Source organism: Callithrix jacchus, chromosome 22 (genome assembly GCF_049354715.1).
Source record: "Callithrix jacchus isolate 240 chromosome 22, calJac240_pri, whole genome shotgun sequence".
Classification (NCBI taxonomy): Eukaryota; Metazoa; Chordata; class Mammalia; order Primates; family Cebidae; genus Callithrix; species Callithrix jacchus.
In genome coordinates this window covers 3,833,248-3,895,303 of record NC_133523.1, presented here as the reverse complement: position 1 = coordinate 3,895,303, position 62,056 = coordinate 3,833,248, and the positions used below count along the sequence as shown (strand labels likewise).

At 54.3% G+C, this 62,056-nt stretch overlaps 1 protein-coding gene across 1 annotated transcript; it reads left to right on the top strand.

Annotated features, from left to right (window-relative positions):
* The first annotated feature begins 26,427 nt into the window (after nt 1-26,427).
* On the top strand, nt 26,428-58,138 carry MAP2K2 (mitogen-activated protein kinase kinase 2). Its single transcript, XM_035283978.3, has 11 exons — nt 26,428-26,701; nt 32,510-32,720; nt 39,610-39,756; nt 46,993-47,070; nt 48,169-48,220; nt 48,306-48,430; nt 49,761-49,974; nt 51,829-51,893; nt 54,595-54,656; nt 55,548-55,593; nt 57,748-58,138. Exons 1-11 carry the CDS (start codon nt 26,610-26,612, stop codon nt 57,856-57,858), a joined length of 1,203 nt encoding a protein of 400 aa, XP_035139869.1. The 5' UTR covers nt 26,428-26,609; the 3' UTR covers nt 57,859-58,138.
* Nucleotides 58,139-62,056: the final 3,918 nt, after the last annotated feature.

Below are 62,056 nucleotides of genomic sequence, written 5' to 3'. Positions count from 1 at the left end.
TGACTCTTGGGAGCCCTGGTGCCCTCGAGAGATCACGCCCCCTCCTCATATCAAACCTGCTGGAGCTGGGCACGGTGGCTCACGCCCGTAATCCCAGCCCTTTAGGAGGCTGAGGTGGGAAGATTGCTCAAGCCCTGGAGTTCCAGATCAGCCTGGGAAACAGAGCAAAAACAAAAAAGTTAAAAACTTAGCCAGGCGGCCGGGCGCAGTTGCTCAGGCCTGTAATCTCAGCACTTTGGGAGGCTGAGGCGGGCAGATCACCAGGTCAGGAGTTCAAGACCAGACTGGCCAACATGGTGAAACTCCGTCTCTACTAAAAAATACAAAAATTAGCTGGGCGTGGTGGCTTGTGCCTGTAATCCCAGCTACTCGGGAGGCTGAGGCAGGAGAATTGCTTGAATGGGGACCTGGGAGGCAGAGGTTCCAGTGAGCCAAGATCACGCCACTGCACTCCAGCCTGGGCTACAGAGCAAGACTCCATCTCAAAAAAAAAAAAAAAAAAAAAAAAAAAAATAGCCAGGCAGCCTGGTCAACATGGCGAAATCCTCTAAAAATTCAAATATTAGCCAGATATGGTAGTGGGCACATGTAATCCCAGCTACTTGGGAGGCTGAGGCAGGAGGATCGCTGAAACTCAGGAGGTGGAGGTTGCAGTGAGCTGAGATCACCCCACTGCACCCCCGCCTGGGTGACAGAGTGAGACCCTGTCTCAAAAAAATAAGAAAAAAATTAGCCAAGCGTGGTGGTGCACACTTGTAGTCCCAGGTACTTGGGAGGCTGAGGCGGGAGAATTGCTTGAGCCTGGGAGTTTGAGGCTACCACGAGCTGTGACTGCACCACTGCCCTCCAGCCTGGGCCACCGAGTGAGACTCTGTCTCAAAAATAATAACTATTGGCCAGGCGTGGTGGCTCACGCCTGTAACCCCAGCACCCCGGGAGGCTGAGGCGTCTTAGATGTCAGAGATTCGAAACCAACCCGGCCAATGTGGAGAAACCCCATCACTACTAAAAACACAAAAATTAGGCCAGGCGCGGTGGCTCACACTTATAATCCCAGCACTTTGGGAGGCCGAGGCGGATGGATCACGAGGTCAAGAGATCGAGACCATCCCGGTCAACATGGTGAAAACCCGTCTCTACTAAAAATACAAAAATTAGCTGGGCATGGTGGCGCGTGCCTGTAGTCCCAGCTACTCGGGAGGCTGAGGCAGGAGAATTGCCTGAACCCAGGAGGCGGAGGTTGCGGTGAGCCGAGATCGCGCCATTGCACTCCAGCCTGGGTAACAAGAGCGAAACTCCGTCTCAAAAAAAAAAAAAAAAGGATACATAGTATAATATATATGAATACTATATATAGTTAATAAAAACATATATAAAATAAATATATAAATAATATATACCATATATAATATATGTAATTTATAATGTTTGCTCTATATACATAAATTGTTTTTGAGACGGGGTCTCACTCTATCAGGCTGGAGTGCAGTGGTGTGATCTTGGCTCACTGCAGCCTCAAACTCCAGAGCTTAAGTGATCCTCCCACCTCAGCCTCCCGAGTAGCTGCGACCACAGGCGTGCACCATCATACCCAGCTATGTTTTGTATATTTTTTAGAGATGAGATCTTGCCATCTTGCCCAGCTGGCCTTGAACTCCTGGGCTCAAGCAATCCTCCTGCCTCTGCCTCCCAAAATGCTAAGATTATAGGCCTGACCCACCTCACCTGACCCCAAGTATGCATGTGTGTGTATATGGAGATAGATTTTTGTTTTTTTGAGATGAAGTCTCACTCTGTCACACAGGCTGGAGTGCAATGACGCGATCTCAGCTCACTGCAACCTCCCCCTCCCAGGTTCAAGCGATTCTCCTGCCTCAGCCTCCTTAATAGCTGGGACTACAGCTATTAATATTTGCTTTGAATATTATTTATATTTAAATAATTTAATTTAATTAACCACCATCACGTCTGGCTAATTTTTGTATTTTTAGTAGAGATGGGGTTTCACCATGTTGGTGAGGCTGGAACCCAAGTGTATTTTAAAAGTTAAATTTAATTTTCCTTTGAATTTTTGAAATAAAGCTGCTGGAAAATGTAAGAGAATACCTCGGCAGGTGGAGATAAATAATGAAGAAATGAATAAATAAAAGTCTACGTGGGCCGGGCACAGTGGCTCCCACTGGTATCCAGCACTCTGGGAGGGCGAGGCACTCCACCTGAGGCGAGAAGTTGAGACCAGCCCGGGCAACATGATGAAAACTTCTCTCTTCTAAAAATACAATAAGTAGCCGGGTGCAGTGGCCCACACTTGTAACACCAGCACTTTGGGAGGCTGAGGCAGGTGGATCACCTGAGGTCAGGAGTTCAAGACCAGCCTGTCTAACATGGTCAAACCCTGCCTCTACTAAAAATACAAAAATTAGCCGGGGCGTGGTGGTGCGTGCCTGTAATCCCAGCTACTCAGCAGGCTGAGGCAGGAGAACTGCTTGAACCAGGGAGTCAGAGGTTGTGGTGAGCTGAGATTGCATCACTGCACTCCAGCCTACGTGACAGAGTTAAACTCCATCTCAAAAAAAAAAAAAAAAAGGTCTACATGATATCTCTATTGGACAGAATCTGGGCTCTGCCACCTGCCCCCTTGTGACTGTGGGCAAATGACTGCTTCTTCCTGATTTAGATTCCTCATGTGGAAAGCCAGGATACAGGGCCAACTACACAGCGTTGTTAGGAGCGTTCCCACAGAAAGTGCTAAAAACGGACTTCGGGCCGGGTGCCGTGCTCACGCCTGTAATCCCAGCACTTTGGGAGGTCAAGGTAGGGGGATCACCTGAGGTCAGGAGTTCAAGACCAACCTGACCAACATGGCAAAATTCCAAAACTACAAAATTAGCTGGCCGTGGTGGTGCGTGCCTGTAATCCCAGCTACTTGGGAGGCTGAGGCAGGAGAATCACCTGAACCCAGGAGGCAGAGGTTGCAGTGAGCTGAGATGGCGCCGTTGCCCTTTAACCCCTTGGTGACAAGAGGGAGACTCCATCTCAAAAAAAAAGAAAAGAAAAAAAAAAGCCGGACGCAATGGCGCTGGTTTGTAATCCCAGCACTTTGGGAGGCTGAGGCGGGCGGATCATGAGGCCAGGGGTTTGAGACTAGCCTGGCCAACATGGTGAAACCCGGTCTTTCTACTTTTTAAAATTTTTTTCAGCAAGCAAGCAATTTTTACTTCCTGGACTGCAGGAAAAGCACTCTCACTAGCCATCTTGCCATGAGAGTACAACGAACAAAGGAAAGAGACATATTTACCCCTTACGCGTTTGGGGTCGTCCTTACTGTGTCTGACCTCTGTTGGCTGCAGCCAGACCTCACAATCTAAACTAAAACCCGGTTGGCTAACAACTTAAAACTTTTCTTTTTTTGGGTGGGGGGAAGATCTTGGCTAACCTGCCAAGATTTCCAAGATGTATTATGTATTATTATTAGAAAAAAGCAAGCTGAGAACATTCCTGACCAGGATTCCTCAACCTTGGCACTATTTTTTTTTTTTTTTTTTTAAAGAAAGAAAGAAAGAGAAAGAGAAAAGGGGGAGAGAGAACAGGAGTCTTGCTCTATTGCCCAGGCTGGAATGCAATCTAGAAATAGGTACTAAAAAACCTCTTTTATGCTGATGATTGTGGTTAACAGCGGAGACAGGAAGGAATAAGGAACGAAAATCACAAAGGAACAGCCAACCGATATTTCGTTTAAGTCTGTGAAATGCTGCGCAAGTGCTGAAGACTGATTTGCTTCCATTTATGTGGTCACTTTCAAAATAGGAGTAATGTGATACTAAAAAAAAATGTATGTTCTGTGGACCTGGGGTGAAGAATTCTATGAATATTCACTGAGTTTACTTGTTCGAGGTCTGAGTTCAAATCATAAATGTCCCTGTTAATTTTCTATCTCGTTGATCCGTCGAATATTAACAATGTGGTGTCAGAGTCTCCCGCTATTAGTGTGGGAGTCCAAGTCTCTTTATAAGTCATTGAAAACCTGTCCTATGTATCTGGGTGCCCCATACTGGGTATATGTGTATTTATGATCATTGGCTCCTATTGTTGCATTGATCTTTTTATCATTATGTAATGTCCTTCTTTGTTTCTTCTAGTCTTGGTTACTATTGTAGTCTATTTTGTCAGAGATGAAAGTTACAGCTCCTGTTTTCCTGTTTGTTTGTTTTGTTTTTCTTTCCTCTCCATTTGATTGGTGAGTCTTCCTCCAGCCTTTTGTTTTGAGTCTTTGTGTGTCCTTGCTTATGAGATGGATCTGGATACAGAGTGCCGATGTGTTTTGACTGTTTATTCAGTTTGCGTGTCTGTGTCTTTGATTGGGGCGTTTAATCCATTTAAATTCAGGATTAATATTGATATTTGTGAGTTTAATATTGTCATTTAATGCTGGCTGGCTATTTTGCCCATTAGTTGATATAGATTCTTCATTATGGAGATACTCTTTACCTTTTGGTAAGTTTTTGGGATGACTGATACTGGTTGGTCCTTTCTGTGTATGGTGCTTCTTTTAGAAGCTCTTGTAAAGCAGGCCTGGTGGTGACGAAATCTCTGAGTGCTTGCTTGTTTGTGAAAATTTTTATTTTTCCTTCACTTATGAAGCTCAGTTTGGCTGGATATGAGATTCTGGGTTGAAAATTGTTTTCTTTGAGGATATTGAATATTGACCCCCACTCTCTTCTGGCTTGTAGAGTTTCTGCTGAGAGATCTGCTGTGAGTCTGATAGGCTTCCCTTTGTGGGTAACCTGACCTTTCTCTCTGGCTGCCCTTAGAATTTTCTCCTTTATATTAACCATGGTGAACCTAACGATTATGTGCCTTGGGGTTGCTCTACTTGAGGAATATCTTTGTGGTGTTCTCTGTATTACCTGGAGTTGAGTATTGTCCCACCTTACTAGGTTAGGAAAGTTTTCCTGAATAATATCCTGAAGAATATTTTCCAGCTTGGATTCATTCTCTTCATGACATTCAGGTACACCTATCAAATGTAAATTAGGTCTTTTCACATAGTCCCGTATTTCCTGGAGACTTTGCTCATTCCTTTTTACTTTTTCTTCTCTAATCTTGTCTTCTCGTTTCATTTCATTAAGTTGGACTTCGACCTCTGATATCCTTTTTTCTGCTTGATCAATTTGAGTGTTAAAACCTGTGCATACTTCTCGGAGTTCCTGTATTGTATTCTTCAGTTCCATTAATTCACTTATATTCCTCTCTAAATTGTCTATTCTCGTTAGGATTTCGTCAAATCTTTTTTCAAGGTTCTTAGTTTCTTTACACTGGGCTACAACATGTTCTTTTAACTCACAGAAGTTTCTTATTATCCATCTTCTGAAGCCTGATTCTGTTAATGGGATGCACTCGTTCTCCATCAGGCCTTGTTCCCCTATTGATGAGGAACTGTGGTCCCCTGTAGAGGGAGAGGCATTCTGATTTTGAGTATTCTCAGCCTTTTTACGCTGGTTTCTTCCCATCATTGTGAATTTATCCACCTGTCGTCTCTGTAATTACCAACTTTCAAATTAGGTCTCTGAGTGGACGTCCAAGTTGTTAATTCCCAGGGCCGAAATGTGAGCAACCCACTGCTCCGGCCAAAACAGCGGCACCAAGATTCTTGGTGCTTTTCTGTCCGGGAGTCTCCGGTCTGGCTTCCCTCCTAAATCCCGTCTTCAATCAGCTCCAAACGTCGGCCAGAAGGGGAACCAGTCCCGTTTAGTAGCGCTGGCGACCCGTGGGGCTCCTCCGCTGGGAATCTCCCGGTCCTTGAGCAAGAATTCATCTGAAAGTGCGGTGTCCCCTGTGCTCTCACTGGGAGCTACAAGCCTGAGCTGCTAGGGGCCGGCCATCTTGGATCTCTCTCCAAGAGAGATTTTTCTACTAAAAATACAAAAATTAGCTGGATATTAGCGGGGCATGGTGGCACGTGCCTGTAATCCCAGCTACTCGGGAGGCTGAGGCAGGAAAATCGCTTGAACCCAGGAGGCGGAGGTTGCAGTGAGACGAGATCACGCCATTGCACTCCAGCCTGGGCAACAAAGGGAGACTCAGTCTCAATTATAATTATAGGAAGAAGAAGAAGGAGGAGGAGGAGGAGGGGGGCCGGGCACGGTGCTCACACCTGTAATCCCAGCACATTAGGAAGCCGAGGCGGGCGGATCACGAGGTCAAGAGTTTGAGACCAGCCTGGCCAACATGGTGAAACCCCGTCTCTACTAACAGTACAAAATTTAGGCTCAGGCCTGTAATCCCAGCACTTTGGGAGGCCGAGGTGGGTGGATCACGAGGTCAGGAGTTCAAGACAAGCCTGGCCAAGATGTTGAAACCCCGTCTCTACTAAAAATACAAAAATTAGCTGGGCATGGTGGCACGTGCCTGTAACCCCAGCTACTCAGGAGGCTGAGGCAAGAGAATCGCTTGAACCTGGGAGGCGGAGGTTGCAGTGAGCCGAGATCCTGCCATTGTACTCCAGCCTGGGTGACAGAGTGAGACTCCGTCTCAAAACAAAACAAAAATAGCCAGGCGTTCGGCACGCACCTGTAGTCCCAGCTACTCAGGAGGCTGAGGCGGAAGAATCGCTTGAACCTGGGAGGCAGAGGTTGCAGTGAGCCAAGACTGTGCCACTGTGCTCCAGCCTGGTGACAGAGCAAAACTCCTTCTCAAAAAGGAGGAGGAGGAGGAGGAGGAGGAGGAGGAGGAGGAGGAGGAGGAGGAAGGATCTTTTCACACACTCGGCCTCAGACTGCCTGCCTTTAGGGCTGTCACTATTTTGATGGGTGTGTGTGCCTACGAAATCTGTCGTGCTGCAGTCCCATGACGCCCACCGCATGCCCGGCTGTCCCTTCCTGGCTGCCTTAGCCCTTTGGCCTCTGCACAGCTCTGGTCGTACAGACAGTCCCATTCTGCACAAGAGGACAGAGGAGCTGATAAGGGGATGTGACTCCCTGGCCACCGCATGAGTCAGGCACAAGAGCTGACAACACCCAGGTGTTGGTTGTCTGCTCCGGATTAGCTTGTCCTGAGGTCCTTGAGCACCTCCCTCATGGGCCAGTTCCTGGTGAAGAAAGTGAGGAGGTCCAGGGGGCAGCAGCTCTCCCTCTTCTCCTCCCTCCCTCCCTCTCCCCCTCCTCCCCCTCATCCTCCCATTGTCCCCTCCCCTACTCCTCTCCCTCCTCCCTGTTCGCTTCTTTCTTCTCCTCCCTCTCTCCCTCCTCCTCCTCCCACTCCTCCCCTTCTCCCTTCTCCTCTCCCTTCCTTCTCCTCCCTCTTGCCCTCCTCCCCTTCTTCCCTCTCCTCCCCCTCCTCCTCCTCCTCCTCCTCCACCACCCCTTCCTCCCCTTCACTCCCTTGTGCTACAGCCAGGCAGTGAGTAAAACCCTTGTGATGTGGGTGTGCCAGGGGCCGGCCAGGAGGGCACAGGGGACTCTGATCGGCCTCATGAGCCCACTGATCAGGACCTGACCCTCCAGGCATCCAACTCTCCTCTGATGTCCTGGTGGATGCCCGGAATTCCAGCATCTGCTCTTGGAGGGGCAGGTGAAGACAGGACATTGGAGCCAGGGCCTCCAATCCAATGAGTCTGGGGGACTCGCTCTGCCCTTCCTAGAGAACAGAGGACACTGTGCTTGAGAATTGATTGATTCATTCATTCATTCCTGACTGTTACTGCTTGTGACTGCCATTGCACTCCAGCCTGGGCAACAGAGTGAGACTCTGTCTCAAAAAAAGAAAGAAAAGAAGGAAAAGAAAAGAAAGGAAGAAAAAAAGAAAGGGAGAAAGAAGGAAAGAAAAGAAAGAAAGAAAAAAGAGGCCGGGCACGGTGGCTCACCCCTGTAATCCTAAGCACTTTGGGAGGCCGAGGTGGGTGGATCACCTGAGACCAGGAGTTCAAGACCATTATGGTGAAACCCCATCTTTAAAAAAAGAAAAAAGAAAGAAGGAAAGGAAGGAAGGAAAGGGAAGGAGGGAAGGAGGGAAGGAGGGAAGGAAGGAGGGAAGGAAGGAAGGAAGGAAAGGAAGGAAGGAAATGGAAGGAAGGAAGGAAGGAAGGAAGGAAGGAAGGAAGGAAGGAAGGGCCATCCCCAGTTTCAGGGAAACAAGCTGTTTCCAGGGTAGTGCTGAGAGCCCGCACCTGCCCCTCTCATCTCCTGGCCCACGCCCCTCAGTCCTGCCCCCACCCTCACAGTCTCACCACCTCTTCCTGTTGATTGCTTTATGGCTGGTGGGTCCGAAGGTCACAGTGGATGGATCCTCTCACCTGGAAGAGGAGGCACAGGAGCCCCCACTGACTGTGGAGGCCATCGGCTTGCATCCTTCCTGTTGGGGAGGAGGGAACTTGGGGGGTGTTGAGGAGGACAGCATCTCCAGGCCCCAGGAACTGAATTCTCCCTGGCCATGCATCCCTATCTAGTTTGCAAGATCAAGCTGTGGGCAGGATCCGTTTCTCCTTTTTTTGAGACGGAGTTTCGGTCTTGTTGCCAGGCTGCAGTGCACTGGCACCACCTCGGCTCACTTAAACCTTCTGCTTCCAGGTTCAAGTGATTCTCCTGCCTCCGCCTCCTCAGTAGCTGGGATTATAGGCACCTGCCACCACACCGGGCTCTTTTTTTTTTTTTTTTTTTTTTTTTTTTTGGTAGAGACGAGGTTTCACCATGTTGGTCAGGCTGGTCTTGAACTCGTGACCTCAGGTGATCCACCTGCCTCGGCCTCCCAAAGTGCTGGAATTACAGGCGTGAGCCACCACACCCAGCCAAGGGTTCTTTCCTTGTGAGGTCTTTCCACGCAGCCTATAGATGCTTCCTTCCCCCTGAGCCTCTCCTCACACTGTATACCTTCCTGTGCATATCTTCTCTGTGTCCACATTTCTCCACACCCAACCCCGCTATTTTCTGTTTGTTTGACACAGGGGCTTACTCTGTCACTCAGGCTGGAGTGCAGTGACACGATCTCTGCTCACTGCGACCTCCACCTCCTGAATTCAAGCCATTCTCCTGCCTCAGCCTCCTGAGTAGCTGAGACTTCCGGCGCCCAGCACCACGACCAGCTAATTTTTGTTTGTTTTTGGTGGGGTGGGGGTTGTTTCGTTTTTTTTTGTTTTTTTGTTGTTTTTTTTTTGATACGGCGTCTCACTCTGTCACCCAGCCTGCAGTGCAGTGGCAGGGTCTCTGCTCACTATAACCTCCGCCTCCTGGACTCAAGCCATTCTCCTGCCTCGGCCTCTGGAGTAGCTGGGATTACAGGCACCTGCCACCACATCCAGCTAATTTTTGTGTTTTTATTAGAGACAACATAAAATACAAAAATTTTTGTATTTCGTGTTGGCCAGGCTCGTCTTGAACTCTTGACCTCAGGTGATCGGCCCGCCTCAGCCTCCCAAAGTGCTGGGATTACAGGTGTGAGCCACCATTTATGTGTGTGATTATTTTTCAGCCACAGTCTCCCTCTATCACCCAGGCCCCATTGCAGCCTCAATCTTCCAGAGTCAAGCGATCCTCCCACCTCAGTCTCCCGAGCAGCTGGGACCGCAGGTACATGCCACCTGGCCTAGCTAATTAAAAAATTTGGGGTGGAGCGCAGGCAAGGTGGCTGATGCCAGTAATCCCAGCACTTTGAGGGGCTGAGGAGGGCGAATCACCTGAGCCCAGGAATTCGAGACCAGCCTGGGCAACACAAGAAGACTCCATCTCTACAAAAACATACAAAAATTGGCTGGGCGAGGTGGCTCACGCCTGTAATCCCAGCACTTTGAGAGGCTCAGGTGGGCGGATCACGAGGTCAAGAGATTGAGACCAGCCTGGCCAACATGGTGAAATTCCGTCTCTACTAAAAAATACAAAAATTGGCTGGGTGTGCTGGTGCACACCTGTAATCCCAGCTACTCGGGAGGCTGAGGCAGGAGAATCACTTGAACCTGGGAGGCAGAGGTTGCAGTGAGCTGAGATTGTGCCACTACACTCCAGCCTGGTGACGGAGCGAGACTAGGTCTCAAAAACAAAAACAAACAAACAAAAAACACGTAGCCAGGAGTGATGGTGCATGCCTGTGGTCCCAGCTACTCAGGAGGCCAAGGCAGGAGGATTGCTTGAGCCCAGAAGGTTGAGGCTGCAGTGAGAAAGAATGGCCTGACTGCATCCAGCCGAGGTGACAGCAAGACCCCGTCTCAAGAGAAAGAGACTTAACTCCCGCAGCAAACTCGCGGTGTCAGAGAGTTGCTTCCCCTCTCCCAGACTGTTTCCTGGCCTATGAAACGTGCGGATAGATGTGGAGGTTATATAAAGCCTCTGCCAGCTCAGACATGGAGGTTAATGTTTAATCCCAGGTAGGCCAGGGACGGTGGCTCAGACCTGTCATCCCAGCACTTTGGGAGGCCGAGGTGGGCAGATCACACGGTCAGGAGATCGAGACCGTCCCGGCGAACACAGTGAAACCCCGTCTTTACTGAAAGAAATACACAAAAAAATTAATGCCCCTATAATCCCAGAGAGATGCTTGAACCCAGGCGGCGGAGGTTGCAGTGAGCCAAGATGGACCGCACTCCAGCCTGGTGACAGAGCGAGACTCTGCCTCAAAAAAAAAAAAAAAAAGAAAGAAAGAAAAGAAAAACGTGAAGTATGCAATAATGCTGGAGGTGGCACTAAACTTTGGGTCTTCAACAAGTTCCTGAAACAGACACAGAGAAAAATAAACAATGTTGCTAAATTCCAGGCAGCTCCTGTTGCCCTGGGAGGTCCTAGATTAGGCAACTTTCTAAATTATTTATTATTTATTTATGTATTGTATCTTTTTTTTTTTTTTTTGAGACACGGAGTCTTGCTCGATCTCCCGGGCTGGAGTACAATGGTGCGATCTCGCCTCACTGCAACCTCCACCTCCCAGGTTCAAGCGATTCTCCGGCCTCAGCCTCCCGAGTAGCTGTGAATACAGGAGAGCGCCTCCACACCTGGCTAATTTTTTTATTTTTGGAGACGGAGTCTCACTCTGTCACCCAGGCCGGAGTAGAATGGCGCGATCTCTGCTCACTGCAACCTCCACCTCCTGCGTTCAAGGGATTCTCCTACTTCAGCCTCCCGAGTCGCTGGGATTACAGGGGCGATAATTTTTTGTATTTCTTTTAGTAAAGACGGGGTTTCACTGTGTTACAGGCGTGCACCATCACGCCCTGCTAATTTTGTGTTTTCAGTAGAGATGGGGTTTCACCATGTTACTCAGGCTGGTCTCGAACTCCTCACCTCGTGATCCACCTGCCTCAGGCTCCCCAAATGCTGGGATTACAGGTGTGACCCACCAGGCCCGGGTGATGGTCAATTTTATTTAAAAATATTTTTTTTAGAGATGGGGTCTTGCTCTGTTCCCCAAGCTGGGGTGCAGGGGTGAAACTAGTTTACTGTAACCTCCAACTCCTGGGCTTAAGTGATCCTCCCACCTCAGCTTGCCAAGCAACTGGGACTGCAGGCATGCACCACCAGACCTGGTTATGACTTCTTAATTTGCACTTTGTATCTAAACGTCTTTCATCTGTATAGCATGCCAAATCCAAGTATTCCTTTTTTTATTTTAATTTTTTTTTTTTTTTTTTTGAGACGGAGTTTCGCTCTTGTTACCCAGGCTGGAGTGCAATGGCGCGATCTCGGCTCACCGCAACCTCTGCCTCCTGGGTTCAGGCAATTCTCCCACCTCAGCCTCCCAAGTAGCTGGGATTACAGGCGTGCGCCACCATGCCCAGCTAATTTTTGTATTTTTAGTAGAGACGGGGTTTCACCATGTTGACCAGGATGGTCTCGATCTCTTGACCTCGTGATCCACCCGCCTCGGCCTCCCAAAGTGCTGGGATTACAGGCGTGAGCCACCGTGCCCGGCCTTAATTTAAATTTTTTAAATTTGAGCTGTGCATGGTGGCTCATGCCTATAATCCCAGTACTTTGGGAGCCCAAGATGGGTGGATCACTTGAGGTCAGGAGCTCTATACCAGGCTGGCCACCATGGCAAAACCCCGTTATCTACTAAAAATACAAAAAAATAGCAGAACGTGGGGGTGCATGCCTGTAATTGCAGCTACTCAGAAGGCTAAGACAGGAGAATCGCATGAACCTGGGAGGCAGAGGTTGTAAAAGCCAAGATCGTGCCTCTGCACTCCAACCTAGGCAACAGAGTGAGACCCTGTCTCTACAAAAATAAAATAAAATAAGGCCGGTTGTGGTGGCTCACGCCTGTAATCCCAGCTACTGAGGAGGCTGAGGCAGGAGAATTGCTTGAATACCAAAGGCAGAGGTTTCACTGAGCTGAGATTGCACCACTGCACTCCTGCCTGGGCAACAGAGCAAGACTCTGTCTCAAAATAAATAAATAAATAAAATTTAAAAAATAAAAAATACAATAAAATAAAATTCTAAATGAAACTTGTTCTCGAGTTAATTGCTAAAGGTTTGAAGATGGCCGGGCGTGGTGGCTCAAGCCTGTAATCCCAGCACTTTGGGAGGCCGAGGCGGGTGGATCACGAGGTCAAGAGATCGAGACCATCCTGGTCAACATGGTGAAACCCCGTCTCTACTAAAAATACAAAAATTAGCTGGGCACGGTGGCGCGTGCCTGTAATCCCAGCTACTCGGGAGGCTGAGGCAGGAGAATTGCCTGAACCCAGGAGGCGGAGGTTGCGGTGAGCCGAGATCGTGCCATTGCACTGCAGCCTGGGTAACAAGAGCGAAACTCTGTCTCAAAAAAAAAGCTTTGAAGATGTATGTCTAGCTGCCCTGGTGGCCTCTCCACATGGGGGTGTGACAAGCACCTCAGACAACACAGCAGAACCTGAGCGCCTCATTTTCTCTTAAACCTGCACATCTTGCTACCATTCCTTTTTTTTTTTTTTTTTTGAGACAAAGCCACAGAGCTTCCCTCTGCCACGAAGTCTGGAGTGCAGTGGTGTGATCTTGGCTCACCGCAGCATCCACCTCCCAGGTTTGAGCGATTCTCCTGCCTCAGCCTCCCGAGTAAGTGGGACGACAGGTGTGCTCCACCATACCCGACTAATTTTTTGCATTTTTAGTAGAGACGCTGTCTCGCCATGTTGCCCAGGCTGGTCTCGAACTTCTGAACTCAAGTGACCCACCAGCCTCCACCTCCCAAAGTGCTGGGATTACAGGCTGAGCCACCACGCACAGTCAGCCATTCCCATTTTACAAAGCCGAGTATCATCCTTCCAGAGGGGTGAGGTCCAAATTTCACATTGTCCCTCACTTTTTCTCGCCTACGTGCAAAACCCTGCACCAGGAAATCCTGCCTCTACCTGATACAGCCTCACCTTAGCCAGTCCCCCCCCCCACCCTTGGTTCCCCCACTCTTACCCAGCAAACTTGGTCTTCCATGCAGTGGCCACCAGAGGGCGCCCGTGAGCACAGGACTCAGGGCCAGTCCCTCCTCCGCCCCCAACCCTCTATAGCTCCCACCTCCTTGGAGATCCAAGCCCAAGTCCTCCCTGTGGTCCACAGAGCACTGCATGGCCTGCTCGGTCCCCTACCCCTACCCACCCCCTATCTTCCCCTCCTCCTCTCCCCCTTGCGCATTCTGCTTTAGCTACACAGGCCTCCTTACTGCTCCTCCAACACCAAGCGGGTTTCTGCCTCAGGTACCTTGTGTGGGCTGTGCCCTCTGCCTCGAAACCTTTCCCCGATATCTGTGGGGCACACTCCCGCCTCTGCCCAAATGTAACCTCAATGAGACCCACCCCGACAGCCTTCTTAAAACTCTAACCTTGGCCAGGCACAGTGGCTCATGCCTCCCGTCCCAGCATTTTCGGAGGCCGGGGGAAGGAAGATCGCTTGAGGTCAGGAGTTTGAGACCAGCCTGGCCAACACAGTGAAACCCTATCTCTACTAACAATGCAAAAATTATCCAGGCATGGTGGTGCACACCTGTAGTCCCAGCTACTCAGGAGGCTGAGGCGGGAGAATCACTTGAGCTCAGGAGGGAGGTTGCACTAAGCTGAGATCACACCACTGCACTCCAGACTGGGCAAGAGAGTAAGACTTTGTCTCAAAGAAACAAAACAGCCGGGTGCAGTGGCTCATGCCTGTAATCCTAGCACTTTGGGAGGCCGAGGTGGGTGGATCACCTGAGGTCAGGAGTTCAAGACCAGTCTGGCCATCATGGTGAAACCCCATCTTATTAAAAAAAAAAAAAACAAACCTGCAACCTTTCCTCAACTCTCTCCTTCCACAGTTCTATCCCCTTTCCTGCTTTATTTTATTTTTAATTTTTAGACAAGATCTCACTATGTTGCCTTGCTTAGTCTGGACCTCCTAGGCTCAAGTGATCCTCCCACCGAGCCTCCTAAAGTGCTGGGATTACAGGCGCGAGCCACTGCGCCCAAGCTCCTTCCTCACCTTATTCATCTGTGTGGCTCTTCCTGGCATCTTACTGGTGGCCAATTTCTACCCCAAACCATAAATTCCATGAGGGCAGGGTTTTGTTTAATCCAAAGCTTGGCACTTAGTAGGGTTTCTCTCTTTTTTTCTTTTTCTTTTCTTTTTTTTTTTTTTGAGACAGAGTCTTTCTCTGTTGCCCAGGCTGGAGTGCATTGGCACGATCTTGGCTCACTGCAACCTCTGCCTCCCGGGTTCAAGTGATTCTCCTGCCTCAGCCTCCGGAGGAGCTGGGACTGCAGGCGCACACCACCATACCCAGCTAATTTTTGTATTTTTAGTAGAGATCGGGTTTCACCATGTTGGCCAGGATGGTCTGGATCTCTTGACCTTATGATCTGCCCACCTTGGCCTCCCAAAGTGCTGGGATTATAGGCTTGAGCCACCGCGCCCAACCACTTAGGAGGATTTCAATAAAAATGTGTCAAATCAATGAACCTTGAGAGAAGTGACTCATGGTAGCTTGGTAATAAAGAACGTGGCCAAAAGCCACACAAAACAAAAGAATACGACCATGTTTCACAACTCAAAGGGCTCCCAATGTACTCACACCCTGTATTGCACGGGGCAAATTAGAGCCCATAGCTCACTGCCTCTTATACAGCCTGAGTTAAAAACTGATTTGGTGGCCGAGCGCAGTGGCTAATGCCTGTAATCCCAGCACTTTGAGAGGCCGAGGTGGGTGGATCATGAGGTCAGGAGATCAAGACCATCCTGGCTAACATGGTGAAACCCCATCTCTACTAAAAAAATTTAAAATTAACTGGGCATGGTGGCATGCACCTGTAATCCCAGCCACTTGGGAGCCCGAGGCAGGAGAATCGCTTGAATCCCAGAGATGGAGGTTGCAGTGAGCCGAGATCGCACCACCGCACTCCAGCCTGGCAACAGAGGGAGACTCCATCTCAAAAAAAAGAAGAGGAAACTACGGCCCAGAAGATTGAAATGAGTTTCTCAAAACTGCATGTTTCTGAGAGACTCCCTGTTTACCAAATTCTCCAAACAGGACCTCAAATGCCTCACACAAAGTGCAGAGATCACATTTACAAATAAACAGTTCGGTGATTGCATGTCAGAGAGAGCGCCGCACACACCCGTTTGATCTACGCCTGGGACAGTTTTAATTGCCCCTGTAAAAAAAAAAGAAAAAAGTCATTGCACTTTCTACAGCCTTGACTTTGGAACTTTGATTGGAGCGATTTCGACATGTCAAAACCTGAGTTTAATTTTATCCTTCTTCCCGGCATTTCACTTCAATCAGAACTCGGTGAGGCTGGGCGTGGTGGCTCACGCCCGTAATCCTAGCAATTTGGGAGGCAGAGGTGGGTGGATCACCTGAGGTTAGGAGTTTGAGACCAGCCTGGCCAACATGGCAAGACCCCATTTCTACTAAAAATACAAAAATTAGCCGGGCGTGGTGGCAGGCGCTTGTGGTCCCAGCTACATGGGAGATGAGGCAGGAGAATCGCTTGAACCCAGAGGCGGAGGTTGCAGTGAGCCGAGATCGCGCCATTGCACTCCAGCCTGGGTGACACAGCAAGACTCCATTTCGAAATAGTAATAATAATAATAATTAATAAATCACCAGAAAGTGAAAAAATATGAACTGTATGTATCCTCCTTCTCTCCTGCTTTTCATGGTCCCTCACAGTGCACATTCACTGGCACAAATCCGTGATTGTGGCACTATAAAAGAAATGTCGCTGCGCCCGGCGACTCAAGCCTGTAATCCCAGCACTTTGGGAGGCCGAGGCGGGTGGATCACGAGGTCAAGAGATCAAGACCATCCTGGTCAACATGGTGAAACCCCGTCTCTACTAAAGATACAAAAAATTAGCTGGGCATGGTGGCGTGCACCTGTAGCCCCAGCTACTCCGGAGGCTGAGGCAGGAGAATTGCCTGAACCCAGGAGGCGGAGGTTGCGGTGAGCCGAGATCGCGCCATTGCACTCCAGCCTGGGTGACAAGAGCGAAACTCCGTCTCAAAAAAAAAACAAAAGAAATGTCACCATGAGCATCCATCGGCCAGGACGTGGCGCAAAGTCATAAAGAAACCGTAGAAACCAGCTGGGTGCAGTGACTCACCCTGTAATCCCAGCACTTTGGGAGGCAGAGGCGGGAAGATCACCTGACTTCAGGCGTTTGAGACCAGCCTGACCAACATGGGGAAACCTCGTCTCTACTTAAAAAAAAAAAAAAAAAACACTCCAAAAATTAGCCAGATGTGGTGGCAGGTGCCTGTAATCCCAACTACTTGGGAGGCTGAGGCAGGGAGATTGCTTGAACCTGGGAGGCAGAGGTTGCGGTGAGCCGAGATTGAACCACTGCACTCCAGCCTGGGCGGCAGAGCAAGACTGTCTAAACAACCACAGCAAAACTTCACTTGGTCATCGAAAAGGTGGATGACGTCTGCGATGAATTAGATCATCATTTCTGAATCCTGGAAAATATGTCCTGATTCTTTTTTTTTTTTTTTTTAAGAGCCTAAGCCCATCTAATTAGACACTTCAAGGAAGAAGTCTTAGAAAGGTGTATATATAGAGATGTATTTTTTTTTTTTTGAGACGGAGTTTTGCTCTTGTTACCCAGGCTGGAGTGCAATGGTGCGATCTCGGCTCACCGCAACCTCCGCCTCCTGGGTTCAGACAATTCTCCTGCCTCAGCCTCCCGGGTAGCTGGGACTACAGGCACGTGCCACCATGCCCAGCTAAGTTTTGTATCTTTAGTAGAGACAGGGTTTCACCATGTTGACCAGGATGGTCTCGATCTCTTGACCTCGTGATCCACCCGCCTCGGCCTCCCAAAGTGCTGGGATTATAGGCGTGAGCCACCGCGCCCCGGCCTTCCTGACCTAATTTTTAATAATAGCTATTAATATTAACCAGCAGTTCTCAAAATTCCCAAAACTTGAACAAGTGGCCCTTGCCCACCAGAAGGAGCTGGCTTCCGCACAGCACTGCCAAGCTTCTCTCGGACTATCCTGTTTCTCTCCTTGAACCCTGTACCCCAGGATGTTAAATTAATCAAAATTAATCAGTTGCAGCTCTGGAAGAAACCTCAGATTGGTTTCTGGAGTCCTACCCCGGGAGCTCAGCCACAGGCTAAGAGCAAGAGAGGTTCCATCAGGGACTCACTGGCATGGGATGAGAACAACCTGTGATTCAAGCCAGGTGTGTTTGCCCCAAACCCTGCAGGTCGCGCCCTGCCACCCTGCCACCCTGCCACCCTGCCACCCTGCCACGACGTCCCAAAAGCAGCCTCGTTCGCTTGATCACATCTGTGCTCACCAAATAGCTCCTGTGTGTCAGGCTCTGCGCTGGCAGCCAGGGACGCCAAGATGGATGAGTTCCCGGTGTTCTAGGAACTCACAGGCTTCACGAAATTCAATTAACCATGTGTTCATAGCATAGTTTTTCTTTTCTATAATTTATGTTTAATCCTTTTCAAATAGTGGTAAAAGCCAGGTGCAGTGGCTCATGCCTGTAATCTCAGCACTTTGGGAGGCCAAGGTGGGCAGATCAGGAGGTCAGGAGTTCAAGACCAGCCGGATCAACGTGGTGAAACCCCGTCTCTCCTAAAAATACAAAACTTAGCTGGGTGTGGTAGCACGAACCTGTAGTCCCAGCGACTCGGGAGGCTGAGGCAGGAGAATCGCTTGAACCTGGGAGGCGGAGGTTGCAACGAGCTGAGATTTCACCACAGCACACTAACCTGGGCGATTAAATAGATGTAAATAAATAAATAAATAAATAGTGGTAAATACATGTATACCATAAAATTTACCATCTTAAGCTCTTTTTTGTTTTTTTTTCTTTTTTCTTTTTGAGATAGGGTTTTGCTCTCCCACTCACGCTGGAGTACGGTGGTGTAATTACAGCTCTCTGCAGCCTCGACCTCCTAGGCTTAAGCCATCCTCCTACCTCCGCCTCCTGAGTAGCCTGAATGACAGGCACGTACCATCACATCCAGCTAATTTTTGTATTTTTTTGTAGAGATGGGGTTTTGCCATGTTGCCCAGGCTGCGCTGCAACTTCTGAGCTCAACTGATCTGCCCGCTTGGCCTCCCAAAATGCTGGGATTACAGGTGTGAGCCACTGTGCCCAGCCAAATTTGGCTGTTTTTGTTTTTGACACAGTTTTGCTCTTGTTGCCCAGGCTGGAGTGCAGTGGCACAATCTGGGCTCACTGCAGCCTCCGCCTCCTGGGTTCAGGCAATTCTCCTGCCTCAGCCTCCCGAGTAGCTGGGATTACAGGCACGCGCCACCACGCCCGGCTAATTTTTGCATTTTTTGGTAGAGAGCGGGGTTTTCACCATGTTGGCCAGGCTGGTCTTGAACTCCCGACCTCAGGTTATCTGCCCACCACAGCTTCCCAAAGTGCCGGAATTACAGGCGTGAGCCACTGCGACCCGCCTCTTTTGCCTTTTGAGATAGGGTCTTGCTCTATCACCCAGGCTGGATGCAGCGGCACCGTCATAGCTCACCGCAGCCTTGAATTCCTGGGCCCAAGTGATCCTCCCACCTCAGTCTCCCAAGTAGCTCGGACTACAGGTGTGCATCAGCTGTACTACAGCTAACTTTTTTTTTTTTTTTTTTTGGTTGAGACAAAGATCTCACTACGTTGCCCAGGTTCCGGAACTCCCAGCCTGTCCTCCCAACTCAGCCTCCCAAAATGCTGGGATTATAGGCAAGAGCTTCTAGGCCTGGTCAGCATTTTTAACCATTCTAGCAGGCGAATGGTAGTGTCTCATAGTTTGAATTTGCATTTCTCTAACGGCTGACAACACAGAGCCATTTTCATTTTATAAAAGTGGTGTTGGCCAGGCACAGTGGTGCACACTTGTAATCCCAGCGCTTTGGGAGGCCAAGGCAGGCGGATCATGAGGTCAAGAGATCGAGACCATCCTGGCCAACAGGGTGAAACCCCGTCTCTACTAAAAATACAAAAATTAGCTGGGCATGGTGGCGCGCGCCTGTAATCCCAGCTACTCGGGAGGCTGAGGCAGGAGAATTGCTTGAACCTGGGAGGCAGAAGTTGCAGTGAGTTGAGATCTTGCCACTGCACTACAGCCTGGGTGAAAGAAAAGGCCAGGCGCAGTGGCTCAAGCCTGTAATCCCAGTACTTTGGGAGGCCGAGGTGGGTGGATCACCAGGTCAAGAGATCGAGACCAGCCTGGCCATCATTGTGAAACAAAAAGGGGGGGTGTCATAAGGCCGAGTGAGGTGACTCATGCCTATAATTCCAGCACTCTGGGAGGTCCGGGTGGAAGGATTGCTTGAGCCCAGGAATTCAAACTTGTACTGGCCAATACAGCGAGACTCCATCTCTTTAAAAAAGAAATTAAAAATAAAAATAGTGTAATAGTCTTTTGTAACTTTTTTTTTTTTTTTTTTGGCTAGTCTAGTGAGGCAGTGGGAGTAGAGAAGGAACAAAGAAATCTGTAGCTGGTTGTGTCTTTTTTTTTTTTTTTGAGATTGAGTCTCGCTCTGTCTCCCAGGCAGGAGTGCAGTGGCGCAATCTTGGCTCACTGCAACCTCTGCCTCCTGAGTTCAAGCGATTTTCCTGCCTCAGCCTTCTGAGTAGCTGGGACTACAAGTGTGCACCACTGTGCCCTCATTTTTGTATTTTTAGTAGAGACGGGGTTTAGCCATGTTGGCCAGGCTGGTCACGAACGCCTGACCTTAGGCGATCCAGCTCCTTGGCCTCCGAAAGTGCTAGAAATACAGGCGTAAACCACCGCACACAGCCTTTTTCTTTTCTTTTCTTTTCTTTTTTTGAGGAGGGGGTCTCACTACGTTGCCTAGGTCCGCCTGGAACCCCTGGGCTCAAACAGCCCTTCATCCTCAGCCTTCTGAGTAGCTGAGACTAAGATTCTTTTAAGGAGCTTTCTGCTGTGTCATGCTTCTCTGTGGATCTGCATTAGGACTATTTCCCATTCTCCCATCAGGGGACCCGTGTACTTCCCAAATTTTTGCCCTCGAGAACATTATCGTGTGAGTCTCCTGTGTGCACGAAGCCAAGAGCTTCCCTAAGTCATATGCCCATGAATAGAATTGCTGAGTCACTGGCTGGGCGCGGTGGCTCGGGCCTGTCATCCCAGCACTTTGGGAGGTCGAATCGTGCGGATCACCTGAGGACAGGAGTTCGAGACCAGCCTGACCAACAAGGTGAAACCCCTTCTCTACTAAAAAAAAAAAAAAAAAAACAAAATTAGCCAGGCTGGTGGCAGGTGGCTGTAATCCCAGCTACTCAGGAGGGTGAGGCAGGAGAATCACTTGAACCCGGTAAGCAGAGGTTGCAGTGAGCCCAGATTGTGCCACTACACTCCAGCCTGGGGGACAAGAAGAAGACTTTGTCTCAAAAAAAAAAAAAAAAAAAAAAATCGCTGAGTCACAGGGGGTTCATGATAGGGTTAAAGTACTTTCCGAAGGGGGTGGGTTCAGCCGTTCTTTCGGTTAATCCGCGGCACAGGTGAGAGAGATAAAGTCAATGGGGCATCGCTGGTTGGCAACAACGTGCACATGTGATATTAATACCGGCATATGCCTCTACAAGATAAGTGTCACCTTGGATTGAATCTATCAAGAAAGCTATTAGAAATTTATTTCCTGGGAGGGGCAATTTAGGAGACACCCACGTCTCTTAGACCAAGGGACAGAGGTACTCAGAAAAAGTGTTATTGGAAGCAATGATAAGTGAAAATATATCACAGAGAGAGGCCACAGGGCAAGCTGTGCTGGGGAGGGTGTGAGGCTGGACTGGAACCTCAGCAATTTTAAAGCTCCTGTTGGCCGGGTGCAGTGGCTCACACCTGTAATCCCAGTACTTCGGGAGGCTGAAGCAGGCGGATCGTGAGGTCAGGAGTTTGAGACCAGCCTGACCAACATAGTGAAATCCCCATCTCTACTAAAAACACAAAAATGAGCCAGGCGTGGTGGCGGGCGCCTGTAATCCTAGCTCCTCCGGAGGCGGAGGCAGGAGAATTGCTTGAACCTGGGAGACGGAGGTTGTAGTGAGCCGAGCTGCGCCACTGCACTCCAGCCTGGGCGACAGACTGAGACTCCATCTCCAAAAAAGAAAAAGCTCCTGTTTTATCATATGTGCTAAGAATGGTTGCCTTATAATAAGCATGTGTATGTCCAGCATCCATTATGTCCAAAGAGTGGAAGAGAAGGAGACACATCCAACATCCTCTTCGCCCTCAAAAAGTTCATCAGAGGCTGGGCTTGGTGGCTCACACTTGCAATCCCAGCACTCTGGGAGGCTGAGGTGGGAGGATAGCTTGAGACCATGGGTTTGAGACTGGCCTGGGTAAGATTTTTCTCCAAAAAATAAAAAGTCAGCTGGCCATGGCAGCATGCACCTGTAGTCCCAGGTACTCGGGAGGCCGAGGCAGGAGGATCACCTGATCCCAGGACATAGAGGCTGCGGTGAGTGGTGATTTCGCCGCTGCACTCCAGCCTGGGTAACTGAGTGAGACCGTCTCCAAAAAAAAAGTAGAATTCCTTAACTGTTCTATGTCAAGAGCAATGCCCACAATACATACAATGAGATATCATCTAGCAAGGAAAGTGAACACATTTTCGTGACGTGAAGATTATGAATTAATCTCAAAAATATTATCCTAGGTCCTGGTGCAGTAGCTCACACCTGTAATCCCAGCACTTTGGGTCGTCTGAGCCCAGGAGTTCGAGACCAGCCTGGGCAACATGATGAGACCCCCATCTCCACAAAAAATACAAAAGTTAGTGGGGCGTGGTGGTGCGAGCCTGCAGTCCCAGCTACTCCAGAGGCTGAGGTGGGAGGATGGCTTGAGCCCAGGAAGTCGAGGCTGCAGTGAGCTGAGATCACACCGTTGCATTCCAGTCTGTGTAATAAAGCAAAATCCTGTCTAAAACAATACAAAAAACAAAAACAAAGCATTGTCCTAAGCAGAATGAGCTGACACCAGAGGGCATGAGTGCGATTCCATTTACACGAAACTCTTGAACAGGCAAAAAGGAATCTACAGGGACAGAATGCAGAATCTAGTTTTTATGGGGGTAGGAGTGGACTTCAGCTGGCTAATGGCAACTCATAAGCATCTTTTGATACCATTGTCAACTTCTTCTTTTCTTTTTTTTTTTTTTGAGACAGAGTCTCCCTCTGTCACCCAGGCAGGAGTGCAGTGGCACAGTCTCGGCTCACTGCAACCTCCACCTTCTGGGTTCAAGTGATTCTCCTGCCTCAGCCTCCCTAGTAGCTGTGACTACAGGTGCCCGCCATCATGACTGGCTAATTTTTTGTATTTTTAGTAGAGATGGGATTTCACCGTGTTGGCCAGGCTGAACTCAAACTCCTGATCTCAAGCGATCATCCTGCCTGCTGGGATTGCAGGTGCGTGCCACCCACCCAGGCTCTCCTTATTTTAATGGCTCATCGTTAAACATTTACCAGCTCACACTGCTGGGTGTAGAGGAAGAGAATGAACTGAAAAGGCAGTGAACAAACTTTCTGGAGTGAGGGGAAGGGTTACATGGGTGTACGGAGTTGTAATACTTCAAGAAGTTGAACACGGGAGAATCACACGTTAATGGCTGAGCGTGGTGGCTCACGGCTGTAGTTCCAGCACTGGGAGGCTGAGACAGGAGGATCACTTGAGCCTAGGAGCTTGAGAACAGCCTGGGCGACATGGGGAAACTCTGTCTCAACAAAAAAAAAAATACAAAAATTAGCCGGGCATGGTGGTGCATACTTGTGGCCAGGGACACTAGGGAGGCTGAGGTGGGAGGATCCCTTGAGCCTTGGGAGGTTGAGGCTACAGTGAGCTTTGATCCTGACACTGAACTCCAACCTGGGGCCTGGGTGACTGAGTAAAAACTTCTCTCAAAAAAAAAGGCCAGGAACAGTGTCTCACACCTGTAATCCCAGCACTTTGGGAGGCCAAAGCAGGTGGATCACCTGAGGTCAGGAGTTCGAGACCAGCCTTATTAATATGGAGAAACCCTCATCTCTACTAAAAATACAAAACATTAGCTGATGTGGTGGCACATGCCTGTAATCCCAGCTACTTAGAAGGCTGAGGCAGGAGAATCGCTTGAACCTGGGAGGCAGAGGTTGCAGTGAGCTGAGATCATGCCACTGCACTCCAGCCTGGGCAGCAAGAGAGAAACTCCATCTCAAACAAAGGGTAAAATAGGATAAAATGGGAAAACGACTGCTGGGCAGAGCGGAAGGAACATGGAAACGGCCATGTCTCTGAAAGGGTTTGTGCTTATTTGAGGCAAGATGAGCGTCCATCTGAATTGTGGGGGTCAATGAAGAGTAAAACCGAAAACCCCAGATTGTAGAAACCCAGGAGCAGCTTTCTCTAGGAGCAGTGTTTTGGTGGTGGTGGTTTTTTTTTTTTTTTCAAACGGAGTCTCACTCTGTCACCCAGGCTGGAGTGCAATGGTGCGAGCTCGGCTCACCGCAACACCTGCCTCCCCGGTTCAAGCAATTCTACTGCCTCAGCCTCCTGAGTAGCTGGGAGTACAGGCATGCACCACCACACCCGGCTAATTTTTGTAATTTTAGTAGAAATGGGGTTTCACCATGTTGCTGGATTCGAACTCCTGACCTCTCAGGTAATCCACCTGCCTCAGCCTCCCACAGTGCTAGGATTATACAGGCGTGAGCCACGTTGCCCAGCCTGTTTTGCTTTCTTTTTTTTTTTTTAACCAGGGAAGAGGTGTGGTTACTGCTTTGCCTTCTTATGAGGACAGTCACAGGTTGCAATTATGTACGTGTATATAATGTACTGCACTGTTGCCTGGGCTGATGGAAGTGTAATGACAAAATCTTGGCTCACTGCAACCTCTGCCTCCCGGGTTCAAGCGATTCTCTTGCCTCCGCCTCCTGAGTAGCTGGGAATACAGGTATGCACCACCACACCTGGCTAATTTTTTGCATTTTAGTAAATACAGAGTTTCACTGTGTTGCCCAGGTTGCTCGAATTCCTGACTGTGTTATCCGCCCGCCTCGGCATCCTAAAGTGCTGGGATTACAGGCGTGAGCCACCACATTTGGTCAGAAAATGACCTTTCTTTTAATAAAGTATTATGGCTATTGTAGCCAGCAGTAATGTGGTGCTTCAGAAAGTTCAAAACAGAATTACTACATAATCCAGCAATGCCTCCTCAGAACATGTACCCAAAAGAAACGAAAGCAAGGACTCAAACAGATGCTTGCACGCCTGTGTTCACAGCAGCACGATTCACAATGGCAAACAGGTACACAAAATATAGTCCGTCCACACAATAGAATATTATTCAGCCTTAAAAAGGAGGGAAATTCTGGCCAGGTGTGGTGGCTCATGCCTGTAATCCAAGCACTTTGGAAGGCTGAGGTGGGCGGATCGCCTGAGGCTGGGAGTTCAAGACCAGCCTGACCAACATGTAGAAACCGTGTCTCGACTGAAAATACAAAATGAGCAGGCATGATAGCACACGCCTGTAATCCTGGCTACTCGGGAGACTGAGGCAGGCGACTCTCTTGAACCCAGGAGGTGGAGGTTGCAGTGAGCGGTTGCACTCCAACCTGGGCAGCAGGAGGACAAGAGCGAAACCCCATCACACATTTTTTTAAAAAGGAGAAAAATTCTTTTTTTTTTTTTTTTAACTGCTCCTTTTTGGAGCAGGGCTACCCGATTGGAAGTATGCCCAGTGTAGTGAAGTTGGGAAATTCTAACACAGGCTACGACGTGCATGCACCTTGGGGACGTCTGCCTCAGTGAAATATACCAGACACAAAAGGACAAAACCTGTGTGATCCCACTCCTATGAGGTCCCTGGAATCATCAGATTCACAGGAAGTAGGATGGTGGGCACCAGGAACTGGGGAGGAGCATAGGGAGTGAGGTTTCTTAGGGAGAGTGTTTCAGTTTGGGGAGATGAGAACTTTCTGGAGGTGGTGGTGGCGGTGGTGGGAGTGGAGGTGGTGTTGGTGATGGCCGTGATTGCACAATCATGTGTACGTGCTAAATGCCGCTGAGCTGTGCATTTAAAAAATGGTGAAATGGCAGGTTTTATGTTATGTGTATTTTATTTATTTGTTTATTTTTGAGACAGAGTCTTGCCCCGTCGTCAGGCGCCAGGGGAGTGCAGTGGCGCGATCTCGGCTCACTGCAACCTCCGCCTCCCGGGATCAAGGAATTCTCCTGCCTCAGCCCCCACCAGTCCCCCTCCCCCCCAGTAGCTGGGACTAGAGGCGCGCACCACCACGCCCGGCTAACTTTTTTTTTTTATTTTTAGTAGAGACGGGGTTTCACCATGTTGGCCAGGATGGTCTCGATCTCTTGACCTCGTGATCCACCCTCCTCGGCCTCCCAAAGTGCTGGGATTACAGGCGTGAGCCACCGCGCCCGGCCTATGTGTATTTTATAGTAAAAATGTTTTAACATGTGCATAATATATATCATTTTATTTGTCAATTAATTTTTTAAAACCACGTTAGAGCGGCCTTGCTCTGATGAAGGGGGGTGAGTAATTGACACTCAGGCGGTGGGCGCTGGGGCGAGTGTCCAGGCTCGCCACAAAGATTAAATGGACCCTGGATGGGTCTTACCCACCGTTCTGAGGTCCCACGGATTCTCTCAGTTCCAGCCTGGGAACATCGTAGGCGCTCAGGGGTCTGGCTACTCCCCTGCCCACCTGTGCACGCCCATCTCCCCCCTTCCTCTACCCTCCATCCCCTCCCCCGCGCCCCCATCTCGTGCCTCACGCGCACGCGCACCCGCGCCGTGGGAAGGCCAGCGAGTGCGCATGCTCCGCGCCGTGGGAAGGCCAGCCAGTGCGCATGCTCCGGAACCCGCCTCGCGTCGGTGTCCGCCCCTTTCCCTCCGAAAGGCGGCCTCGGGGTGCTGCGCAGGTGCAGCAGCCGGGGGGCGGGTCCTTCGCGGCTCCCGAGCCCGCTATCGCGAGAGGCCGGTGCGCGATCTTGTGGCCGCCCCTCCCCTCCCCCGGCCTCTCGGACTCCGGCTTCGGCGTCTGCCTGGATCGGGCCTCGGCGGCGGCGACTCCATCGTCTCAGCCCCGACGCCCCTCGGCTCTCCTCGGCTCCGTCCCGCAGCATCGGCCGCCCGATCCCGGCCCGTCCCCTATGGGCCCCGGATAGAGGCACCGCCGCCGCCGGCCCGCGGAGCCCCGATGCTGGCCCGGAGGAAGCCGGTGCTGCCGGCGCTCACCATCAACCCTGCCATCGCCGAGGGCCCGTCCCCCACCAGCGAGGGCGCCTCTGAGTGAGTGGGCAGCGATCTGCCGGGGGATCGGGGTGCACGGGGCAGGGGACCCTCGGGGGAGCACGGGGCGAGGGGTGCAGGGGGTTGGGGGTTCTTGGGATCGGCCGGGGGATCGGGGTGCACGAGGCAGGGAGCCCTGGGGGAAGGACAGGGCGAGGGGTGCAGGGGGTTCGCAAGGGGTGCACGGGGCAGGGGGAGGACGGGGCGAGGGGTGCAGGGGACAGGGGGTTCTCTAGGGGAGGGCAGGGCTAGGAATGCAGGGACCCCTCGAAAGAGGATGGGACGAGAGGTGCAAGGGGCTCTTGGAGGTGGACGGGGCGAGGGGTGCACGGCGCAGGGTGTCCTCGGGGAGGACTGGGCGAAGGGTGCACGGGGCAGAGGGTTTCTGGGCCAGTGATGGGACTTTGAGCAGTGAGATTGGGCGAGGGAAGGTCCTTGTGATGGAAAAGGTGGAGTGTGGGGCTCCTGGTGAGTGAAATTGGGATGAGGGAAGTCTCTGAGTAGAGAAGTTGGGGTGAAGGATGGGATCAAGGGTCCCTGAGCAGTGCGATTGGGTGAGGGAGGTCCCTGCAGTGCAGAAGATGGGGCGTGGAGCTTTTGAAAAGTGAGATTGGGGTGAGGGGAGTCCCTCAGGAGGAAAATCGGTGTGAGGGGTGTCCCTAAGAGGACAGAACAGGATAAGGGTCCCTGAGCAGTGACATCGGGATAAGCGGTGTCTCTAAGAGAGAAGAGTGTGGGGTCCCTGAGTAGTGAAATGGGGGTGAAGGGTTCCTAAGAGGAAAGAGCAGAGGAGTGCCTTAGTCATGAGATGAGGGTGAGGGGAGCCCCTGAGTAGGGAAATCGGGGTGCAAGGTGTTCCTGAGAGGGGAGGATGGGGTGAGGGTCCTTGAGGAGTGACAGCGGGGTGAGGGGAGGTCAGGCAGCCCTTGAGGAGGGAATTTGGGCAAGCGAGCTCCAGAGGAGAGCGGGTGGTGAGGGGTCCCCGAGTGATGAGACTGAGATGAGGTAGGGGTCCCAGGTAGGAGAAGATGGGGTGAGGGCCCCTCAATAATGAGGTTGGGCCAGGAGAGGTCCCTCTGGGAAAAGACCGGGCGTGGAGTCTTTGAGTAGCAGAACAGTGATGGGTCTTTGAGTAGTGAAATGGGGATGAAGGGGGAATGGGTGAGTGCTCCCTGAATAGTGAAATCTGGGAGGTGGGGGGGGTCCCTGAGTAATGAGATCCAAGTGAGGGGAGATCCCTTGGGGAAAAGATGGGGTTTGGAGTCCCTAAGTAATGAGATCAGGCCAAGGAGATGTCCTTGCAGAGAGAAGATGGGGTGCAGGGGCCCTGAGTTGTGAGATGGGGTTGAAGGGGTCCCTGGGAGGAGAGGATGGGGCAGGTACCTGCAGGGGAAAGGATGGGGTGTCCTGTGTAGTGAAGTGATAGTGAAATGAGTCCCTGTGGGGGAGAGGTGGGGTGAAGGGGTCCCTATGGGGGGAAAGACAGGGTGGGAGGGTCCCTGAGCCACGAGTCGAGAGTGTTGCACCTGGGGAGGACAGGCTTAGAGGTCTTGGGTGGGGAGTGGTCCTTCTGGGGTATGAGTCCCTGAGTGATGAGGTCGGGGTGGGGTGAGAAGGGCACCTACGGAGCCAGGGTGGTGGCAGGGGGGTGTCCCTCAGGGGAGAGGATGGGCTGAGGAGGTCCATAGAGAACCAGGAAAAAGGAAAGAGAGGGGGGATGGGGGGCTCCCAGGGATTCAGGATCAAGATATGAGGGGGGTCCTAGGGGGTCAGGATGGGGACGGGGTCTCCCAGGGGTTCAGGATCAAGATATGAGGGTGGTCCTAGGGGGTCAGGATGGGGTGGGGGGCCCTAGAGGGGTCAGGATGGAGGGGCTCTATGGGGGTCAGGGAGGGAGTTCTGGGGCATCTCAGGACAAGGGGGGTCCTAGGGGAGTCAGGACGTGGGGGCTCTAGTGGGGTGAGGATAGGAGTTCTAGGGGGTTCAGGATGGGGGGTTTTCTTTGGGGGAGTCTAGTGGGGTCAGGATAGGGGTTCTTGGGGGATCATGTGGGGGTCCTGGGGGATCCTGTTGAGGGGATTCTTGGGGGGTCAGGACAGGGGGTCCCAGGGGAGTCAGGATGGGCATCTCTGAGAGGATGTCTGCTTGTGGCGGTGCCCGGTGTGTGGAGTCCCCAAAGCTGGAAGCATGGTGAGGGGACAGGGAAGGGGGAGTGTGAGGATTGAGGAGGCGCAGGGGTGACGGGACCCTGCTGACCCCTGAAAGCAGAGGTGGAGATTCTAAAGCAAGTGGACTGGAAAACCTCGTGAGGGGCTGACCCAGTGCGGAAGCTTTGAGGAGGTGGAGGGCGAAGGCCTGGGTGAAGGAGTCTGAGAAAGAGGCACGATGCGGGGAGGGGTGCGGTGGCAGAATAGCACTGCTCCAGGATGAGGGAGGGGACTGGGTATTGTAGGTATACATTTGTGGGGTCACGCCAGGGTGACCTCTGCACTCCCGTTCTGCACGGTGGAGTGGAACAATCCCTGGGGCCCTTGGCCGGGGTCTGGGTGCCATGCCTGTGGTGTGACCCCACGAGAACCTGGTGTTGGGAACTGTGGCATGCTCAGGGGCCGGCCCTCTGTGGCCCTCTTGATGCCATGTGTGCGAGTCAGCACGGTCACAGCTAGACACAGGAACCTGCTCCTCATTCTCCACATAGAACTCACCCAGCTCATTCTCTTCCATGAGGGGTTTGATCTCCATCCCTTAAAGGATTCCCCCAATCGAGGAAGCCAGCTGTGGGGACCCCAAGGTTTTGTTTTGTTTAATAACGACAGTTGAGTTGCCAGTAAGTTTAACCTGGATTAGTCAGCTGAGTGCAGAACGCATTTGCCATGCTCTGAGCAACTGTTGACACCTTCCAAGTCTCCCATGAGAAGCACTCATCCATGGCCGGGCGCGGTGGCTCACGCCTGTCATCCCAGCACTTTGGGAGGCCGAGGTGGGTGGACCACTTGAGGCCAGAAGTTCAAGACCAGCCTGGCCAACATGGTGAAACCCTGTCTCTACTAAAAGTGCTTAAAAAAAAAAAAATCAGCTGCACGTGGTGGCGCGCACCTGTAATCCGGCTACTCCTGCGCGTCCGTTCCCTGCTGCCTGGGCCTCCGGGGGCGACGGTGAGAATGGAATGAGATGGTGCTATGCGGCCCAGGAAGTGGTGCCCAGGCCCCTGCCTTCCAGTGAGCTCTTTGCGGCATCAGCTCTGGCACTGCCACCTTGTTTCTGGCCTGTGGGCCCCGTGGCTCACGCTACTTCCAGCTATGTGAATAGTGGTCGAACTTGGGGACTGGAAGTTTCCAGATGCAATCAGCAGCCCACCCCTTCTTCATTCCCTGCTTCAGTCCCCCCTGTGGCTGTCCGCCCTGGCTTTAGGCCCTTCCAGAATTGGGACCGCTGGAGATGGCCTGTCCTTCCAGAGAGATGTTTAGAGCTGCACTGCCTGGTTCAGTAGACCCTGGCTACAGACAGCACTGAAAATGGGAATGGCCCAAATCCACAAGAGCACAGGCGCCATGTTGCCACTGTAGATTTCAAAGGCACAAGATGGAAAAAACGTGAAGCCTTCATTCATTTTTCATGTTGGTTGTATGTTGAAAATGATGACATAAAATTAATTTCAGCAGGTGCAATGGCTCACACCCGTAATCCCGGCACTTTGGGAAGCCGAGCTTGAGCCTAGGAGTTCAAGACCAGCCTGACCAACATGGCGAAATCTCGCCTCTACTAAAAATACAAAAATTAACCAGGTGGGGTGGCGGGCACTTGTAATTCCAGCTACTCGGGAGGCTGAGGCAGGAGAATCACTTGAACCTGGGAGGCAGAAGTTGCAGTGAGCTGAGATCACACCACCGTATTCCAGCCTGGGTGACAGAGTGAGACTCTGTTTCAAAAATAATAATAATTAGGCCGGGCGCGGTGGCTCACACCTGTAATCCCAGCACTTTGGGAGGCCGAGGCGAGTGGTTCACGAGGTCAAGAGATCTAGACCATCCTGGTCAACATGGTGAAACCCCGTCTCTACTAAAAATACAAAAAATTAGCTGGGCATGGTGGTGTGTGCCTGTAATCCCAGCTACTCAGGAGGCTGAGGCAGGAGAATTGCCTGAACCCAGGAGGCGGAGGTTGTGGTGAGCCGAGATCGCGCCATTGCACTCCAGCCTGGGTAATAAGAGCAAAACTCTGTCTCAAAAAAAAAAAAAAAAAAAAGCAGTTAAAAGCAGCCTCACAAAATAATAATAATAAATTAATTAATTAAAGATAGCCAGACATGATGGCTCACACCTGTGATCCAACCTACTAGGAAGGCTGAGGTGGGAGGATCGGTATTGGATGGGAGTTCGAGGCTGCGGCGAGCTCTGATCGGACCACTGCGCCCCAGCCTGGGAGACAGAGCAAGACTCCGTCCCTAAGTAAATAAATACGTGAAATCCGTTCCCCTGTTCTGTTTAAACGTGGGTACTAGAAGATGACATTTTGTACGCATGGCTTCCGTTCCATTGCTTTCGCCCGGCGCTGGGTTCACGTGTGCCTCGAACTCACTTATCCGTCACAGGGAAGCTGTTACCGCAGGATCTGGTTCCAAGTCAAGGCACTTGCGAACACAGCTCACTGTTGAAATTTCCTTGGAAAATTCCTTGAATCGCCCAATAAAGTGCAATGTACATGCTCGTTTAAATTTTTTTTTAAATGTTTATTGTTTAGGGACAGGGTCTTGCTGTGTCGCCGAGGCTAGAGTGCATTGTCGTGATCATGGCTCGCGGCAGCCTCCACCTCCTGGGTTCAGGCAGTTCTGAAGTGGTCCCTCCGCGTCAGCCTCCGGAGTGACTGGAACTGCAGACATACGCCACCATCCTCGGCTAGAAGGTCTTGCTCTGTTGCCCAGGCTGGAGTGCAATGGCAAGATCTCAGTTCATTGCAGCCTCTGCCTCAGCCCTCCAAGCAGCGGGGCCTGCAAACATGCACCACCATGGCCGCCCGATGCAGCCTTTGCGCTGCGCCTTCTGCCTTCCCTCTTGGTTCTCATTCTGTGTTCCAAGGCCGCTCAGAACACTTGTTCCTGTATTTCCTGAAAAGACAGGTGTCCTGGTCCGGGCTCCCTTAGACCCATCCTGGTTTCCTCATCTCCTCCCGAGGTGGTCTGGAGCTTGTGCGTTAGGAAGGAAGCCTCCTGTGCGATGGCTCACATCTGTAATCCCAGCACTTTGGGAGGCCGAGGAAGGCAGATCACTTAAGGTCAGGAGTTCGAGACTAGCCTGACCAACATGGTGAAACCCCATCTTTACTGAAAATATAAAAACTAGCTGGGCGTGGTGGCATGCGCCTATAATGTCAGCCACTTGGGAGGCTGGGGCAGGAGAATCACTTGAACTTAGGAAGCAAAGGTTGTGTGAGATGCGATTGCGCCATCACACTCCAGCCTGGGTGACAGAGGGAGACTCCATCTCAAAAAAGAAAAGAAAAGAAAAAGATGGAGTCCTCCTGGGTCCTCTGAGCTGCAGCTTGTCCTCAAGGTCCTGAGGTCCGCTAGACTTGGTAGACGGGATCAAGGCAGCGTCCTTGGTTCCTGGAGAGCTGCCCTGGATTCTGGTCATTAGTGTGTCTGCTGCGGCCGCACAGCATGGATCCCTCTTTCCTTCTACACCGTAAATGCTTCAAGTACAGGAATCCAGTCTGTGTCCTCCTGGGGGCTGGTGCGCCACAGCCACACGGTAAACACGGGCAGGTGGAGTCATCCTTGGATGCTAACCCCTGCCCTGGGGGTCTCTGCAGGGCAAACCTGGTGGACCTGCAGAAGAAGCTAGAGGAGCTGGAACTTGATGAGCAGCAGAAGAAGCGGCTGGAAGCCTTCCTCACCCAGAAAGCCAAGGTCGGCGAACTCAAAGACGATGACTTTGAGAGGATCTCGGAGCTGGGCGCAGGCAACGGCGGTGTGGTCACCAAGGTCCAACACAGACCCTCGGGCCTCATCATGGCCCGGAAGGTGAGTGCTGTGGGGAGGGAAGGTCCCCCTGGAGACAGGAGGGAGGCTAGAAAGGCAGCCGGGTCTCTGCATTCTGACTTGCTCCAGGTTCCGTCCCTCATCCCTACCAGGGACTCTAGGTCCTGAGAAAGAGCCTAGCTTCTGGGCAGATGGGAGCGGTGCTGGCCACACCAGCCACACACAGCTGTGCCCTCTGGGGACTGCCTTCTGCCCTGGGGGGCGCGTAAAATCCACATTCCCAGAAAGTTAGCACGTGGTGATTTCGGGAATACGAGTGTGTTGGGGTTCGCCAGAGAAGCCAGCAGGGAAGTGTGTGTGTGTTTGCATCTGTGCGTGCAGCGGGGGTGACACGAGATGATCAGGCCATGTTTTTGCTCTGCCTTCTGTATGTTTTTGAGAGAGTCTCACTCTGTTACCCAGGCTGGAGTACAGTGGCACCATCTTGGCTCACTGCAACCCCTGCCTTCCAGGTTCAAGCGATTCTCCTGCCTCCGGCTCCCAAGTAGCTGGGATTACAGGCACACACCACCATGCCCAGCTAAATTTTTTATATTTTCAGTAGAGACGGGATTCACCATGTTGGCCAGGCTGGTCTCGAACTCCTGACCTCAAGTGATCCTCTCGCCTCAGCCTCCCAAAGTGCTGGGATTACAAGTGTGAGCCACTGTGCCTGGGCAGGCTTTTCCCTGCAGGACTTCAGCTGATTGGCTGAGACTCACTCACACGGGGGTGGAGTAATCTGCTTTGCTCTGAGTCTGCGGATTTAAAGGTTAATCACATCTTAAAAACATACCTTCCCAACACCCTCTAGACTGGTGTTTGACTGCCGGGCACCGTAGTCTCACCAAGGAGACACATAAAGCTGGCTGTCACCCCACTCTTTGAGAATCTGCAGTCTCTGGTGCTGGCGGCCCCCAGGCTCAATCATCCTGGCTTCTGGGCCATGATGCAGCCTCTCTGCCGTATGTTTGAGAATAGCACCCATGGGATAAGGGAGGATGTGGCCGCTTGGGGACAGTGGCTCTTAAACACATAAGCGGAGGACTTCATGCTGACAAGATGTTCAGCTCCTCACCTGTGTTCTCCTAGACATAGAACACTGCCTCTTCCTGGAAGCCCACCGTCCTCTAGTTTCCCAAGCTGGGGCAACCTAGCTGCCCCCAGTACAGTGGGTCCCCGAGGGTCCCAGCATCGGTTGAGGGCCCTGCCAGCCTCTGCAGCAGCGGCTCAGCTCCCACGGGGATTTAGCTCTGCAGCTCTGCCTTCTCGCGTCTAGAGCACCGCCCTCCCTCCCTCCCGAAGTCTGCAGCCGTGGACCTGCTATTTCTGTCCTGGGCTGCAGGCAGCCGCTTCCAAACCAGAGCAGCCCTGGAAAGCTCAGGTCCGCCTCCGCCCAAAGCAGTGGGAGGAAAAAGGCAAGCGTGTGCTTCACACGGCCACAGAGGGGCCTTGAGACAGACTGCCGGTCCCCGTGTGTGCCAGGGACCCTCGGGCTTCTCAGGGAGCCCCCGGTGGTCCCTGATGGGCTGGGCAGTGGACATGAACCCAGTACCCGCTGCATCAGCAGCTCCTGCTCCCGCTGACAGGCACAGGGGCGGCCGGGCCCACCGGCAGCTTTACCGTAGCCGAGAAAGGGCCATCTGGGCCTTCAACCCTGAGGGCAGGTGTGGCTGGGCAGGTTCTGTGGTTTGATGGGTAGTGATGTCCCAGCATCTGGGTTTCCGTACTGTCCTTCCGTCACGAAAGATGTCAGTCACCTTGGGGGAGGCGGGGAAAGGGCACATGGGACTCAGCGCTATTTTTGCAACTTCCTGTGCCTCTGTAACTCTTTCAAAATTAGGTTTTCTTTAAAGTGCCCAAAAACTCGGGGGCGGGAGAGGATGCATTGAGCACGAGGGCGCAGCATCTCTGGCTGGTATTGCAGGTGGGGCGGCAAGGGTTCCTTTCGTCGCATTTTATTTATTATTTGTATTTTTAATTATTTATTTTTGAGACGGAGTCTCACTCTCACCCAGCCTGGAGTGCAGTGGCGCGATCTCTGCTCACTGCAACCTCCGCTTCCCGGGTTCAAGCGATTCTCCTGCCTCAGCCTCCTGAGTGGCTGGGACTACAGGCACGCGCTACCACGCCCGGCTAGTTTTGTATTTTTAGTAGAGACGGGATCTCTCCATGTTGGACAGGCTGGTGGTGCCATTACACTCTAACCTGGGCGACGGAGCAAGACTCCATCTCAAAAAAGGAAAGACGGTGCTCTTTAATCCGTCATCCACTGTGCCGGGTGGAATTCTGAAATTCTGCGGAGGACGGTGTGAATTTCACGCAGAGTTGGTACAGACTTATCTGCAAACAGACGACCTTATCAGATCTCCACACACAGCTTCTCGGAGGCCTGCATGCACCCCGCTCTGGGGCCAGAGGCACTGGTCCCTTTGCTTGGCAAGGGTTGTCCCAGCCTGTGTGATGTGCTCCAGGAGAGCAAGGGACCCATTTGAAGGCCTCAGGAAACCAGTGTCGGCTTGTTGTTTTCCTTTTCTTGTTTTTTTTTTGTTTGTTTGTTTTTTGTTTTGAGACCGAGTTTCGCTCTTGTCACCCAGGCTGGAGTGCAATGGCGCAATCTCGGCTCACCGCGACCTCCGCCTCCTGGGTTCAGGCAATTCTCCTGCCTCAGCCTCCCGAGTAGCTGGGATTACAGGCACGCGCCACCATGCCCAGCTAATTTTTTTTGTATTTTTAGTAGAGACGGTGTTTCACCATGTTGACCAGGATGGTCTCGATCTCTTGACCTTGTGATCCACCCGCCTTGGCCTCCCAAAGTGCTGAGATTATAGGCCTGAGCCACCACGCCCAGCCCCTTTTCTTGTTTTGAGACGGTGTCTCACTCTGTCGCACCGGCTGCAGGGCGGTGGCATGATCACAGCTCACTGCATCCTCTGCCTCCCAGATTCAAGTGATTCTCGTGTCTCAGCCTCCTGAGTAGCAGGGACTACAGTTGAGCACCACCATGCCCGGCTCATTTTTGTATTTTCAGTAGAGACAGGATTTTACCATGTTGGCCAGGTTGGTCTCAAACTCCTAGCCTCAAGGAATCCACCCCGCTTGGCCTCCCAGAGTGCTGGGATTACAGACTCGAGCCACCACGCCCGGCCCAGCTTCAGTATTTCAGGTCATGCTTGCTTTTAAATACCTCTTGGCTTGACCGTGGCCTCTGACCCCTCTCCGCTGGAGAAGCGTCCCCCCTGCGTTACCTGGGCCAGGGGAGATGCTGGAGAACCTCGTGCTTGTTACGCATCTGCGGCTTCTTTAAACTCCCCATCCTCATAGCGGGGATGGGTTTGTTTGGCCTTGCATCTGAGCTCCTCCTCTCCGCCATAGCTTACTTCCAGGATGGCAGTCACACGGCCTGCCCAAGGCCACCTCACTGTACCGGCTGCTGTCTCACGGGTGACTACCTGAGTCCAAGCCGATGCCAACACCTTGACACGTGTTCTCATTAAAATCGAGCAGCAGCCCCATTTTACAGTTGAAAAAAACCGAGGCCGAGTGAGGTCAGTGCCTAAATTGGATTTGAACCCTTGGATCTGCCCTGACTCGGGAACAGCCGATTTTTTTTTTTTTTTTTTTAGATGGAGTCTTGCTCCGTCACCTAGGATGGAATGCAGTGGCGTGATCTTGGCTGCAGCCTCCGCCTCCCAGGTTCAAGCAGTTCTCCTGCCTCAGCCTCTGAGTAGCTGGGATTACAGGCATCCGCCACGACGCCTGGCTAATTTTTGTATTTTTAGTAGACACGGTGTTTCATCATCTTGACCAGGCTGGTCTTGATCTCTTGACCTCGTGATCCACCCGCCTCAGCCTCCCAAAGTGCTTGGATTACAGGCATGAGGCACTTTGCCCGGCCTTGTGTGTGTTAGGTTTTTTTTCAATCTCTTATAGAGATGAAGTCTTGCTCTGTTGCCCAGTCTTCAGCTCCTGGCCTGAAGCGATCCTCCTGCCTCAGCCTCCCGAAGCACTGGAATTACAGATGTGAGCCACTGTACCTGGCTCTCTTCTGGTTTTTGACAACAGCTGATTCAGAGTGTTTGGAAACACGGTGTGGGCCACACATGACTCTTGCTCCAGCCAACCCGGGAGCTGTCAGTTTCTGATCTGTGATTTACGACGTTGCTGAGCTCATTCCAGACGCAGCCCTTCGGGGTGACAGCCTGGTCCTCCTCTCCCCCTTCGGCTCTCTCAGACACTCAGTGAAGCCCTTTTCCCTCTTTTCCTACTCTGGATCCCCCAATCCCACCCCACCCCCCGACTCAAATTCCTCATTCTTCTGCAGAATGAGGCTTGGCTTCACCTCCGAGCCAGGCCTGGGGTTCAGAGTTAACCCCTGACACCATCCGTATTTAATCACCTATTAGAGCTGGCACGGCTGGGCCGTGGTGTCCTGAAAAGAACACGAGCCCCACTGTCCTGGAGGCCAGCCTCATCCTGACCTAGGAGCTAATGGCACCGGGAACGTGGCTCCGAGGCTCCGAACCTGAGCTTGCTCCGTCAGCAGGACTGGGGCAATACGCCCGTCCCCGGGGCTTGGGTTGTCAGGGCGAACTGCGGAGGGTGCAGGGGCTCAGAAACGCCCCCTCCCTCCCTCCCTTCCTGTCTGTCTTCCTTTCTCCCGCACACCCTCCGTGGTAGCTGCCTGTCATCTGGAATGCTTGCAGGACAGGCCCCAGGTATTACAGAACCATTAAAACAGACACGCCGCAGCTGCCCTGCGCAGACCTCTGCCGTGGGTGTCTCACGGCTTTCCCGAGAGCCTCTCGCTTCCGACGGCATTTCACCTTCGGGGCTCCTGGGTTCCGAGGCCCCTGGGATTCCTTCCAGGCCTGCCAAGTCTTGTCCGTCACTTCCTCTTCTCATCCTAAATCAGCGCTCGCAGACGGACAGCCGAACGCACGCGCTTTCCTGCTGCTTGTCACACCTGTGGCTCCTTTGAAATTTCTCATCAGGAGCTATGCCGTCCAGGACAGCAGCCCCCGGTCAGGTGTGGCCACCAGGCTCTTAATATGCAGTCAGTCCAGACAGGCTGAACGTGGAAGACACCTGCCAGGCTTCAGGGGCCTAGTGTGAAAACAGACGTGGCCGTCTCGAGTAAATGTCCTGACCGCCACGTGAACATCCCAGCCTCGGTACCAGGCCCTTGCGGACAGGAGTGGGCACCAGCACCTCTCAGATACAGCCTGGCTGGAGGGGGAGCATCCGGGGGTGCCGGGGTGACCCTGGGGCCTGTAGGGGTCACCGTGAGGGAGCGGAGGAGCCGAGGGTCCCCTGACTGGAGGTGGATTCTGCAGGCTGGCCCGAGGGAAGAAGCCAGAGCGAAAGGGGCAGGCGGTGCTAGGGCTGTTGGGGTCAAGCTGGGGAGACGCTTTGCCGAGGAACGGCCGGGTGAGGGGAGCTGGGCACCGTGCCCCTGGGCCCCGCCGCGCTTCTCAAGGTCACAGGCCTAGAGCGGGGGTGCTCCCCTCACATGCCCTGTGCTGTGGCGACGGTCAGCCTCCTGCTGTCCCGAACGCAGCACGGCCTCCTTCATGCCTCCGTGCCCATCGACAGGCGGCTCTTTGTCCTTCTGCCCGAACACCCACCCCCATGTCCTCCTCATGGTGGCTCTGTGTTTCCTTGAGGCCCAGCTCCAGTGTCACCTCCTTGCTGCTCCCCGTGCACCTGCGTTGATTCCCCATGGTGGCATTTCTGCCACATCTAGGTTTTACCCGTGCCTGTTCCTGTCCTGACCCCGGATCTCCTCCAGCTCCAGGCAGGAGCCGTCTCCGTTTCTGGCTGCCCCATCACTGACTGCACAGCCAGGACTGGCTCTGCCCCGGTGGTGGATGAGTGGAAACCATGTCTTTTTCTTGTCTTATTGCTGTGGCTGGAGGGGACGCTTACTCGCCACGGTGCCGGCCCAAAGCCTCAGGCCGTTACTTGCTGCACTGGGGGTCCTGGCTCTCCTGGGGCTTGTCCATGCGGTTAAGCGTTGCCTGTGATGTTTTATCTGATGTCCTTTCTGCATTTTTTTTTTTTTGAGATGGAGTCTCACTCTGTCACCTGGGCTGGAGTGCAGTGTGCGACCGCAGATCCCTGCAACCTCCGCCTCCCAGGTTCAAGGACTTCTCCTGCCTCCGCCTCCTGAGTAGCTGGGATCACAGGCATCCACCACCATGCCCGGCTAATTTTTTTTTTTTTTTTTGTATTTTTAGTAGAGACAGAGTTTCACCAACTTGGCCAGGCTGGCCTTGAACTCCTGACCTTGTGATCCACCCACCTCGGTCTCTCAAAGGGCTGGAATTACAGGTGTGAGCCACCATACCCAGCCCATCACAGTCAGTTTTACAGTATTTCATCACCCCAAAAACAACCCTGTCTACACAGCATTCACCCCCAGCCCCTCCTCCAGCCCCCGGCACCCACGCATCCCCCACCCCCATCTCTGGATTGGCCCATCCTAGACATTTCGTATAAATGGGATCACACACCGTGTGGCCTTTTGTGTCTGCCATCTCTCACTGAGTGTGACATCCTCACGGTTCATCCATGCCATGGCCAGGGTCAAGGCCTGGTTCCTTTTCATGGCTGAGTCCTGTTCCGGTGAGGGGCTGGGCTGCCCTGGCTTCTTTCCACCCTCCTGCTGTGAATTGTGCTGCTGTGAGCACTTGTGAATGAGTCTCAGCATGGATGCACATGTCCACTTCTCCTAGACGGACACCTCGGGGTGGAATTACTGAGGGGAGAGGGCGGGGCTGAGTTCGTCTTGACCGCTGTTGTAAACGCCTGCAAAGTGGAGGCCCCAAATGCCCTCATCCCCTTTCCGGGTACCCCTAAGTAGCTGGTCTCACCCCCTCTCCCCTGGCAGCTGATCCACCTGGAGATCAAGCCGGCCATCCGGAACCAGATCATCCGAGAGCTGCAGGTCCTGCATGAGTGCAACTCCCCCTACATCGTGGGCTTCTACGGGGCCTTCTACAGCGACGGGGAGATCAGCATCTGCATGGAGCACATGGTGAGTGCGCCCGAGACCCGGGCCGGCAGTGGGCAGGGCAGGGCCCCCGTTGGAACAGAGGCTCCCCTTCACGGCCCCTTTCCTTGCAGGCTACAGTGCCCCAGCTTCCAGGGGATTCTTCTCAGGGCAGTTGCTGCTGTGCAAGCATGTGTATATAGATGCCTTTGGTTTGCCCTGGTTTTCTGAGACGGGGTCTTGCTCTGTCTCCCAAGCTGGAGTGCAATGGCGCGATCTCGGCTCACTGCAACCTCCACCTCCCGGGTTCAAGCAGTTCTCCTGCCTCAGCCTCCTGAGTAGCTGGGATTACAGGCACCTGCCACCATGCCGGGCTAATTCTTGCATTTTTAATAGAGACGGGGTTTCACCATGTTGGCCAGGCTGGTCTCGAACTCCTCACCTCAGGCGATCCGCCTGCCTCAGCCTCCCACAGTGCTGGGACGACAGGCATGAGCCACCGGGCCTGGCTGATGATTTTGCTTTTAAGCACTCACGCCCTCCTCCCAGCTTTGCTTTTTCTCTTGCTGTATCAAGGTGTCACTCTCTGACAGCACAGAGGGGAAACACTCCCATTTTGGGAGAAACATAGGTTGTTTCCATCTCAAATAACATGGCACGGACTTTCCCAGGCAAACCTGTGACATGAAGCCCCGTAAGGGAATTGCTGGGTTCCAGGGCATGTGCCGTTAAAAACTGATCACTGTCAGGCCGGGCGCGGTGGCTCACGCCTGTAATCCCAGCACTTTGGGAGGCCGAGGTAGGAGGATCACTTAAGCCCAGGAGTTCGAGGGCAGCGTGGGTAACATAGTGAGGAACCATCCCTATAATCTAAAATATTAGCTGAGTGTGGTGACAGGTGCCTGTTTTTTTAAAAAACACTTAAAAATGGGGATAAAAGTAGTTCCAGCTACATGAGAGGCTGAGGTGGGAAGATCACTTGAGCCCAGGAGGTTGAGGCTGCAGTGAGCTGTGATCACACCACTGCCCTCTAGCCTGGGCAGTAGAGCAAGACGCTGTTTCAAAACCGGATTACTATTTCTAAACGGCCTTCTCAGGAAGGTGTGGCCGTGTGAGCTTGTCAGGGTGGGCCCATGTGCCCCCAGCTCAGATCTATGGTGTCGCCGTCTCTAGGGTGGGGCACGGGCACCCCCTCCCTTGACTCCGACATGCCCCCTGGTTAAGACACTGTGGCATTAAAGCCCAGAAGTGGGTGGGATTGGGTGTGACATAAAGGAGAAGTGGCCGGAGCTCAAGGCCCCAGAGGAGATGCTGTCGACCCCACCAAACCGAGCTCGGCAGATATCAGACCACCCGCCGCACTGCACCCTTTGCAAAACCAGAGTACCTGGGTGACACCCTGCAAACGTGCGATTCCCTTTGACAGTTTCGTAATGAAGGCAGGAAGTGAATTTGAGCAAGGCCCCCCACGGAGCCATGTGACCCGAGCAAGACAGCACCCGGCTCGGAGCCCCTTTCCCTGCCTGCGAGGGAGACGCAGAGTCACAGTGCTGGTGGCATCAAAGGTTGAGGAAAGGATGAGGAAGCGCTTTGTGGTCTGAGGAGCCCCCTCTGTCGTATAGTGCTCCCCCTTCCTCCTCCTCTTCGCCTTCCTCCTCTTCCCCCTCCTCCTCGAGCTCGGCAGGCACCCTTGCTACTCAGGAGCTCTGTCTGTGCTCCCCTCGTGTGGCTGACTCAGCTCTCAAGCCCCCTGCTTCCCATACAGAAAAGGGAGAGCATCACAACCCACCCCCTTGGTGAATTTAAAGTGGGGGTTCCCAAGCCTGGCGAGGTGGCTCACAGCTATAATCCCAGCACTTTTGGAGGCCAAGGCGGGCAGTTCATAAGGTCAAGAGATCGAGACCATCCTGGCCAACATGGAGAAACCCCATCTCTACTAAAAATACAAAAAAATTTTGCCGGGCGTGGTAGCACACGCCTGTAATCCCAGCTACTTGGGAGGCTGAGGCTGGCGAATCCCTTAAACCTGGGAGACGGAGGTTGCAGTGAGCCGAGATCATGCCATTGCACTCCAGCCTGAGCAACAGAGCAAGAACCCGTCTCAAAAAAAAAAAATAAAGAAGTGGCTCGGTGGGTGGATCACTTAACTCAGGAGTCCATGACCAGCCTGGGCAACATAGTGAAGCCCATCTCTACAGAAGTACAAAAATTAGCCAGGCGTGGCAGCATGCGCCTGCCATCAGCTACTCAGGACAAGAGTGGCTTGAGCGCTGGAGGCGGAGCTTGCAGTGAGCCGATTGCGCCACTGCACTCCAGCCCGGGTGGCAGAGCGAGAAAAAAAAACATGGGGCGTGTTGATTTGAAAGCATCAGGTGAGCCCTGACGGGGCAGCATCCTAGGTGTTAAAAACCTCAAAGGGGGACATCCCGACATCCTCGCCGGTCCTGGGACTCCTCTTCATGCTGAACGATGCCCTCAGAATTCACCTGAGTGAATTCCATGGCGGGGCCTCCTCAACACCTGTGTCATTCCCTCCCAGGCCTCCCCAGTGAGCCAAGGCCAGCAGCTTAGTGCTGTGGCTGAGGACAGGCGCCCAGGTCAGGCCTCGGTCCCACCGCTCACTCTCACTGCAGGCCTTGGGACAGGACTCTTGCCCCTTCTGCTGTGAAGTCGAGGGAGGTTCCTGGGACAGCAGCCGGCACACACGGGGTGTTGCATCTGTGTCCTGGCTGCTGTGGCCATTTCTCTATATTTCTACATTATTTCCCCATATTTCTATGCCATCTTTATTTTGCGTTTCTTTCTTTCTTTTTCTGGAGGGTGGGGGGTACAAGGTCTCTCTCTGTCACCCAGGCTGGAGTGCAGTGGCACGATCTCGGCTCACCGCAACCTCCGCCTTCTCGGTTCAAGCAATTCTCCTGCCTCAGCCTCCCGAGTAGCTGGGACTACAGGCGCGCACCACCGTGCCCAGCTAATTTTATATTTTTTTTTAGTAGAGACGGGCTTTCACCTTGTTGACCAGGATGGTCTCGATCTCTTCACCTCGTGATCCACCCGCCTCAGCCTCCCAAAGTGCTGGGATTATACGCGTGAGCCACCGCGCCCGGCCCCGAGTAGTTTTTAAGTGTTTTTGTACATATGGGAGCTCACTATATTGCTCAGGCTGATCTTGAACTCCTGGGCTCAAACGATTCGCTTGCCTCAGCCTCCCAAAGTGCTGAGATTACAGGCGTGAGCCACTGCACCCAGCCCTGTATTTATCACTTGCTGGTAACTGGAGCTTAGGAACGGCAGGGCTGGCTGCTTCTCTGGGGCCTGAATCTATTACTGGATAACTTGGGGCAGGAACCCAGAGGACAGCGGGGCATCACGGGACGGGAGCACATAGCCAGTGGCTTACGGGCCTCGTAGAGGTGTCCTTGGCCTTCCTCGGGGTCTAGTCAAATAAGAATACCCGTCCTTGTTCTGCGGTCATGGAAAGTACACATGTCCATCAGTAAGGGAGAGATTAAAGAATGGCATTTGGCGGCTTTGCAGAGGTAAAGTGAAATCCACAAGGGCGTACTGAATGGGAACATCCCCCAAGTCCTCTGTTAGTGTGGGGGAGGGGCAGATGCGGAAAACAACATGGCGTGAGCCTGCTCACTGATTTATTGTATTTCCAAGTCAGGGTCTTGCTGCGCTGCCCAGGCTGGAGTACACTGGTGCTGTCCTCTCACCTCAGCCTCCTGAGTAGCCGGGACTACAGGCATGAGCCACCACGCACAGCTAATTTATTTGCTTATTTTTGTAGATACAGGGTCTCTCCATGTTGCCCAGGCTGGTCTTGAACTCCTGACCACAAGTGACCCTCCTGCCTCAGCCTCCCAGAGTGCTGGGATTATAGGTGTGAGCCCACTTTGATGTTATTTTAAACTCTGGCTGGGCAAACAAGCCTTTATTTTTTCTGAGATGGAGTCTTGCTCTCTTGCCCAGGCTGGAGCGCAATGGTGCAATCTCGGCTCACTGCAACCTCCGCCTCCCGGGTTCAAGCAATTCTCCTGCCTCAGCCTCTCGTGTAGCTGCAGTTATAGGTGTGCGTTACCACACCCTACTCATTTTCATATTTTTAGTAGAGTCGGAATTTCACCATGTTGGCCAGGCTGGTTTTGAACTCCTGACCTCAGGTAATCTGCTTGGCCTTCCAAAGTGCTGGGATTACAGGTGTGAGCCACCGCACCTGGCCTGCAAGCACACCTCTAATCCCAGTGCTTTGGGAGGATCTCATGAGCCCAGTAGGTCGAGGCTGCAGTGAGCGATGACTGAGCCACTGCTCTTCATCCTGGGCACCAGAGTGAGCCCCGGGTCTCAAAAACGAAATAAAGTCTGTATTTCCAAATGCACAGCTAGATCTTCGGGCCAGGTAGAATGGCTCACTCCTGTAATCCCAGCACTTTGGGAGGCTGAAGCAGGAGGACCTTTGGAACCCAGAGTTTGAGAGCAGCCTAGGCAATGTGAAGAACCCCTATCTCTATAAAAAAATCAGTGGGAATTGGCCGGGCGCGGTGGCTCACGCCTGTAATCCCAGCACTTTGGGAGGCCGAGGCGGGTGGATCACGACGTCAGGAGATCGAGACCATCCTGGTCAACATGGTGAAACCCCGTCTCTACTCAAAATACAAAAAATTAGCTGGGCATGGTGGTGCCTGCCTGTAATCCCAGCTACTCAGGAGACTGAGGCAGGAGAATTGCCTGAACCCAGGAGGCGGAGGTTGTGGTGAGCCGAGATCGCGCCATTGCACTCCAGCCTGGGCAACAAGAGCGAAACTCCGTCTCAAAAAAAAAAAAAAAAATCAGTGGGACATGGTGGTGCACCTGCAGTTCCAGCTACTTGGGAGGCTGAGGTGGGAGGATCACCTGAACCCAGGAGGTCGAGATTGCACTGAGCCAAGATCACACCACTGTGCTGCAGTCTGGACAACTCCTGTCAGAGAGAAAGAGAGAGACAGACAGACAGAGAGAAAGAAGGAAAGGAAGGAAGGAAAAGAAGAGAGAGCGAGATGCTCTGAGCATTCTGAGTCTCACTTCCGGGGAGAACAGTGGAAGTGATGATGGGGGATCTGGGTTATTGATCAACATTTGAGGGTTTGGTTTTGTTTTTTTTTTTTGAGACGGAGTCTCGCTCTGTTGCCCAGGCTGGAGTGCAGTGGCGCAATCTCGGCTCACTGCGACCTCCGCCTCCCGGGTTCAAGCGATTCTCCTGCCTCAGCCTCCCGAGTAGCTGGGATTACAGGCACGCGCCACCACACCGGCTAGTTTTTTGTATTTTTTAGTAGTAACGGGGTTTCACTATGTTGACCAGGCTGGTCTCGAACTCCTGACCTAAGATGATCTGCCCGCTTCAGCCTCCCTGAGTACTGGGAGTACAGGCATCAGCCACTGTACCCGGCCTACATTTGAGTTTTTTATAAGACAAATGTGTTCATATACTACCTGCATAACAAAATTACAATTACAAGAACATTTTCTTTTTTTTTTTTTGAGACGGAGTTTCGCTCTTGTTACCCAGGCTGGAGTGCAATGGCGCGATCTCGGCTCACCGCAACCTCCGCCTCCTGGGTTCAGGCAATTCTCCTGCCTCAGCCTCCCGAGTAGCTGGGATTACAGGCACGCGCCACCATGCCCAGCTGATTTTTTGTATTTTTAGTAGAGACGGAGTTTCACCATGTTGACCGAGATGGTCTCGATCTCTTGACCTCGTGATCTACCCACCTCAGCCTCCCAAAGTGCTGGGATTACAGGCTTGAGCCACCGCACCCGGCCTAAAATAATTATTTTAAGGTTGATTGATAAAAACCGAGAATAGAAGCAGCTTCCCCCTGGCCCTGGCTCGCCGGGGTCCTAGCCCTGGTCCTAGGCTGTCTGAGGCCCCGCCACAGCCACCCCTCAGCCTCTGTGTCTGTGTCTTCAGTCTGGAGCTGGTGGATGGAGTCATGTGTGTGCTCGAGAGACCTCAAAGCATGTTGGGTTTTCCAGAACTTCCTTCAGCCTTTCTCTCCGAGCCCAGCCGGGCAGAAGTGGCCAGAGAGCAGCGACCCGGGCGTTCCTTAGTCTGGGATTTCTCCCCTGCCTCCTCACCACGTGAATGAAAGCCGTCCCTGGGAAGGCTGGGCACTGTGGGAGTCCTGGAGCAGCGTTGGGGAGAAATCCTGGTGCCTCCTGCCCACCTCTAGGCTCCCCCCGCCCACCTCTCCAGCCCCAGTTCCCCTTTCCTCTCTGCTCAGTGCGGAAGAGACACACGCCAGGCATGTGGCAGTGGAAACTCGGCTTGTCCCCGCCTTCTGTCATGGGGGTGGCCTGGCAGGTGTGTCCAGAGCCTCTACCTTTGAGGAGGCACCTCAGGTGGCCCCAGGGCCTGGGGTTTTGGTGTTCAGGGGCTTTGGTCCCCAGGTTTGTTGCCCGGCAGCCTTGGGGAATTTCTGTTCCCTTGTTTGTGACTTGGATATGGGGCCACACCCAGGGACCAGTCCACCCGGGCAGACTTGTCTCCAGGCTCTCCGCAGGATGCCCAGCACAGGCTGTGGGAGGGGCTGAGGTGACCATCACCTGGGCTGGCCTCACTGGGGTCCCTCCTGCAGTCCACGCACCCCACCGGCACCCGGTCACACTTAGCCTGGCCTTTCCACCCTAGACGGCAGGGACAGGCACAGAGCAGGCGCCCAGAAGTGGAGCCGCAGGGCTCAGCTAGGGAGCCCTGTGGGCATCTGGACAGGCACACGCTAACCTGCTGCCTCCTCCTATGTGGGGCAGCGCCCAAGTCTCCTCCATGCCCTCATGTTCCCCTTCCCTTCACATGCTGGGAAGAGGACCCAGGCCCCAGAAGCTGGTTTCCAGCCCGGCTGCCTCCCATGCCGCTCACACAAGCCCAGTGTGCAGGCTGCAGGGAGTGCCGGCCCCACAGCTGGCTGAGCCCCGGCCAGGACTCGGGCTGGACCCGGAGCAGAGCCTCTGCCCCGGCGACCTCAGGAGGTCAGAGTTACGCAACTGATTCTGGGATGGGTCGGCAGGCGGGGGCCCCCTGGGCCCTGTTCCTTCCCCACCTCTGGGGGTGGGTGTGCCGACTGAAGGCAGAACTGTCGAAAGCCCCCCAGCCCTTGGCCAGTGGGCGGAGTTGGGCTCTGGCCTCTGCTTCCAGTCAGGGGCAGACCACCCCCTCACCTGGAGTTGGGGATGCGTCCGTGGCTTCCCTGGCTTCCCGGCCACCTGTGCAGAGCCTGCACTCTCTGCCTTTGTGCCCTCTAGGATGGCGGCTCCCTGGACCAGGTGCTGAAAGAGGCCAAGAGGATTCCCGAGGAGATCCTGGGGAAAGTCAGCATTGCGGTCAGTCCCTGGCAGACCCGCCTCGCGACCCCACCCACACCCTGCGCAGACCACCCCGCACGGCCAGGCTTCCAGGACCCACTCACCGTGTGCTGGGAGTTAGGGTGGCCCCTGTGGAAAGACAGTGGCCAAGGCTGCAGCCACCCCCTGTGGAGCTTGAACAAGTGACATCCCTTTTGGGGCCTGAGGTCGCCATCTGCCGAATGGAGATGTGAGGTCCCTCCTCTCTCTTAGCATTCTGTTTGCCATGCTGGTCCCTTCTTGCCCTCGTGGCAGAGGGATGCTGGCGGCTGGCACGTTGCAGGGGACGGGAACTTGTTGAAGGGGAAACCCTAGGGTGGGAGGTGGGACACCAGGACCTCCAGACACACTCCCCGCTTGCTGTTAGAACTGCCACCTGACCAAGCCACAGGGCGGGGCGGGGGGGGGGCTTCTCTGCTGCTGGGTCTCCAGCACAGCCACTCCGCAGAGCCTTGAGGTCTCAGAAGACTGCACGTGTTTCTTCTAGAAGCTTAGGCCTTGCCCATTGCAGGCGAGTCTGGCCTGACTGTAGCGGTGTTGGGAGGGAGGGAGTGCGCCGCAGGCCACCTGCTGCCAGACGCGGCGTTTCACTGCCGTCAGCGCCACCCCTGTTGCTTGTTTCACTTCTCGGGATATTCCTTCCAGGGTGGGCCTGGGGGAAACGGCGCCCTTCCCAGGCACCCTTACCCCACCCCATCTGGGGGCCCTTAGCACAGTCCCTGGGACCCCAGATGCATGACAGATGCGGCTCTTCTGGCTGGTGTGGGCGGACTCGACAGCCTGTCTACTCCCAGGCCGTGGCCACTGCCCCAGCTTCTGTGGGGCTCAGCCTCGAGGTCTGATTCGGAGGCAGTAATGGCGTCACCACCCTACAGCCGGGTGGGAACCGGGCTTCACTCGCACACACCGGCACGGCCCTCCGAATTGTCTTGTCTCTGCCCTGGCTGGCTCCGCCCCAGCAAGCTCAGCACAGCCTGAAACAGGGTTCCCGCCTCGGGTCCCTTGCTCCAGCTCTGGCTGCTCAGGAGTCAGGCCCCGGTGGCCTTGTCCCGTGACCCCCTCGGCACTCCCCTGCAGGTGCTCCGGGGCTTGGCGTACCTCCGAGAGAAGCACCAGATCATGCACCGAGGTAAGACCCAGCCCGCCCACCCCAGAGCCCCGCGGGCCGGCGGGCAGCTGTCAGGCGCCTCTCACCTGCAGCCTGCCCCTGCCAGATGTGAAGCCTTCCAACATCCTGGTGAACTCCAGAGGGGAGATCAAGCTGTGCGACTTTGGGGTGAGCGGGCAGCTCATCGACTCCATGGCCAACTCCTTCGTGGGGACACGCTCCTACATGGCTGTGAGTCCCCCAGCTCTCCTGCCTCCCACAGGCTTGCCCAGCTCCTTGGCGCCCCGGGATGTTCCCGCCCAGCCACACCCACCCTCCCATCAACTCTCCCCACTTGCCACAAGGCTTCCCTAAAGCCGGTGCCTCCTGGAACCCGCTTGTCGGATTCCCCTGCTCTGTATGTTTTATCTGTATTACCTACGCTGCTCATGAACTCCTCGGCTTAAGTGACCCTCTTGCCTCGGCCTGCCAAAGTGCTGGGATCCCACCAGCACCGAGCCACCGCGCGCTGCCAGATTTCCCCTTCCTGTTGGAATTCTCTCGTAGCTTTTTGTCACTAGCAGTGCCTACCAGGTTTCTTTTTTTTTTTTGAGACAGTCTTGCTCTGTCGCCCAGTGCAGTGTCGCTGGAGTGCAGTGGCGCGAGAGCCTCCGCCTCTCGGGTTTAAGCAATTCTTCTGCCTTGGCCTCCCAAGCAGCTGGGACTACAGACACGCGCCACCACACCTGGCTAATGTTTGTATTTTTAGTAGAGACAGGATTTCACCATTTGGCCAGGCTGGTCTCAAACTCCTGACCTCAGATGATCCACCCGCCTCACCCTCCTAAAGTGCTGGGATTACAAGCATGAGCCACCTCACCCAGCCCCTTTCTTTTTTTTCTTTTTTATTTGTTTTTGTTTTTTTGAAACAGAGTCTTACCCTGTTGCCCAGGCTGCCGTGGTGTAATCTCGACTCACTGCAACCTCCATCTCCTGGGTTCAAGAGATTCTCCTGCCTCAGCCTCCTGAGTAGCTGGGACTACAGGCACCTAAGCCCAGCTAATTTTTTGTATTTTTAGCAGAAACGGGGTTTCACCATGTTGGCCAGGATGGCCTTGATCTCCTGACCTGGTGATCCTCCTGCCTCGGCCTCTCAAAGTGCTGGGATTACAGGCGTGAGCCACCGCGCCCGGCCTGGACTCTCGGGTCTTTGAGGAAATGACTGGGGATTCCGCAGTCTGCCCAGCTGAGCCTCAGAGCAGGTCTGAGACGTCAGCGTGGAGAAGGAGCCCTTCTTCCTGGGCCCGTTGTCCATTTCTGAAAGCACAGAGCACGGCGGGCTCTTCGGGAGCTGCGGCCAGCACCCGCTCCAGGCCTGAGGCTGGAGGCTCTTCAGCTGCCGGCGGCCCCGGGTGGGTGAGCTGGGAGGTGGAATCACTAAGGCTTCCCCATCGCTGCGGTTGTTAGCCATGGACAGGGTGACTGGGCCTGGAACGGGCCCAGCCTGCCCTGCCACCCAGCCCCCTCCGGTTCCAGCTGCCATCCCGCCCCTCTGGCTGTCTTCTTCCCGCCTCTGCTGCAGCCGGAGCGGTTGCAGGGCACGCACTACTCCGTGCAGTCGGACATCTGGAGCATGGGCCTGTCCCTGGTGGAGCTGGCCATCGGGAGGTACCCCATCCCCCCGCCTGACGCCAAGGAGCTGGAGGCCATCTTTGGTCGGCCCGTGGTCGACGGAGCAGAAGGAGAGCCTCACAGCATCTCACCTCGGCCGAGACCCCCTGGGCGCCCCATGAGCGGTACGGCCTGAGTCTGCCACTTCCGGTCTGGACAGACAGTACCCTGCTCGGGGCCTGCTGTGCCGGGACAAGCAGCTGCCTCCCCTCTGGCCCCTGTTGCACCACCTGTCCCCCTGGACAGTGCCGACTGCGGTCAGCAGTCCTCAGATGGTCCTGGTGTTTCCGGGGACAGAGCTGGAAGCAGCGAGCACCCCAGACCTGTTCTGCCCGGGGCAGCTGCACCTGTCCTTGCCAGCTGGAGGGATCTGGGCACGTGGTTCTGCCGCCTGGGGCCTGGGCCCTTGCATTTTCCAACATTTTCTCCTGAAAGCACTCAAACAGACAAAGGTAGAAGGCGTTGGCCACCACAGAGCGCAGACCCTGCAGGTGACACACGCTCCTGTGTGCGGCCCAAGCCTTCCAGGGAGCCCCAGAGTGGACAGCTGACTTGGCATGTCCCTCGGTGGCCTGCTGCCTCCAGCCCCAACACACGCAGGAGGGAATGCAGCCTGGGAGGGGGTGGGAGGGCACAGACCCTGGGGACAGCTGGGCTTGCAGAGGACAATCCAGTGCTTAGGGTGGGCACCTTGGAGCAGGAGTTTCATGTCCCCAGCCAGACATGTCCGAGTGGACACTTGCACCACCTGAGGGGGAGCAGGGGAGTGGACCCATTTCCAGCACAGAATCACAGGAGGGTCCTGTGATTTTTTTTTTCTTTTTTAAGTCAGACATTAGGGAGAGTTAGTGAGTTAGACCCACAAAGGACTACAGTTGGTTTTAAAACCTCATTTCTGAACTAGAAAGCTCATACCCCTCACAACTCACTCATTTCAGGTGAGCAGTTCAGCAGTTTCCATTCACACAGTGCTGCACCCCACCATCTCCAATTCCAGAACCTTCTCAGCGCCCCATCCCCATCCGCCATCACTCTGCATCCCCTTCCTGCCTCTGTGGACTGGCCTGTTCTGGGCATTGCACAGAAATGGGGTCACACACTGTGTGGCCTTCTGGGTTTTACGTGTGGCTTCTCTCCCTGAGCGCAGTGTCCTCAATCCACGCCATGGGGGGTGTCATGGCCTGGCTCTTTTTGAGAGGCCGTAACACAGATGGGCCACGTTTTGTGGTCCGTCCACCCTGGATGGACACTGGGGCTGTAAGAAGGTGATTTTCACAGCACTGGCAAGCCCACTTCTTCCCCTGCAGCCAGACTGCTGTGAAGTCTTGATCTAATCCCAGGGAGACTCCCCGGGTGCTAGTCCTCAGGCCTGGCCCCGGCCCCTCCCAGGTGGTATACGGGGCCCCTTCCACGCCTGCCAGCCCCGCCCCCAGCCCATGGCCCCAGCCCGCTTGCCCATTTTGCGACAGGAGCAGAAGGCGAAAGTCCAGCAGCCAAACCCAGGCCTGGCCGGCTGGTTCTCAGACAGGGGTCAGCCACCCCCAGCCAGTCTCCTGTTCTGAGTGGCGTTCGGGGCCTGCCGCCATCACCACCGGCAGCTCCTTGCAAGGTCACACTGCTGTCCTTGCCTGCGGTCAGCGCCGTCCCTCCCCCTGCCCGCCAGGGAGCAGGGGTGATGACTTTGGCATGGCTGGCAAACCTCACCGAGCCAAATGTGTGACTTCTCAGAAAATGTTCATGTTCCTTTTGGCTTTTTCTTTTTAATTCACTAGAGGCTCAGGTGAGAAGTAGCTGTCCCAGGGAATGGAGGCCAGAGACAGGCCAGGGAGCTTCATCTCCGGCCTCTGCACACCGGCCTCCGATTTCAGCTGGCATGGGGAGGGGGGCGCTCGGCGGTGATCAGCCCCCTTGGAGCCCAACCCCCAGCAGATACACGGTGGCCACCAGCCCATCTCACGTCCATCTCTGTCCCCATGCAGGTCACGGGATGGACAGCCGACCTGCCATGGCCATCTTTGAACTGCTGGACTATATTGTGAATGAGGTTTGTGCGCCACGCCCTTTCGCTTCTCTTTTCTTTTTTTTGTTGTTTGTTTTTTAAGGCAGAGTGTTGCTCTGACTGGAGTGTGGTGGTGCAATCTCTGCTCACTGACCTCCACTTTGCAGGCTCATGTGAGCCTCCCGTCTCAGCCTCCCGGGCAGCTGGGATTACAGGGGCACACCACCACACCCAGCTTTTTTTTTTTTTTTTTTGAGATGGAGTCTCGCTCTGTTGCCCAGGCTGAAGGGCAGTGGCCTGATCTTGGCTCACTGGAACCTTCACCTCCCGGTTCAAGTGATCCTCCTGTGTCAGGCTCCCAAGGAGCTGTACCCTCCTAAGGGATTACAGGCAGGGATTCCCACCACAGCCGCTAATTTTTTGGTTTTTTTGAGACAGAGTTTCACTCTTGTTGCCCAGGCTGGAGTGCAATGGCATGATCTCGGCTAACCGCAACGTCCGCCTCCCGGGTTCAAGCAATTCTCCTGCCTCAGCCTCCCCAGTAGCTGGGATCACAGGCATGTGCCACCAAGCCCGGCTAATTTTGTATTTTTAGTAGAGACAGAGTTTCTCCAGGCTGGTCTCAAACTTCTGACCTCAGGTGATCCGCCCACCTCGGCCTTCCAAAGTGCTGGGATTACAGGCATGAGCCACTGCGCCCAGCCTAATTTTTGTATTTTTAGGAGAGGCAGGGTTTTACCCTGTTGGTCAGGCTGGTCTCAAACTCCATCCTCAGGTGATCCACCCGACTCACCCCCCGAAATGCTGGGATTAAGTCATGAGCCACAGCACCTAACATTTTCTTTTCTGTTTTTTTTTATTTTATTTTAAAGATGAGGGGTCTGGGTACATTGGCCAGGTTGGTCCTGAACTCTTGGCCTCAAGCAGTGCTCCCACCTCAGCCTCCCAAAGTGCTGGGATGACAGGTGTGAGCCACTACACCCGGCCGCTTCTTTTCTTAAGAGATTATCTCACTCTTGCCCAGGCTGGAGTGGAGTGGTACAGTCAGCTCACCGCAGCCTCCACCTACCAGGATTAAGTGACCCTTGCTTCTCAGCCTCCCAAGTAGCTGGGACCACAGGCACAAGCCACCATGCCTGGGTAACTTTTTAATTTTTTTGTAGAGACGGGATAATGCTATGTTGCCCAGGCAACAGGTTTGGTCTCGAACTCCTAGACTCAAGCAATCCTCCGACTTGCCTCAGCTTCCCTAGGGGGTTCGGATGGCAGGTGTGAGCCACTGTGCCTGGCTGGTATTTCTTTTATGAGTGAAGTTAATCATTCCTGCCAGAATCCAGCACTAAAAAACAGACACAGCAAACTCGACTGGGTTTTGCTGGGGAGGGTGGGTGGACAGAGCCAGTCCCAGGTGCACCACGCCTCCTGCCTTCCCCATGCGGCACAAGCCAGCTCCTCCCCAAGCACTGCTTTTTATAAGACGAACCCAGAATTCTCACCACAGCCTCTCACCCTGAGTCCAGAGGGAAGCACGTGCCAGCAGCCCTGGGCTCAGGCCGAGGAGCCAAGCTGCCCCTTGAACGGTGGCCCAGTGTCTGCATCAGAGCATCCTGGAGCCTGTGGGCATGGACTATAAATCACCCTGCTTCCTCGGAGAAAGGTACAGGCATGGCCCTTGCCTCTTGGAAGGAGGCCCAGAGGGCCTAGAAGAACCTATAGGTCCCTAAAACCACTGGTGAGCAGTAGTACGAGCGTTTCCACTGCCCAGATGAGTAAACCAAGGCACAAGGAGGGGCGTGGTCTCCTTCCAGGCCTGCAGCTGTCAGGGAGGCACGAGACTGGACCCCAAAGCCCTGTTGACCATATGCCCAGGGCAGGCTACCCCCTGGACCTTCTGTGGGCTTCTGTGTGGCCCTTTGGAGCTGGGGCAGACAAACGGGCATCTAAGCTGCCTGCAGACTGGGCTAGGCCTGGGGTTGGGTGGCAAGATAATGACAGAGCCAGGCGGGGTGGCCCTGGTGACCCAGCTCTCCCGGCACCTGGTAGCCACACCCAGGCCCAGTGTTCACGTCCCCCGCCACATCGCCTCTTCCCACCCCTGCACAGGAGGGGCCTGAGCCTCCACTGCTGGCACCACTTCCACGGCCGCACCCGCTCCAGGGACGTGTGTTCTGGGCCAGACTCCCCAGTGCTTGGCCTCAAAACTTTGGACCCAGTTTGGCTGGGTTCTGTGGCTCAAGTGTGTAATCCTTGGGAGACACTTTGGGAGGCCCAGGCGGGCGGATCACCTGAGGTCAGGAGTTCAAGACCAGCCTGGCCAACATGGTGAAACCCATCTCTACTAAAAATACAAAAATTAGCCAGGTGTGGTGGCATGTGCCTATAATCCTGGCTACTTGAGAGGCGGAGGCTGCAGTGAGCAGAGGTCACACCACTGCACTCCAGTCTGGGCAACTGAGCAAGGCTCTGTCTCAAAACAGAGTAACTTTGGACCCAGACGTCCCCCTGTGGGGCCCAGTCCCAGAGCTCATCCTTGAGCCAGCGTCACTCTGGGGAAGGAATTAAGTGACAAGACTTGAGCGAGGGGTTTGGCCATGGCTCTTAAGGGTTTTCGGGAGGCCAACACTGACAGTGCAGCCCGGTGTGGTGTGTGGTGTCGACCAGGCCTGCAGGGCGGGGGGCCAGGTGGGGTCCAGCCACGGGTCCCAAGGATGCCCAGGGCTGACCCACCCTCTGTTCTCCTCCGCAGCCGCCTCCCAAGCTGCCCAACGGTGTGTTCACCCCGGACTTCCAGGAGTTTGTCAATAGATGGTAGGTGGAGCCAGGTCACCCACACCCCTGGCAGGGACCCAGATGTGCCACTCCCGGGTCCTGGGTGGGGCCCATGGCCCGGCCTGCCCAGCCAGAATCCTGGCGCAGGGTTGGGCAGAACCCTGAGCCCACCAGGAAGCCAGAATTCCTTCCCCAGGGCTACCATGCCAGCCTGCCCCCAAGCCTGGAAGTGAAGCAGGATCGCAGGCTCTGTGGACATGACGCTGTCCCCTCCTTTCTGTCTGTGGAAGGAAGAGAAGCCTCTGCCTGGCCCCCGACCCCTGGCATGCTGACCGTGGGCTCCCTGGGGTCCGTCGTTAGGTTCTAGGAGGGTCGCCAACCCCTCTCTATTCTGCCCGTGAGCACCCAGCAGCGTATGGTGTGAGCCTCAGGCGCATGGCGCAGACCCCGGTGGAGGAGATGGGACCACCCCACCTGCCCATAGGCCGGTCTGTGTGTCCGAGCCGGGGACACCTTGGAACTGCACCACCCTCCTGGTGCTGACGGTGCCCCAGGCCCATGGCGCGCCATCCGGGAGGCCGTGAACAGCATCCGAGACCCGCTGCTCTGTGCCTGAAGAGCCCTCAGCCCCAGCTGCTTCCAGCGCCTGCCTCAGCCAGTTCTGTTTAAAAGGACAAAGTTCCATGTTGACCTTCGGGCTCTTGGGCTTAGGCTTTTGATTAGAAAGTTAGCTGGGGTTGCTTTCTGGCTTCTGACCGACCGGGCAGGGTTTCCCATCCTCTGCCAGGTGGCAGAGCAGAGCAGGCAGGTCCGTGCCGCAGACCCAGGTCTCCCTGGCCACAGCCCAAAACGCAGGTGTCCCGGAGCCACCAAGTAACTGGCCTGTCTTGTCTCCCCCGCCGCCTCCTGTCCTGCCTCTTGGAACACCAGCCTCATCAAGAACCCAGCGGAGCGGGCGGACCTGAAGATGCTCACGGTGAGTGGTGCCTACGGGCTCTGGGGCCGCGAAGGTGCAGGCTGCCACCCGGGCCCAAGAAACAAGGCTGCTGGACCTGGCCCTGCCCCGGGAACCAGCACCTGTGGCCAGGATGTGGGCAGGCTGGGCGTGCCAGGCCGCTCCAAGGACCCTCTGTGGATCTCCCTCGTCCATGAGAGAAGCCATCCTGGGCTGGTGGGATGAGCAGAGGGTGTGTACGTGGGGACAGCTATGGGCTCTGAGGTCCGCACATCCTGCTTGGGGCTGGTCCCACACACAGGATGCGACCGCAGCCTCATTTGCCCTCATGAGCAGCTAGAGGCAGCTCTCAGCCCCCCGAACTCCTTTCCCTGCAAACTAGAGGGTGACTGTCCGTGTTCTTTGTACTGTGGCAGGCAGGTCCCCCGAGGCCATGGATGCTCCGGTGTCTCATTAAACCCCTATCCTCTGATACACTCAGAAGCCCAGCTGTTCACCAAAACTTATCTCCCCAGCGGGGACTATACCCTGAGAGGGGTCCCTGGGCATCACCCTGCTGGCCCTCAGCCCACCCTGCACCACCCCGGGTGCTCTCCCACACCATGGCCACCATCAGTGACCTTTGAACCCCCCCCCCACAGCCCATTGGCGGATTGGGGACAGCGCCCTCCTAGGCAGCCTGCTGCTTCCTTTGCCTCTAAGAAAGAGATGCCAGCTCGAGGCGCCAAGCCCAGAGCAACCAGCACCTTTGAGTGATGGAATGTGGCTTTCAGTTTTGGGTTTTTTTGGCAGGGGGACGGAGTCTTGCTCTGTCCACCAGACTGGAGTGCAGGGGCACAATCTCAGCGCACTGCAGCCTCCACCTCCTGGGATCAGGCAATTCTCCCGCCTCAGCCTCCTGAGTAGCCGGGATTCCAGGCACCTGCCACCATGCCCGGCTAATTTTTTTTATTTTTAGTAGAGACGGGCTTTCACCTTGTTGTCCAGGCTGGTCTCGAACTCCTGACCTCAGGTGATGCACCCGTGTTGGGCTCCCAAAGTGCTGAGATTACAAATGTGAGCCAGCACACCTGTGTCACCCAGGCTGGAATGCAGTTGTGTGATCATAGCTTGCTGCAGCCCCCCACTCGCATGCTCCAGAGATCCTCCTGCCTCAGCCTCTGGAGTAGCTGGGGCTACTGGTGCGTGCTACCAAGCCCAGCTAGTTTTTTATAGAGATGGGATCTTGCCCCAGGCACGATGGCTCACGCTTGTAATTCCAGCACTTTGGGAGGCTGAGGTGGGTGGATCACCTGAGGTCAGGAGTTCGAGACCAGCCTGACCAACATGGTGAAACCCCGTCTTTACTAAAAATACAAAATTAGCCAGGCACGGTGGCGCACGCCGTAATCCCAGCTACTCGGGAGGCTGATGCAGGAGAATCACTTGAACCTGGGAGGCAGAGGTTGTGGTAAGGTGAGATCATGCCACCACAGTTCAGCGTGGGCGACAGGAGTGAAATTTTGTCTCAAAAACAAAGAAAAGAAAGAAAAATGAATGAATGAATGAGTTAAACTGACATGAAATTGAGGCTTCTGTTCCCAGGTCATAGCCGCCACACTCCAGGGGCTCCGGGGCCTCCCGTGCTGGGAGTGGGACGGTGCCCATCCCGTGCTCTGCAGGGAGTTCTGTGGACCAGCTCTGTACCATAGTTGAGCTGTTTCTGCCTGGGCTGTCCTGCTCCGGGGGACCGTGGCAATGGCTGAGGACATTGTGTCATTGGGGCAGCCCCTGGCATGGAGTGGGTGGAGGCCAGGGACACTTGTCAGCAGCGTGTGGTCCTACCCCAGAGAACGATCCAGCCCCAGTGTCCGCAGCGGCCGAGGCAACCGTGGGCTTGTGCGAGCACGGACCCTCCTCTGACAGTCCAGGCTGCTGGGCTGGTGGTGCCCCAACCGCGGGTGGAGCACGGCATCCTGGGACCCCTCCCAGGCCTGGCACTGGCCGCTGCCCCTTTCTGGGTCAGGTTCCCTCTCCTGCCCTGAGCAGTCTTCCTGGGGGCGGGGGCGGGGGCGGGGGGGCTCCTCTGTGTTTTGCTTTCTGCCCTGCACTGTGTGCCAGGGCTATGCAGACGCTGCCCTCCCCGTCCTGCGGTGACTCCAGGGCCCGCAACTCACCGCTCCTGTTCCCTTTCAGAACCACGCCTTCATCAAGCGGTCCGAGGTGGAAGAAGTGGATTTTGCTGGCTGGTTGTGTAAAACCCTGCGGCTGAACCAGCCCAGCACACCCACGCGCACTGCCGTGTGACCGTGGCCGGGCTCCCGCCTCCCGCTGGTGACCTGCCCACCGTCCCTGTCCACGCCCCGCCCTTCCAGCTGAGGACAGGCTGGCGCCTCCACCCACCCTCCTGCCTCACCCCTGCGGCAAGCACCGTGGCGGGGCAACTGCGCACGCAGGAACGGGGTCTCCTGTCCTGCCCGTCCCACCCGGGGTGGCTCCGGCCCCCGGGGCGGGCGACGCTGCTGTGTGTGGTCTCAGAGTCTGCTTCCTTAGGTTAAAAAACAAAACAAAACAGAGAAAACGCAAATTGCCATCGTGCTGCTTTCTTCTGTCCGGCTTGGGGCGCTGGGCTGGTTCAGCACAGCGTGGAGAGGGCGTCCCTGAGCTAACCCGACCTGGTCGCCGGGCGCCAAGGCTGGAGGGCGCAGGGTGGCCTTAGGGAGAGCCCGCCGCTCCCACTGAGTCAAGGGATGAAGAGCTGCAGTGAGCCCCCAGGCGACGGCGGCTTTCACCCAAAGGAAGGAGAGGAGGCCGGTGTGGGGGTGGGGGGTCGTGGCTCGTGCCTGTCATTCCAGCGCTCTGAGAGGCTGAGGTGGGAGGATTCCTTGAACTCGGGGTTGAGGCTGTTGTGAACCGTGATGGCGCCACTGCACTCCAGCCTGGGCGACAGAGCAAGGCTCTGACTCTGGAGGAAACGGGGAGTGCCGCCTGACTTCCCTCTGTCCTCCCGCCACCCACAGTCACTGCCCCCGTGGAAGGCAGAGTGTCGGCCTTCTGTGATGGAAGCCACTTCCTCCACGCTGCTCCAGTCTGTAGCCTCCTCCAAGGGAAGGCCGCCCCTGCCTCTTCCCCAGCAGGGCACCACACCCTCCCCATCCCAGTGCTTCGGGGAGCGGCGACTCCCAGGTCCCAGCAGCAGGAGCTGAGCTGAGACTCACCACACAGAAAGGAAGCGCTGGCTTTCTGAGCTGTTGGTGGTGTTGGAAACCCCAGCAGGTCCAGCAGATTCACCCTCCATCACCCCATCCCTGCAGCAGGCCCGAGGGCGGGTGGTTCTGTCACCTCTCCTCGCCCAACAAATCGGAAGTGACCACCAGGGCGCGTCACTCCGGGCTTAGAACCTCTCGGCTGCAGGGGGTTGCAGATGAAACGGTGAGGGCTTGTCCCGGCGTCTTTGGGGCTCCTGGCAGGCCCATAGCCTGGTTCTCCCGTTGTCTGAGATCCAAAGCCCCAGACTTTGCCTTCAGGGCTGTGTCCTCGGGCAGAGGAGGCTGCCTCGGGGCTGGATGTGGGGGGCAGATGGGCCATTCTAGGGTGTCTCTGAGCTCTCTACAGTTCTTGAGGCCTCCAGTACTTCCTGAGATAACCAGCGAGCTGATAGTAATCTGCGGGCAAATTGCAGGGGAAGGGTTGCTGGCACTGTACTTGGGGAGAAGACAGCAGAAGGTGGGGGCGTGTGGTTTTGTGGGATCTGCTGGATCGTCCTTTTCTTCTTAGGGTGACCCTCCTAGTCTTGTGTGTGTGTGTGTGTGTGTGTGTGTGTGTGTGTGTGTGTGTGTGTGTGTGTTGCAGACATCAAAGAAGAGATGAGTTGATACCTCTTGCAAACAGCTCACCAGGCTTCTGCCCCGCCCCTTTTTTTTCCCCTAAAGTCTCCCCTGACTTAAAAAAAAACAAAACGCCAGGCTTGGTGGCTCATGCCTGTGATATAAACATTTGGGAGGCCAAGGCAGGAGGATTGCTTGAGCCCAGGAGTTCAAGACCAACCTGGGCAACCTGGTAAGACCCCGTCTCTACAAAAAAAAAATAATAATAAGGAAAAAATTGGCCAGGCAAGGCGGTGCACCCTGCAGTCCCAGCTACTCGGGAGGCTGAGGCACGAGAATCACCCGAGCCTGGGGAGGTGGAGGTTGCAGTGAGCCGAGATCGCACCACCACACTCCAGCCTGGGCGACAGAGTGTGGCGCCATCTCCAAAAAATAAAAAATTGGGGGGGAGAAAAAAAGACAAAGTGTGGAAGTTGCCGCCCTGTGAGTAACCAGGCCCATCAGGATTCTGGGGGAGCGGGTGGCGGGGAGGTGCCGAGTGAATGATTTGGGTGCCTGTGCTCCAGGCAGGCAGGACCTCTGGGCAGGTCCTGGCAACCCCAAGGGTCGTGGCCACCCCCCTGCCACTGGCAAGGAGTGAAAGGACACGAGGTCCCAGGGAGCAGGGGCAGTCTGGACTGGGTGGGGACAGATTCGGCGCCAGGGTCCCTGTGGTGTGCACGGCCATCCTGCGGCTTCACTGGAACCCCACAGCACCCCACAGGGGAGGGCAGGACAGAAGCTGTGGCCTTGCCTGTCACCCCGCCTCACATCAGAGCTCAGCTTCTAGAACAATTCTGTAGACGTGGCAATAGTGCACCTGTCCGGTCCGTTTCTAGGTCCCTCAGCTCCTGCCCCCCGCCAAGAAACCCCCAGACCCAGCCGCCCGTCAGCTGACACCCCCTTCACACCCAATGCCCTTTGGACGTATTCCCTCCTGCTCTCCACTGTGGAGGCCTGGGAAGGGTTCTCAGGTGCTCCCAAAGGTGACCACACACCTGGGGACGTCCTGTCTCACCCTGGCTAGGGACGAACTGTAGTCCGGGGATAGCATTCCCTGGCGTACCAGGGGCAGACCCTTTCCTGTGAAACACACAGCATTTTAAAGTTCGCAGGACACAGGCCCAGTGCAGTGGCTCATGCCTATAATCCCAGCACTTTGGGAGGCCAAGGCGGGTGGACCACCTGAGGTCAGGAGTTTGAGACCAGCCTGACCAACCACATCTCTACCAAAAAATACAAAAATTAGCTGGGTGTGGTGGCACACACCTATAATCCCAGCTACTCCAGAGGCTGAGGCAGGAGAATTGCTTGAACCTGGGAGGCGCAGGCTGCAGTGACCCAAGATCGAGCCAATGCACTCCAGCCTAGGCAGCAAAGTCAGATTGTCTCAAAAAAAAGATTTTGGGGCTTGGCCAGGCAGGGTGGCTGATGCTTATAATCCCAGCACTTTGGGAGACCAAGGCAGGTGGACCACCTGAGGTCAGGAGTTTGAGACCAGCCTGGCCAACATGGTGAAACCCCCATCTCTGCCAAAACTCAAAAATTTAGCTAGCTGAGATGGCGGGTGCCTGTAATCCCAGTTACTCTGGAGGCCGAGGCAGGAGAATCGCTTGAACTCAGGAGGCAGAGGTTGCAGTGAGCCGAGATCACGCCACTGCACTCCAGCCTGGGCGAGAGAGCAAGACTCCATCGCCAAAAATAACATCCAGGTTCGGTGGCTCACGCCTGTAATCCCAGCACTTTGGGAGGCTGAGGCGAGTGGATTGCTTAAGGCCAGGAGGAGTTCGAGAGCAGCCTGACCAATGTGGTGAGACCCCGTCTCTACCAAAAACACAAAAAGTAGCTGGGCATGGTGGTGCATACCTGTAATCCCCCGTACTCAGGAGGCTGAGGCAGGAGAATCTCCTGGAGGCAGAGGTGGCAACAAGCCGAGACCATGCCACTGCACTCCAGCCCGGGCGACAGAGTGAGACTGTCTCAGTCAATCAGTAACATTTTCTGTGGTTATTCTTAGAAACCTCCAGACAGGCTGAGCGCGGTGGCTCACACCTGTAATCCCAGCACTTTGGGAGGCCGAGGTGGGTGGATCACCTGAGGTCAGCAGTTCAAGACCAGCCTGGCCATCATGGTGAAACCCCATCTTGAAAAAAAATTTTTTATTAAAAAAAAAAAAACCTCCAGACAACACGATGTCTCTGCCCCCCATCTAAGGCCTACATGGACTTGGGGCACGCCACCTGTGACCCCAAGAAGACAGCCTACAGCGTTTTGTTGGCTATTTTTCCAGTTCGGCATTTTCCTCGTAAATAAACAGCGCTTGACGAGGTCACGTATGCTGGCTTCTGTCCTCGGAGGGTGCAGGCAGCCCTGACATCCCTCTTCCCAGGGCAGTCTGCCCCCAGACATGCCAAAAAGTCACTGGCTCCATGCAAGCGCCCCAGGCTGTGTACTGGGAGGACCTGCTGAAGTATTCGATTTATGAGGCTGGAGTCACAGACCTGTGGAATTCTCCCGGGATGGGACCAGCCTGGCCCTGGGACAGACACACACTTCCTTCTCCCTCTACAACAACCGCTCTGGGGTGGGGCAAGTGGAAAGGTCATCAAATGAAATGAGGCCAGGTTGTCACCCTCCTG

What these genes read in the sequence shown, in the direction of transcription:
- MAP2K2 (XM_035283978.3), top strand. Translation starts at nt 26,610, where the DNA reads ATGCTGGCCCGGAGGAAGCCGGTGCTGCCGGCGCTCACCATCAACCCT. An exon ending in GGACACGCTCCTACATGGCT is followed by an intron (nt 48,431 to 49,760) that starts GTGAGTCCCCCA and finishes CCTCTGCTGCAG; the next exon opens with CCGGAGCGGTTGCAGGGCAC. An exon ending in CAGGAGTTTGTCAATAGATG is followed by an intron (nt 54,657 to 55,547) that starts GTAGGTGGAGCC and finishes TTGGAACACCAG; the next exon opens with CCTCATCAAGAACCCAGCGG.